Source organism: Paramormyrops kingsleyae, chromosome 3 (genome assembly GCF_048594095.1).
Source record: "Paramormyrops kingsleyae isolate MSU_618 chromosome 3, PKINGS_0.4, whole genome shotgun sequence".
NCBI classification, from domain to species: Eukaryota; Metazoa; Chordata; class Actinopteri; order Osteoglossiformes; family Mormyridae; genus Paramormyrops; species Paramormyrops kingsleyae.
This window is the reverse complement of record NC_132799.1, coordinates 12,412,236-12,468,333: the sequence shown is the minus strand read 5'-3', so window position 1 is coordinate 12,468,333 and position 56,098 is coordinate 12,412,236. Positions and strand designations below refer to the sequence as shown.

The following is a 56,098-nucleotide window of genomic DNA, read 5'->3' as shown; positions in this document are numbered from 1 at the left end:
ATATCACTGAGTGTACAGACAGCGCATTCCAGCCATGACAATCTGAACTCCAGTGGAATCCATAGCACTGTAGCACAAACCAAGCCAAAAAGGCATTTCTAAATATCAGCTGAATTATAATATAACCCTCTTTATCTCTCTCCATTGGCTCCCTATATGAACTCGCATCAACATCAAGTGCTTGGTGCTGGCCTTCAGATCCATCAATGGACAGGCACCCATCTCCATCAAGGGGGTCCCTAAGTCCTAAGTTCCATCTCACCCTCTTCGGTCAGCAAACCATTGCCCCTTGGGGCTTCTACCACCAAGTGAGAAGTATCACTCAACACGGTTCTCATGTCTGGTTCCAGGATGATGGAATGAACAGCTCAATCACGGCCGATCACCAGACTCCCTCTCTACCTTTGAGAAACGGCTCAAGACCAGTGTGTTCCAGAGATTTCTCTTCTAACCTGATGCCTCTTTACGTTCCCTAAATGTTCATAATGCTACACTTCTAGACATTGAATAGTATCATTAGATTCTTGCTTTATTGGAAGATGTTGTGTAACCCCTGCCTACAGGCAGCCCCGGAGTAAGAACGTCTGACTTACAAACAACTCATACACATGAATGGACCCCCATAAAGCCTATTACATAAAAATTTTTGGTTAAATATAATGGTTCATAATAAGGAACACATGCACTGCTTCGTGATGCTCATGAAAACACTGCACAGCTCACGGTACAGTGCAGTACCCTATGTAGTTACTATTATTATTATGCACTGTATTCCGACTTATCTACCAATTAAACTTAAAGACAGACAGTAGATCTCGTTCATAACCTGGAGACTGCCTGTACTTACATGTATTCCTGGGCATTCATTGGAAGATCGGCCGAGTTGTACTTACGCCTAGTCAGCTCAATGTGCTATTGGACAAATGTGCTATTGGACAAAAACGGCTGCTAAATGATGTAAATTCAATTAACCATATTTGTCCAAGGGTACATATTTGATAAGAATATTTTATTCTACAGACAGTTGTATAAGCATTTTTGTATGATGAATGATGTGTGTGTGGTGAGGGAAGACAGTGAAGGTCACCAAACTGACTCACTTCTTGAAGTTGTGAGAATCAGCATGATGAATGCAGTTAAAATGTGACGCCTCCTTTATGTTTCTGTCCTCTGGAGCTTCTGCTGAGCACGTCCATCCTAGCCTGTGGCTATGGTACGTCAGAGGGGGCCCCGGTCGCTTCCCGGAACCTGCCCACTCCACACATGGATGGGGAGCGGAGAGTAGAGATGCAGCACCATGGAAACTGGTGCATACAGTCGGTGGGGGGCTTCGATCACAAAGGCTGGTGTCTGAGCGAGTTCAAATGCACGTGACTCAACCTCACAGCACCAACCAAAAACGATGGGAGGATGAAGAACAAGATACAGCATAAAGTCCCGACACCAGACAGATTGCCTGAGGACCTTGCTCCTTAAATTATAGCCCTTTATTTAATAGTCAGTTCATAGATGCTAATTTTGGAACAAAGCAATTTAATGCAGTTTTAGGCTGAAACATACATAACTTTAGTTTATTTCATAATGGCATATATGGTAATTAAATGCTCAATCACATTAATGCTTAGTGATGGATTTTAAGTCTAGTTGCTTTAATGGCTGTTAATATAATCTGTTAGTATAATCTGTGTTTCTGAATGCAATGCATCTGCACTATAAAAAACCTGGTAATATCAAACAGAGCCAAGCATCATCCAGTAGCATCAGCGTCTGTTTCTGAGCTCCAAGGTTCAAAGGTGTGGTTAATGATCCACTGAGCTTTTATGACCCATTCTATAAGCAACATCAAGGAAAATGTTTAGATAGCGATTTTGATAATGTGATAATGGAGCATTTTGCTTTTGAACTGTGCGAAATTCACATAAAAATATAGAATCATAGACTTTTCTATAGGACTGTCACCATTCCAGTGTTTGTACACAATAGCTAAATAGCATAATCTCCAAATCAACTGTATCACATTTTTGTTACAAGAAATAGTCAAGAGAAGGGAATGTTTGTTTTGTGGCACAAGATCACGTTCAAGGTCCTCTGCTCTTCTTTTAATAGTAACAGTAAATTCTCCGACAGAACGAGGTCACCCTGTGGTGTGTGTCTGTGCCATCAGGTACTAGCTGCTCCTCTGTTTGGTCTTTGTCGACTTGAAGGTCCCGATGAGGTTCCCATGGACCGGAGCCAAAGCCGGGCCTGTCCCTGCACCCGGGCTGCTCACAGCTCCTCACATCAGTCACATGGCTTGTCCAGCTGCACATTGTAGAGTCCCAAATGCATCCAGTTCGCTGCTTCCTCTCCAGAGCCAAAACACGTCTGACTACATCTTTGCATCACAGAACCTGATCATGTTTATCCACATACAAAAAAAATTGTTTCAAAAAGACCACAAAAAAGGCAGAGATAGTTGTTTCTGCTTTAGAATAATTCTTATTGTTTCTCATATACTGTATGCATTTATAACAATAAAGCTGGCTGTCAGTGAGTAGAGTTGGGGGTTAGGGTGAACTCCAGCGGCTCCTCAATATCCAAGATGGCCGGGTAGCTGTTCCAGCAAAACCTTATAGATTTAAAACACGCTATGAATTTCTGGAAGGCGGCAAAGTTTCCCTGTCCTGCTTCAAGCAGTTCCCCGTCTTCCAGGATGGTTTCCCTCAGTGCTGGAGCTGTTTCAAGCTGGAACAAAACACAGAGTTAGTCATTCACGCTGCTCTGGGCAGCATACGTTTGATCCCTTGGGTACGAGACTGGCGGAGAGGTGTGCAGGCCCGAAGCGTGCAGAACACGCAGAACAGACCAGACATGCAGACACTGTGCCAGCCCAGCAATCAAACCTGCAGCGTACGAGGTGCAAAAAATCTTATGTGCTTCAGAGTTTTGGTCACGGCTTATTAATTATGTTAAATTTGGAATAAGAGGAAGTGTGCATAAATTAGGCTTAGGCGGAATTACGGTCTATTGTGGTATTTTGGGTATACTCCGGTATTTTGAAAGCTTTGTAACAAAATTAGCCACCACCACCCCTACAGCAAATTTATCGGCAAGATTTGAAAATACCAAAATACTGTCAAAATGACATATATGGTATAATACAGTGTTTCCCAACCCAGTCCTCGGGGAACCCCAGACGGTCCACGTTTTTGCTTACTTTCAGCTCCCATTGCACCTGTACCAGGTAATTGGTGTTCCTGATTGGCTGGGGGCTGGGAGGGAGCAAAAACGTGGACTGTCCGGGGTTCCCTGAGGACTGCGTTGGGAAACACTGGTAATATATGGACAGCATGACAGTGTGAAAAAGTAGATAACCGCCCAAGCAACCATAAATATAGAAACACAGACACGTCTGCTTGGGCATATTTGTATGTGTGTGTCTGTTTGTGTCCATGTGTGTCTCCACAGCCCCAATGTGCATATACCTCTGTACAGCTCATCACATCACCTGTGACACATTTACTGTAATGTGGTGAAAGGCCTCACAAACGGCCAGGATTAACAGGCCTGTGCTGAAGATAACGTCCTTTCCTGGAACCTGGTGAGATGCTCAGTCTCTCCCATGAATTTACTGTACCACTCAGTGGAGTTTTGCCCTTGGTTTGAGCCTGTGATGCATAATTAACTGTATTATAAATATATCTATCTAAGCCTTAGAAGCTGTATTCCTGGGGGAGAGATGGTAACGTGTTGTGTGTGTTCTGAAACTAAATAGATAAACTGCGGAGGAAGATTGTGGCCTCAAACAGGACAGATTATCCTGGCCAGGTCACCTTGGCAGTAGTCTGGCTCCCACAATGCAGTGTGGCTCTCTGAAGTTGGGGCCAAGGACGATCGAACAACGCAGGACATTTTAAGAAAGAATGAGGAACATAAAATTCAGACATCTGCCGCCGGGCGCCCGACCTGGGGAGACTGTGAAGGCTGCGACTGGTGGCCCTGGGACTCCATCAACTTGACGGGGATGTAAATTTTAATGGGCGGCTTTGTGTGTCTCGTGCTCCTCCTGGCATCTCCTCCAGATGGAGCCGTCTCTGTCTCTAGGGGAGGCACTGTTTACACGGAGCGAGGCAGGATTGGAGCCGGCCTACGGCAGAAGACGCCTCTGCAACAGCTATGGGAGGATGTGGATCTGCGGTTCAGGCAGGCAAGATCTTGGCCGGCCAATCTAGCGTAAAAATCCACAGGGCAGAAGTGTGCTGAAAAATGTTCATTTTAATGTTTCTTCTACTAGCTTTATGAAAGTGATTTTTGGAAAAAAAAAAGTGTTTCTAATCTTTATTGAACGTGGCCCAGTATACCATCTGTCAGTGTCACCAGCAGCGGCAGAGTGTCACCAGCAGGACCTTGGCAGTCTCAGGCGAGCGTAACTGCGGGCCGTGACCCCCGACACGCGTATCCCATGAGCAGCTTCCGTTCTGAAAGCTCCACTTAGTATGGTGCTGGTGGCTTCGCCGCACTCTGATCTGACTGGTGAGGTGACTCATGACGTTAGCGTGCTAACTGGCGACGAGAAGGTCTCTGACCCCATGTGAGCAGAGATCGCCACAGGCAGGGGGAGGCTTTTTCTGGGTGAGACCCTGGCAAGCCACCTTGGCAGCTGCGGCAGGGTCTGCATTCCAGGTGAATCATGACGAGATGGGTGATCGAGGATGACAAGCGTACGGACATGGATGGCTGAGCTGACCAAGCAGGCGTGACTCCCAGCAGTGGCCGGGCGCCGACGGTGGGCAGGGGCAGCTGGACCGGGCTTCTGAGCCATCAGGCTACACACTTGGATTATCAGGTCCGGAAAGCAGCAGGTGGTGCACAGCAGAAGGGTTAAAAGGCACTGGGGAGGAGAACAAGGTGCCGTCTGATTGGCTGTGTGAGGGATGCTACACTGCGGTGGATTGGCTGTGTGAGGGATGCTACACTGCGGTGGATTGGGTATGTGAGGGATACTACCCTCCGGCTGATTGGGTGTGTGAGGGATGCTGTCCCCCAAACCCCTGGCCCACTGGGTGTCTTGTAGCTCACTGTTTGCCTATGAAACCCATCTGTACTCGCCTGCCCAAAAACTGCATGTCAGGCGCTTGTAGGAGAAAGGCCGCCAGTCCAGTGTAAGGAGTACAGTTTTGCACAGCACACAGCATTGCAGTGGCGTTCAGGCGGGGTGTAGTACACGGCCTTAACAGGAAAGTCGATAATAAATGCATAAAAGCAATTTACATGGCGCAGTCAGTGACAAGGACACCTGAGCCTGATCCGTCAATCTTACCCCAGTGTCATCGATCATACAGAAAACTCTGCGCAGCTCCGCAGGTCTTTGGCTTTGCTGACTACTGGTTTTACGGTTTGCAGTCGCCGGAGAGACGCAGGGTCTGCGTGCACGTCAGCGTCGCACATGTGACCGCGTGTGAGATTACTCCAGCCAAGGCGGCATGTTGCCGAGCAACTCGGGAAAGAGAAATTTTCTACCAACAACGCAGCAGCGTGTCCTTGTTAAGGATGTATTTATAGAGGAGCTGTTAATCCCGTGAAACATCACGCGTTTCACACAATTATCCAGCAGCGGTCGGGCCAGATGCTTCTGGGATTTCAGGGATTTGTGGGGAGCTCTGGAAACTTCCGGGCATTTGAACAACACGTTTGGAACGTGTCCCTAGACATGAGCATGTGACCCCCTGCCCCCCCTCCATGAAAAGATGCCAGGGTCAGCTCATAAAAGCTTGAGAAATTAGCAAAAAAATAACCAGTGTAGTTCTGAGCATGGTTAGGGCAGTTTGTGCTGCATTAGCTGTGTACAGTGTAAGGTGTGTGAATGAGGCCCCAGGTCCTGTCAATCATAGCATGTAGTGACGGTATCTGCATTTGGCACTGTGTCACCAACAACTTTTAAAGAATAGAGGGGAAAAGGAACTGCTTCTTGCAGTACAATAAGGTGGCTATCTGGATAATAATTCCTACATATCTGGAGTGCATAGCTCTGGTGTACCACCACCCCATGTAAACTGCAGTACTGTAAGTCAAACGTGGCCATCCACTTCAAACAAGACCCAGACAAACTGAAATCCAACACATCAGCACAAACACTCCGTCACCTACCAGAAACCACCTCATCCCCTATGTCACGCCCCAACCATAGAGTGCACAGAATGTTTTCGATGCAGCAAACCCACATACAGAGCGCAAATGAACATACCGTGGTGAGTGCATGAGTCATTTTAATATTGGAGATGATGGCTCTTTAAAAATGGAAGTTGTTCTCTTTATTAACAGACATTATTTGTCTGATAATAGCTGCGGCACAGATAGCGAGTCCAACGATTTTTACGGCACTCACAGTTACATGCTAATGAAACACATTCCACAGGAAACATTACACGGTTATGACATTTACCATTAACATAAATACACAAATACCTATTTTCATTTACACTATTTAAAGATACATGCGGTGCAGGGAAATCATGCCGGTAACTGCATAATTAGTTCTGCTGACCAACCTCGCGGCATGAAATGATGTCAGCCAATCGTGGACGGCGGGTGGGATCAGAACCAATGAAAATGCCTCAGGGGCCCTATGCAACGCTGCACCAAAAGTCATACCATGTGGTATTGCGAAAACGACGCTGATTCTGTCTATTTCATTTGAAATGTAAGGCCAGCTTAAGCAGTAACCCACATGGCAATGTAGTTAGCATAGTTACTGCCCTGGGCTCCTCTGTCCATGGTCCACTGCGTGGCACGATCCTTTTATTGTCATTGCATATTAATATACAATGAAGTTTAGTTTGAAGCAAACCGTTTAACTTAGCAGTTTAAAATGACATAAATAGAAATTTGCCCATGTGAGGTAAAAAGGTGCGAATTGCATTTCATCTATCAACTGTATACCACAGTGATTATGGAAGATGTAACGATTCTCCAGTCAGATCGCACATAGCATCCAGATGAAAGCCCGCTGTGAACCGCTCCCCCGCCCTCCCTCGTCCCCCGCCGGCCACCTGCCGGGCTGAGCACACATGCATCTGCTCATTCATGGAGAAACATGCCTGACTTGTAATTGCAAATTAAACGGCACAGTTGAGTAGCTAGCAGCATCACTCACTTGTTCTGGTGCTTGGAGCCCTGGAGATGCGCGTGGTACTGCTCGATGGAGTTTAGGGTCACCTTGCATATGCCGCAGGAGAAGGTGCTGCGCAGCCCTGCACAAACACGCAGAAAAACATTACTGAGTAATGTATATGCTCCGTACACGATGGTTTGACTTAGGATATTTCAACTTTTTGCAATGGCAAGTTGTAGTCAGCAAACTTTGACTTTTGATCTTTTTCTAGGCTAGTGATAACCAAATAAACTTGTATTTATTTATTTACTTTTCAATCACTGGCACTTAGTCACAAGTAATTATTAATTTGCTCATTCAGTGACAGTAGTTATTTATTTACTTATTATTTATCTATCATATTCATATTCAGCTTAGGATATTTTCCACTTAGGATGGGTTCATTGGAACATAAACCCATCATAAGTCAAGGAGTACCTGTATATCACTTAATTTCATTGTAACCCACTTGCACAATGACCAACAAAAATCCCTGATCCTTGATTCTAAGTAGGTCAGTAAAATGTCTTGTTTAAATGTGACTTTTGTAGATTTAAAAAACATTCCAATATTTGAAACAAAAGACAGACCAAACTATTATTATTATTATTATTATTATTATTATTATTATAGATACAGATAGATTGCTCCTAACTGGGGGAAAAGGAGACAGTGTTACACATTGTGATAAAGCCTTTATCTCTTTTCGTCTGCCTGGTTGGAGGGGAATACATTAGCATTTTGGTTTTAGTGCCAAATAACCTTTAGGAGTATGAAGTCAGCGCTTCGCACAATGGAGGAAAGTCAAGCATAATGTGTGCCAGTGTTCATAGTGGAGAGAAATGTATCATAATATTCTGTTTTTTCAAGGTATATTGTCATGTACTGTGTACACTTTACATTTGTTTGCACCCTGTTTACTTTGTTTACACTGTGTGTACTCTCTTTGTACCTTGTCTGTTTGGTGCTGTATGTAGGTTCATTTGTATATGTATGTTCGTCTGTGCACTACACTATTTGCCCTGGGATCAATAAAGCACATCTTAATTTTGCTCTTAATCAAATAAAATGCATTGCGGGTCTTGTAAGACTGTTCTCAGCCATCCATGCATGGAGATGCCAACACAACGAGTGTTTCGGCTGAATATGGCAGTAACAAGGCAAAGAGGGAATGGTAAAAACCTGTCTGTCTGTCATTACCCCTCCTCCGCTGATTTCAGCCTATGGAGTAAATTCACACTATTTTCTGAAGCCGGAATCTAAAATTAGGGTGAGATAGCAGCTGCCCCTTGCATTTAAGGCTTGGGTTTCAATCTGCCATGTCACCTGTCTTCCAGATTGACACAAGATTGATCAGGCCTGTGATCAGCATCCCTGCCAAAAGTGTGTGCCGCCGGAAGCTCTGTTGATGATCCCATCCACGGCGTTTCGCCAGTCACTTCTAATTTCCTGTGATTATCGCACACTGACATGCTAAAAGCTTTTGACTGGGGGTTGTTCAAGAGGAGCAGCTGGGCACTGTTCTTTAGTAGCCCCCTCTCCGGCCCGGACCAATGACTGTTCTTTAGTAGCCCACTCCCCAGCCCGGACCAATGACTGTTCTTTAGTAGCTCACTCTCCAGCCCGGACCAATGACTGTTCTTTAGGGGCCCCCTCTCCAGCCCGGACCAATGACTGTTCTTTAGTAGCCCATTCTCCAGCCCGGACCAATGACTGTTCTTTAGGGGCCCCCTCTCCGGCCCTGACCAGTGACTGTTCTTTAGGGGCCCCCTCTCCGGCCCTGACCAATGACTGTTCTTTAGGGACCCCCCTCCGGCCCGGACCAATGACTGTTCTTTAGGGGCCCCCTCTCCGGCCCTGACCAGTGACTGTTCTTTAGGGGCCCCCTCTCCAGCCCGGACCAATGACTGTTCTTTAGTAGCCCATTCTCCAGCCCGGACCAATGACTGTTCTTTAGGGGCCCCCTCTCCGGCCCTGACCAGTGACTGTTCTTTAGGGGCCCCCTCTCCGGCCATGACCAATGACTGTTCTTTAGGGGCCCCCCTCCGGCCCGGACCAATGACTGTTCTTTAGTAGCCCACTCTCCGGCCCGGACGAATGGCGGATCTTTAGTGGCCCCCTTTCTGGGCAATGAGGCTATTTAGAAAAGGAGGGACTGGAGGATGCCAGAATGGCAGCATTACACAGACACAGAGAAACAATTCCTCCAGTGCGGTGGTGTGTTGTACAGGGAGTGATAGGCCTCTGTGCAGAATATCTCACATGTCTGTTGGGCCCCTGAGCAAGGCCCTTAATTAACCCAGTGAAATAATTCGTGGGCGCCGGATAAATGGCCTGGCCCTGTGCTCAGACCCCCAGCTTCGCTCTACTATATGTGTGTCTCAATGGAGAGCATGATGGGATATGTGGAAAGAAGCATTCCAATGTACTTGTGCAAAAGGCAAATAAAGCATCATATCAACTACCTGCCTTTGAATTTGTTTGAGGCTGAGACCTCAAGCATTTTTGGGTCACTTGTGAAGGCAGACATATTCCTCTGTCAATCACGGCTTTGGAATCTGACTGAAAGGCCTGAACTGTTCTCTTACCTGAGGCATATATGTACAGTTCTGTGTATGGATTCACTGCACTCTGGTGCCAAAAGGAACATGATGCTGACTATGCATTACACGGAGGATTATCACAATATAAGAGTCTCTCAAAGAGAGGTTTAAATGGAATGAAAACAGAACTGATTTCTGTGGATCTTACCCATCCTAATGTAGGGCCAAGCCATACTGTACCATAACATGAATGGCTGTTTTCCATTCCAAGTCCCACACTTACAGGAAGTAAACAACCCAAGAAATATTTGCACACTCATACAACTTAAGAAACTTGGCAGTTGTGGTTATGCCATTTGGCCTCCGTTTCCTATTGGTTATTATTGTAATTGATCATATTATTGATTGACTATTGCTGTTTTTCTCTGATTATATTTGGATGCTGTGGCGCAGGATTAAACAAGAAAAATCTTTGTGACTCCCCTGGAAAGTGGCCATAAGTGGCCGAATGATACTCTGAAGGGTCTGTCATTATCTGCTCACATCTCAGAATGAATTCCATACATATGCTGCATTGCTGCAGCTTGTAGACCAGTGTTTCCCAATCCAGTCATTGGGGACCAGCAGACAGCCCATGTGCACTGGGAGGGAGCTTGGGGGGAGCAAAAGCATGGACAGACTGTGGGTCCCAAAGGACTGGATTGTGAGACATTGTTATAGACAATGGATCCAGGTCAGAAAGCAGGAGCTTGGTTTGACTCCATTTAAATACCTGACAGTTCAGTCAGGATCCTGTCATAGAGTTGAGCGGAAGATGCTCTTTGACGTACATGAGGCTTCCAGGGTCGCCTCTCTGAAAGGATTCCCCCGAATTAAAGATGGATATACAGACGCTTCTCTGCTTACGAACTTTCAACTTAGGAACTTTCAGACATACGAACGAAGAGGACTTTAAGTCCAAATTGAGTTCATTGGGCTCCCGTTTCCTGTCGGCAACATCAATTTTTTTTCTGCGTGCCAATTCCGCCTAGTACATAGCGTAGCGTGCGTACTCCCAGCATCCTACTTCTTTGTACTTGCATATACCCTAAAAATGATGTTAAATAACGACTTACGAACATTTCAAGTTACGAAAGTGTCTCGTTCGTAAGTAGAGGAGCGTCTGTATGCTGAATAGACAGGATTTGTGGCATGATGGCATACAAAGGCGGTTGTGATAAACGAGCCAATCAGCATGCAGCGTTGGTGCCGCACCCACCTGTGGTCTCCGTGGCGTCCATGCTGCCCGCCAGCTGCTCCAGCAGCCTGGCCCGCGCCGCGTTCCTCTTGTGTTTCTTGCCTTCGTAGTGCTGCCGCGCCATCAGCGGGTTGTTGAACCATGCGCCACAGAGCCCACAATATTTTCCAGCCTCGCCGTTACACACTGGGGGCCACGGTGGCGTCTTGGAGGACGAGTCTGTAGGGCAGAGCAGGAAGGCAACTCAGGGCGTCAGTGACCTACGAGGTCCTTGTGAGTAGGACCGCTGAGCAGATCTACCAATGGTATTAGTCCTTGTGAGTAGGACCGCTGAGCAGATCTACCAATGGTATTAGTCCTTGTGAGTAGGACCGCTGAGCAGATCTACCAATGGTATTAGTCCTTGTGAGTAGGACCGCTGAGCAGATCTACCAATGGTATTAGTCCTTGTGAGTAGGACCGCTGAGCAGATCTACCAATGGTATTAGTCCTTGTGAGTAGGACCGCTGAGCAGATCTACCAATGGTATTAAATCACCTCAACATTTTACCACAGACACGGACTGGTTGATGGTTCTCAAACATTTCAGCCCGTGACCCTCCAAGTAACAGTACCAGTGACCCTCAACCCCCATTATTGGTCCCCTATGGTAGATTTATCAAAACTGACTGGTTGCAGTTGTGGTTACGATTAAATTTTTATTAATCTTACGAGCCCCAGCAGTGTGCGAATCACTGCCCTAAAGCATGGTACTAACTGCTCATTGTTCCTTAGACTGCTCTGCATGCGTGAGTGTGTTTTTGTGGCAGATGTTAGATACAAGATGCATTGGGAGCACACTGGTTTTATAATACAAAATTACACCTATACAACACATTAATTACATAAAGTACATTCCAGATGCAGTGCCGCCGTGATCAGCCCATGATTGGGATGATTCAGATTCACCCAGAACAGGCAGAAGCATCCAGAGAAAGGCAGCAGGGTTAAAGGTTTAAGGCGTCACTGTATGCGGATCTCACTGTATGTGGCACACACAGCTCAGTGCCGTCTCCGCTATCTGGACTGGTCCCCGTCTTTACTGCCCTATCATTGTGACAGTAGCACCTGTTTTCCCTCAATTACACCATCTATCTCCTTCTTCTTAGGGGTCAGTCACGCACGCAGGGTCCCTGGGGGGGGTTGGGGGCAGACCGAGCTGTTTACTGACCGAGCTTTTACTGCACAGGCATAGATCTGCCACTAGGGGGCCTCATGCTGCGTGAGCTACATGAAAGAACATCACACCCTGTTTAATGTGCGGTGGGGCCCTACCTGCAGGGCTGGGGGCCAGAGGAGGCGCTGCCCCCAGGACAAGCCGCACTCGCTTCGCATGGGTCTTGCCCTGGTAGTGGGACTGGGCCACGATGGCAGAGGTGAAGAACATGTTGCAGAGGGTGCAGCACTTGTTCTGGTCGACTTCGGTCTCATCGTTGCCCTGGGGTGGGAGGCAGACCCACCGTCAGGCCCCTGTGGCCACACTGGCATGGAGGGGGACCAGGAAGACTAGCAGGGATTAAAGATGCACAATTGGGACGACCCTAGGTCTTCTAGCCCGAGTAAATATGCACTAATTAGTTCAAATAATGTACAGCATTTCCATCCAGCCCCCCCAGTAGACGCTTAGCTCCCATCTGTCCGTCCATCCATCCGTCCATCCATCCATCCATCCATCTATTTTCTACACCTGATTGTCAGGACTGTGGGGGTATGGAGCCTATTGCAGAAATTACAAATGCAAGGCAGAAAATAACCTAGAATAGGGCGCCGACCCATCGCAGGGCACACTCACACACACACGCACCGTTCACATGCACATTCACACCTACGGGCAATTTAGCAACTTCAGTTCACCTTAGCACATTTTTGGGCTGTGGGGGGACACCTAACGACAACACAGGGAGAACATGTGAACTTTTGTAGAGACTCGAGGCAGCAGTGCTAACCATTACACCACCGGTTTGACACCCCTTGTTTAAATGTCTGACAACGCTTCTGACGCATGGTGTGACAGGAGCTGGGGGGAGGGGGGTGTGGAGTATCACAGCCACGACTGCAGCCATGACGATGAAGACGAGGACCTGCTGGCGCCCCGCTCAGCCTCACTGAGTCACACTTACACGAGCTTCGCAGCCTCACAGAGAGCAGCCATGCGCCGGGACCCTTGCCTCTTCTCAGCCCGGGGGTGGGGGGCTGGAGCCAAATTAGAATGATAGTAGCCCTCAAAGCCCCTTGTTTCCCCCCCTCTTTGGTGCACACTGACAAACAGCCCCCAAGACACAATCTGGATGCCAAGCAAGAAGCAGAAGGGTCGCCATTTCCAAATAAGAGCAAATTTGAAATTTGGTCTAACAAGACCCCCACCCAGCAAACACCTGTTACCCGCCCTGGAACCCATTGCCGACGTCCCTTCCTGCTTCTTCAATCAACATCCATCTATTCACCTTCCGGCACTTTCCGTTTATGCATTACCAAGGCACTGTCTATACTGCTGTTGCTTGAAAAATCTATGAATTAATTTATTACATTTTATACTTACACTATTTTGAACTTTCACTGTGTGAATTGCACACTGCATACACTGCCTGTTAACTTACTCATTTTTTCAGAATATTGTTTGCAATGTATGTACTACTTTTGCACTATTTGTTTACATCTACATGCTTGCTGCTGTATGCAAAGGAATTTCTTTCACGGATCAGTATGGGATGTAAATCTTTATCGGTCCCACTTTACAAAAGGCTACCTTTTTGTGTCACTTATAAATGGTAGTAACTCATGAGTAAAAAGAAAATTGTTTTAAAGCTTGTTTATACTTGTCTATTAATGATTTACAAAGTGTTACAACCTAATTAATAACCTGATTATAAGCCATTCATAAACCCTTTATGAGTAGTCTTTTCTCTTTATTTTATGTCACCATAACAAATGCAAATTTATTATATAGTCTATACATAGTAAAACCACTCCTTGTTTAGTGATTACTTTTGGTTAGTGACCATTCGCAAATATGACGGTAATAAAAAATTAATTTTCTCATCAATGTGAACATCCATCCATCCATTTTCCAAACCGCTTATCCTACTGGGTCGCGGGTCAATGTGAACATTTACAACCAAATTTCCTACGCCTGAAAACAAGGCAGGTAGAATATACAAATGTTGTCGGAATGCTGAAGATAAGTCAAGGTCCTCTAGCGTTGGAACAGAGCTCGGTCACTAAACGAGGAGTGGTGGTACTGTATCACCCAATATTAAACTTCAGATTAAACTACAGCTTCAAGAAACATAAATGTAACCTGAATCCAAACAGAAGAAGACAATGTAGAATTATATCGTAATGTAAAGTTATGAGCCACACGTGATTTCACTGTAGATGGTTAGGTATAGGTAGGCGACCTGGACCAGCAGCTGACTCACCTCCCTGATCAGTCCATAGTTATATTTACTCACTGTGTTTCTTCAGTTCCCAGCTAGATAATGTAGGCCTACACACTGATCTTAATTTTGCCCACAAACTGACCTAAATCCTTCAAACTGGTCTGCATAAGAACTATGTCCGTGTCTCTGTTCAGGGGAGAGTGATCCCTAAACACACTGTGTCGGCCCAGTGACCCAATTTACAGGGCTGGAGCACTATGTTCCCTCCCATCTACTCCTCCTTCCATGATACACTGGTACGTCGCAGGTGTCCAACAAGCCTGAAGGAGGCGCTGGTGTAGACAATAGTCACATGGAGAGTTTAGTGAGTCCAATACCAGTCTGGCTTTGAAATGTGAAAACGAAGAACAGCAGGCGCTTTATTCATTGGGTTTGAAGTTCTGCTCATAAGTGGGTGGAGAGACGTCTCAGTGTGGGTAGATATGGAGGAGAGGAAAGGAGCCTCCATCAAACCAGAGGTTTTCTTCAGGTAAGTACATGGGGTCACTCTGGGAAGATCTTGTCACTTCTGGATTTGTTTCTGCTACATGGTGTAGTAATGCCATTCTGTGCCTGTAGGGGGCCCTCTCTCTCTGCCCAGTTACTCACTGCCACAGGACCTGCTCCTTCGGGGTAAGACACATGGAAAGGCTGATTTATTTGAACAAAGAAGCCCATGGATGCAAGCTTCCAGTGCCTGGCTCTCAGTCAAAACAAACCCTTGGTTGTGTGGCCTGTCAGCACTTTGATCTGCGGGAACCTTCACTGACCTACTTTCCCGGTGGCCGTCTGACAGGCAACATTTGGGGATGGAGACTGTAAGCAACACGCCTGACTCACTTGGGCTCGCCACGCGTTTCCTGGACAGCTCCATCCAATCGCCACCTATCCCGCTGTTTGATGGCCCAACACATGACCGGACAGCACTAGGCATGTGCGTTAGTCTCGTGACAGACAGATCAGTCTCAAGGGGAGGGCAAATGGGGAGTGGGGGGTGAGGAAACAAAAACAGGCAGGATTGGGGTAGCCGTTCAGTGACCTGAGCAGCTGCCTTGCCGCACACATCACCGAGCAGGTGGCATGAACACGTGCAGGGTCACCTGCCCTGGCGTGTCACAGGAAGCCCCTGTCTGCCCTGCCCTGTCACAGGAGGCCCCAAAATTCGAACCCAGGCTCTGTTATTATTCTGAGTTTGAACATGTAGCCAAGCTCTGGGGGCTGAGTGCCAGGGTGTTGGGCCTACGTACCGCGTTGTCTGGCCTGAGCCTCTTGGAGGGGGGGCCGCCATCCTCAGGGTGCAGCATGTAGAAGAGTCGCACCTTGTTTGCGTGCTTTTTACTCTGTGGTGGAGAGGGGGGGAGAGAGAGAGAGAGAGAGAGAGAGAGAGAGAGAGAGAGAGAGAGAGCGAGCGCTCAGACTGAAGGAGGCACTGTTTGCGTTTAATTACAGTTAAATCCTCTTGGCTGAAGGGGTCATGAAGTTTCATTTTTAAACTGGCAGAAAGTCTAATTGTCTTTAGTGAGGGAAGAAGGTTTCCTGCTAGAATGAATCCCAGGAGCCCTCACCGGCAGCTCGAGGAGCGAGGTTACAAAAGGCCAATGACTATGGATCCGTACCGCTGCACGAAGATGGATATTTTTGATTCCACAGAAGCGCAGACTCTGCATTAACCCTGTCATCTCCACGTTGGTGCTCAGAAACGGGGTGTATACAGTACCGGGGCTACAGGGGGGTTATCCCCAGGTGAAAGCTGATTGGCCAGTGGACTGCCCTGTACCCTGTCACTCACCGATCTGAAACATATCATTGGCTAATATTAAAGTTGGCCCATATATATGAATTATGGCCCCTTTTATGCCGCCCACCTTAAAAACATCCTAGAATGGCCCATGGATTTCAGGCTTTAGCTTCCTGCTAATTATGTTGATGCCTAAGTATGATCATATCTCTGTTCTTTGTGTGCATTTCTGAGTTTGAGACAGTGATAGTGTGGGTCTTTGTAGCACCAGTGCAGTGAGGCTCTGCCGGTGACCCTGCTCAGTGACTGATGGCGGCAAGGAGCCAGAGTATTTATCAACCTGTCAAAAGCACTGGGGGGGGGGGACGAGCTCAAGGCACAAAGCTGCACAGGATGGATAAGGCTCTGCTTCCTCTGTTTGGATGAACCTAGGAGACCTCAATAGGAGCCACGTGCTGTGAGAATGGTGGTCAGTGGAGCACCAGGGATGTGGGCCGTCCAGCTTCTGTCAGAATCATACGCTTCCTACCCATGGGTGCCACCAACCGCATCAGTGGCATAAACGCTTGCAGATGTAAGCCAGGGTTTGTGTGTGTGAATTTACGTCTACATTCATGCGGTGTGTGCGTGGGGGACAGTCACCTCGTAGTGGGCGATGCGCTGCGAATCGGAGATAAGCTGAGCGTTGCAGATGTTGCAGTAGCTCTCTGTGAAGAGTTCCCCGTCACACGGCCCAGCCGACTTCATCTGGACGCAGACACAGACAGACATGTAAACATGCAAGAAGGCATCAGTGGCCTTTCTGTACCGACTGCATGTTGAAAGGCCAGGCTGAGGAGAAGGCCATGCTTCTTATGAAATCCTGCCTATGAAGTTCACATGTTTGAAAAATCAGACCATCCCAAACGTTTGCTTCAGTTTTCCCAGGAAAAAACGTCATCGCTACACCATAAAGATGAAACTTATTCTTTTCAGAAACCAGGAACTTCTGTCATGTTCCCACTGCAGGAACTATACCGACTGTAGCTGATTGGAGGTAGTTTCTGGACCATGTTTTATTCCGTATATGAAGTGGGTGCTTTTCCCTAGACCAGGAACTACTATTTGGGAGTTTTAGTGAAAAACTTTGCTGGTTAGTTGACCACAAGAAAGCAGTGGAGCAAAAAGTGAGCAGATGAAATTATTTTTATATGTGAACTACATTTAATGCATCAGTGAACACCTTTTTGCTCTCATCTCCATATTTCTGCATCAAAAATTCGATCAATGACCGATATATTTTCGTATAATATTGCTGCGGCTGGCAGTGAAACTATTAGCGGAATAGTGTTACATTGATTTTATTCTGCGGAAAACAAAAGACTGATCTGCTGATCATAATTAATAATGAATTATAAAAATGTCATGGGCCGAATACATAAAATATAGATAAAAATCAGTGTCCAATTTTGACCTAATACAGGATGCAATTTGTCCCATGATCGATCCCCCCAGAAACTAACAAAATAATGTTTTGTTATGTTCATCCTCCATTGTTTTGGGGTGGCGGTGTAGTTTGGCATGATACTACGTGTGAAGTTTAACTTACAAGCTTTTTGTGTCTCCAATGCTTATTTAGCATAAACGTCACAGTTCCTGTTTTGTGGCGGGAACACAACACACAAAAGACATCAGGATCCACAAAGGTTCCTGATTGAGGCGGCCAAAGAACCCAGAACCAGGTGGGAAAGCACCTTTTCACTCATGTTCACTCCCAACCCGGTCCTCATGGGACCCACAGTTGGTCCACGGTTTTGCTCCCTCTGAGCTTCCTGCCAGACAGGTTGGAGGGAGCAAAAATCTGGACTGTCCTGTGGGTCCTCGAGGACCAGCTTGGGAAACACTGCTTTTACCAGTCTGTACCACGTGATGCTTGACTTCTGTTGACCTTAAAGACAGCATCTGTAAGATCTGCCACACGGAAAGAGATCTCAGACACGGCCCATTACCTTTCACCCATGGCCCACAGGTTCATGAAGACATGTTTTTGAGCAGCACAATAATTTAAGACAGCAGATATTAGATGACAGTGGCGCACTGATCAGCCTACTCTCTGTCCCACTGGGCTGCAGTACTCTGTACAAACGCCTCACAGCCATCAGTGCCCCTGAATGCTGCCCCAGTGTCTCATGCTGGTCACCATGGAGATACAAGTTACCATGGTACCACAATTGTGAAGGACAGATTCTCCCTGGCCTGTGACACAGCCCCTGCTCTGTCCTTGACAGCCAGGGTGAGAATTATTAAGGTGGTTCTCTTATAGCTGAGCATCTGAGGTTCCACTGGAGCACCTGACCGTGGTCTTTCCTCTTCCTGTGAGCATATGTACGTCAGGCCTTGTGGGTTCTTGTGCTCCGGGACCTGGAATGCATGGATGGTTGTCATGGTCACACATCCCCATTCAGCCAAGTCTCCTCTCTGGCTGTCTGCTCTCACTATGCCTCCAGGCTCTATTACTCAGATTCAAGACTATGGATACCAGAAGCCATCTGAGCTGATAATCCGTGCCTCCCCCTACAGGAGCCCCCTCCTTGTCCTGCTGGAATCACAGCTCTGAAATTCTCTGTCTCTTTGCCTTGAGGAACACTGAGTCTTGTCGTATGTCAGTGGCGACCTAAAGTCTCCTTAATTCTGTGTCTCACCTACTCCTTTGGGATTACAATTATCCCCCATGTCCCCTTGGGCTCCCAAAATCCCCCATGTCCCGCTCTCAGAGTGGTCCTGCCCTGATTATGTGACCGGGCACTTCTGGGAGACTGATGAAAGGTGCAGTATTAGAATATACATGAAAAATATATCTGAGCATGATGTGGGTTTTCAATGCTCGCCACGTAAACCAAAACCTCAAAGCCTATCTCGTGCATACAGGCACTTCAGATGTCTGTGTGTTTGTTTGATGAACACTCCTGTTCACGCAGGGGTGGAGTGTGTAATATGCACAAAAAGTGAGAGTGAGATCCGTCAAAGTGCTATGCACATCTCTCCACCACTGAATTCATTGCATGAAACAACTTCATTTTTAGCTGATCCTAAGCATTTTCAGCTACAGTGATATTTAGAGGCTAATTGCTGTGACCGGTGTCCTGCTCTGATGTTCTCTGATGTTCACGGTGTCCTGCTGCACTCTGCAGCTTCGCTCCCAGATTGAGCAGACTCTCGGTTCTCACACGTGTCACTTCAGTGTCTCTGCCCTTTTGCTAATGGGCCTGGGAAACAGGATTAGAATGGCCATTTTGGTCATCTAGATGCAGCACTGGGACTCTCGGGGGGTGAGATTTCACAGCTCCCAGCCTACAGTGAAGCCTCACCCTGCTGTCAGAAACCAGCACTTTCTGCCCCGTTCATAAGGTGCCTCTAACCGTGCAGAATGCCTACCATCATTACCGACTTCACATACCAGGTTCCGTAAATACCAAGCACCTCTGCCCACGTTTTTGCCCCATTCCATAAAGCTCTTAATGTTCTCTGGACAAGCCTTTAGTAGGCCTCCCTCACAGCACATGTCAGGGTGGGGAGAATGAGGCAGCAAGCATTCAGGGCTTAGCCACCCATAGTCAGCAGCATGACGTTGTGCCACATGTCAATTCAATTCAACTGGCTGTGTTGTCATACATTCCTACATCATTTATGCAGAGGTGAGTAATTCAGGTCCAGAGAGTACAAGTCCAGACCAACCAGCTAAGTATAAAGGCCCACAGTCACAGAGTACTCCAATGGTTGGTTGAAACAAATCTTGGTCTGGACTATTACTCTCTGGACCTGCACTATCCACCTTTGCATTTATTAACTGGCTGCCTGACCACCCTCCTGGGCATGATAATATTATAGAAAAAGACAGAATGGGCCTGCTTGCTAAAAGCAAGGTGTGGACTGTGGTCAAGGTCAAAGTCCATCAATGAGTCAGTTCCCCACGCCGGCCTGCGTGGCGTGACAGATTGAAAGCTGCACCCACAATATTACTGTGGGTTAAGTCACACCCATAATTCTACCCACCCTAGTGCCACCTGCGACTTACTAACAAAGGGCACAATGTGCAGACAGCATTTCTCCAGTGTAACAGTATAAATAAGGTCTTACAGGCCTATAGGCTTCAGGTGACTAAGAGTCTAGCAGTCCAGGTTAAATGATAGACGGCATGGAGGAAACACATCGCCCCCTTCTGGTTCTTGGAGGAACGGCGTACCGTTGGCTGCTACCTGCTCCCCTTGGTGGAAAGCCTGACACGGTGTGATAAGGACAGGCAGAGATGTGTGGTGCCTCTGCAGAGCAGCTGGCAGGCCTGGGGGGTGATGGGCACAGTCGGCATGCTGGGATGGAGGACGGTGGACTGCATTTCTCTGTGCCTTCTTAGAGACAGCGGCACACCAAGCACAGGGCTGACGATGCCTGTCTCAGTGCCTCTGCTACGGGCACGGGCAGGCAAACCCCACTCGCGGCTACTTACTACTCAGCCACTGCTGAAGTTGTATTTAATTTGTGCCTGGTCTGCAATTAAAAGCTGTAATTAGAGTTAGTCAAGTCCCCCTTCAGATGACTAATAAACATAACAACTGCGCAAATGTGTAGCTGTGCAGGAAACGGGTTTTGTTTAACACACAGTACGGCGGTACACCTACGCGGAATGTAAACAGCTTTTGTTCTGCTGTAGACATTAGCCAGGAAGAGAGCATCGGTTGTGCATCCAGGAATAGGAACATCTGAAAGAGCTGATGATGTGTTTGACCGAGCGACGCTATTTAGAACTGCCAAGGGGAGCCGGCAGTGACGACCTGTCAATCAGCACGCGTGTGTTTACCCGTCTGTCAGTCCCGTGAGCGCAGCGCCGGGCGAGCCGCCCGGGCTGCTTTCTGACAGACTGAGCTCGTTAAAAACTCCAATTAAACCCATCAGAATGGGTCCGGCACTAAAGCACAAGTGCAAAATTAAATATGCTACCCTGTGATTGACAAGCCAGTGAGCAGTGTGTTTGTCAACATTATCAGTCAGGCACTGGGTGTGTGTGTGTGTGTGTGTGTGTGTGTGTGTATGGGGGGGGGGGGGGGTGGTCTGCAAAATTAACTCAGCTAGAGGGAGCTGTTCACTCACCATGCCGATGATTCATTGCAGCATTAGACCATGCTGAATGCTGGGAAATACCAAGAGAAGTAAATATATATATAAAAATAAATATATATATCTACAGAACAATAACTATAATTTGAACTGAAACCAGCGCCAAGCTCTCCAGCACCCACCGTCACTTTGTAAAAGTGTATTGGGGTGTTTTTCAGTGTACTGGGCGCTGTGTGTGTGTGTGTGTGTGTGTGTGTGTATGTGTATGTGTATCTGGGTCAGATATACATTACATTGTGGGGACCAAATATGCCCTCATTGTGATAAAAATCTTTTTTATTTTGACGTTGTGGGGACCATTTTTTTGGTCCCCACAAGGAGAAACTCAGTGTCATAAAAATCTGTGACTGGAATCAAAAGACTAAAAATGCCAAAAGTCTAGTATTTTGTTTGGTGTCTTATGGTTAAGGTTAGGGCTGGGTAGTGGTTAAGGTTGTCATTGTTGTGATCATGCCTATAGAAATGAATGGAGAGTCCCCACAAAGATATGAGTACAGGTCTGTGTGTGTGTTTGTGTGTGTGTGTGCGCCTGCTGACCAGAGTGAGTCAGGGCTCACACTGAGGTCCTGCTGCATCAAACTCCGAACGTGCCAAGACGGAGGACTGGGCTGGGGGGCGTGCGTCACTGACTCCCGCAAGAGCCAGCCCATGCCTGGCATTGACACACACACACACACAGACACCCGTGACATAAGGCTGAAACTGCATCTGCTGCTACACGTGACTAAAAGTCACTGACTAACAGTCACTCAAAAACTCCTGCCAGGGGGCAGCACAGAGTCCGCTGGGAATGAACTGTAGGGGGCAGCCTATCGCCCCCTACAGGACCGGAGGACTGTGGTCATTCTGCTTTCTGGAATCAGACCACAAGCAACCTGCTGGTATCATCATGGCTGGCTTCACCTACTTGTTTTCATTTGCCTTTCATAAGGGCAAAAAGCACTGGAGGATGTCAGCATACCACAGGGCAGCACACAGACATGGTGACATCATCACAGCACCGCTGTGCATGACGAAGCAGAATGTGTAACATATACATCACTTTAATATGTATTCTTTCACGATGGTGGCTCTACTAATATGTAGATGGAAGAGTATGGTCACATGATGAATGTATGGTCACATGATGAATGTGTCCCAGCCTCCATCTCTGCTGTGCTGGCCAACTAATGTCAGGAGGACCTCCATCCCAAAACGATGACCTTTTGTCTTCTGTCTTCATATCATTATCAGTTTTATGACAGCATGCTCATATTGTGATATTTACAACTCAGCCCCTGTCTGCTTCAAAATCAGCAGTTATCTATTCATAAAAAGCACACTTAAAATGGATTAATTATACCTTAAATAGATATTAACTTCCAAAGGCGGCCCGGCGCTGCGGGTTACCTTCAGTTTCTTTTCCATTCACATCAAAGGGATACTGGGGCCCTGCTTGACGCCTCGGCATCCTAATGAATCATCTCTGTGCTTCTTCCCCTGCTGCCTTCACTCTTTCACACAAACACACACAGCCACACAAACATACACACACACACTCGCACCCACACATTGTATCTACAGCCACCCAGGGAAGCTGCATTGTGATTGGCTGCTCGCTGTTTCCGTGGATATGTGCGCCACCGTCCGCCACAGGGGCAGCCCCCCATTAGCTACACAACAAAGGTTGTATCAAAGGCTCATGGCGCCCATGTGCTGCAGGTGGGAGCATTATGGACCTCGTACCAGGCTCAAGTTCTTATAGCCTGTAAGTGCAAGATTCACTGAAGTCCTATTAGTGCTTAGCTTTGTCAATAACAGTTAAACTATCTGGACTGTTGTTTGAGCTGCCTGGAAAAGGCACCCATTTTCCCTGGGGTCCAAACCAGGCTGTCAGCTCTGATGGCAAATGGCAGGGAGACAATGACAATGACAAATACAATGGAGTGACATTCACGTGTCTCGCGGAGGAGTGTACACTCTCCTCATGTGGCTCATGGCGGAGTGCTCACGCTTTTCATGTCATTTACAGACTCACAGCTTACGTGTTCACTTGTTACAGACTCATGGTGGAGTGATCACACTCGCCACAGTGCGTACATGTTCATAACAGATTGGTTGTGCTCCTCACACTGCTTACAGACTCATGGTGGAGTGATCACACTCGCCACAGTGCGTACATGTTCATAGCAGAGTGGTTGTGCTCCTCACACTGCTTAAAGACTCATGGTGGAGTGATCACACTCGCCACAGTGCAAACGTGTTCATAACAGAGTGGTTATGCTCCTCAAACTGCTTAAAAACTCATGGTGGAGTGATCACACTCGCCACAGTGCAAACGTGTTCATAACAGAGTGGTTATGCTCCTCACACTGCTTACAGACTCATGGTGGAGTGATCACACTCGCCACAGTGCGTACATGTTCATAACAGAGTGGTTATGCTCCTCAAACTGCTTAAAAACTCATGGTGGAGTGATCACACTCGCCACAGTGCGTACATGTTCATAACAGATTGGTTGTGCTCCTCACACTGCTTACAGACTCATGGTGGAGTGATCACACTCGCCACAGTGCGTACATGTTCATAACAGAGTGGTTATGCTCCTCACACTGCTTAAAGACTCATGGTGGAGTGATCACACTCGCCACAGTGCGTACATGTTCATAACAGAGTGGTTATGCTCCTCAAACTGCTTAAAAACTCATGGTGGAGTGATCACACTCGCCACAGTGCAAACGTGTTCATAACAGAGTGGTTATGCTCCTCACACTGCTTAAAGACTCATGGTGGAGTGATCACACTCGCCACAGTGCGTACATGTTCATAACAGAGTGGTTATGCTCCTCAAACTGCTTACAGACTCATGGTGGAGTGATCACACTCGCCACAGTGCAAACGTGTTCATAACAGAGTGGTTATGCTCCTCAAACTGCTTACAGACTCATGGTGGAGTGATCACACTCGCCACAGTGCGTACATGTTCATAACAGAGTGGTTATGCTCCTCAAACTGCTTAAAAACTCATGGTGGAGTGATCACACTCGCCACAGTGCAAACGTGTTCATAACAGAGTGGTTATGCTCCTCACACTGCTTACAGACTCATGGTGGAGTGATCACACTCGCCACAGTGCGTACATGTTCATAACAGAGTGGTTATGCTCCTCAAACTGCTTAAAAACTCATGGTGGAGTGATCACACTCGCCACAGTGCAAACGTGTTCATAACAGAGTGGTTATGCTCCTCAAACTGCTTACAGACTCATGGTGGAGTGATCACACTCGCCACAGTGCGTACATGTTCATAACAGATTGGTTATGCTCCTCAAACTGCTTAAAGACTCATGGTGGAGTGATCACACTCGCCACAGTGCAAACGTGTTCATAACAGAGTGGTTATGCTCCTCACACTGCTTACAGACTCATGGTGGAGTGATCACACTCGCCACAGTGCGTACATGTTCATAACAGATTGGTTGTGCTCCTCACACTGCTTACAGACTCATGGTGGAGTGATCACACTCGCCACAGTGCGTACATGTTCATAATAGATTGGTTATGCTCCTCACACTGCTTACAGACTCACACTGGAGTGTTCACACTCATCACACTGCTTACAGACTCCCACTGGAGTGTTCACACTCGTCACACTGCTTCACAGGTTCACAACAGAGTATTCTTGCTTCTCATGGTGTTCATGGGCTCACAATGGAGTGTACACCCTAGTCACAAAGCTTACAGGTTCACGGTGAAGTGATCACACTCCTCACGAGCACACAGTGTTCTCCCTTGTCACACAAATCATATGTTCACCCTCGTCACACTGTTCAAAAACACAGTGGAGTGTTCACACTAGCCACACAGCATTACAGAGGAGTGTTCACACTCATCACACTGCTCACTGCCTCATGGTGGAGCGTTCACCCTCTCCTGCCAGCAGTCGCCACCATCCATCCGGTCTCCAGCACCACAAGGACGGCCATTAATTCTTAATTATGACTGATTAATTTTAGTTTAAAGTTCCCTAGCAGGAATCTCATCAGGCGGATATTCTGTCCCACACTGTGATAAATGCATCTTGTACTCCACAGGTCTGGTGATGCAATTCCGTTTAGGTTAACTGTGTTTGATCAGTTTATTATTATTATTTCAATTTTATTATTTATCTTAACTTTTTCCCTTATAGTTTAGGTATGTTTATGCACAGTGTGGAGCTGTTTTGCCACAATAACATTTCACTACCATTCTATCAGTACAATTGTGACAAATAAAAATCTAGATTCTTAAGTCATTTGTGCATGATGAAGCTTGAACACAACAGCTGTATTAAATGTGCAGATGCCTTAAATAGTATGTCGCTCTAAGCTGTATATTACTGCTAAGTAGACAGAGATGTACTGTACAATGGCCATGGGATTAAGCTTTGATCTGAGACGGAGGCAAGCCAAACGACACGTTGTTTTGTATCTCAGCGGCCATTAAATCTCCCATTAAAGCCCTGTGACCTGGTGACTCTTCTGGTACCTTTGGTACGAGTAGCCGCGAGCTGGTGAGTGGGGTCTGGTACAGCAGCTTCACACGAGCGAAAGCAGGACACGCACACCGGTGTGACACCGCCACAGTCTGTGACAAGGGCCCATCTGGAGAGAAGTCATAGAGCTGACACCCACCTGTTAGCTCCAGGGCAGCTACAACACGCTCGTCTGCACATAGCACAGGCACCACGAATCAGTGGATCTCTGCCTTTCCTATACAACCTGATGCACTGATGCTGACATATACAGCCATTTTCCAAAATGTCACCTGTGCCCCCTACCTAGCAACCGTGACCCTATTTCTTCCAACATGAACAAACCAGCTAGAGACAGGTGAGGTCAAATGACAGACATGTGCAGGGGAAGCCTTTGGATTCACCACTTAACACGTTCGAATAGTGTGTCCTTCCAAAGGACAGAACAGCTCCGATTTAAATTTTAAAAATAGTAATTTTAATTCCATCCTTAAAGAAAGTTACGTTTCCCCTTCAGTTTTGTAATTAAATTTTCAACTCTTAAATTCAAGTCACATCTGAAAAACAGTGCAATATATTTGGTTAATTTACAATACAGCATGAAGTGTTTGAAAGAGTGTAGATCTCATTAAGGGAAACGCAAGTATATCGCGCCACACTGAAGACAACACTCATTACGTAATTATCTGTATAATGCTGTCTACTTACAGGACTTCAACACACTTAAACCAATATATAAAATAAAGCGAACCATTTGTAACTTACGCATTCCAAAGATAAATCTACCTGTCGATATAGCATAAAAATTAATGTAGCTTAACTCTTAATATTATTTCTGTGCAGAAAAAGAAACACTTGTGGTGGCTGTCTTTTTACAGTCTCGCGTCATTAACTCACCTCGGTGTTTCTTCGCAGCTTCACTCCGCAAATTCAACTCTAAAGTTTTTAACGCACATGTATCCCAAAAAAGAGCCCGATGAGCGGCTTTGGAAGGAGCCTGCAATGTTATCAGTGGTTTCTTAATCCGTCTTTCGGATAATAATAGTGTGCATCCCCTTTTCGGCAATAAAGGATAACTAGGAAGACAGAAATGAGGAGCGGCAGCTTGTCTCCGTTTCTTCTCGCATCACATTGAAACAGTAATTCGGCACCGACACGGATCCCGCTGGTGCCGAAGTGAGAGAGCTGGGAGCGAGAAGAACAGTGAGAGAGGAAGACTGGAGCCGTGGACACAACAAGTGTGGTGCAATATAGAAACACGCGTGTGAGCTGATTATGAATCCAACGACATGGAAAGAGCGTCTCCAAAAAGCTTGATTTAATTAAACATCATACGATACAGACCGATCCCAAGTTTTAATTTAATAGTTTACAGAGAATTCCTACTGTCCTGTGTCACCTCTTATAAGAAAGATGTTTGATCAGAAGTGTGCATTCACCCTTAGTGACCCCAGGTCCAAGTACATAAATCTAAAGCGAAATTATGTCATTTTTTATTTAGTTTACAGTCGATTCATATTGAGAAGCACTCCTCGAGTATTCGTACACGTGTTGGGTCCCGGGAACTTGTGTTGCAAGTTGCAATTCTATGACTTGCTGTCGAGGGTCATCCTGCAAAGTTTCTTACTGGTGACCAGTAAACAGCCCCAAATTGTACTCGAAGTATTATTTTACGTAGTTGTTAAAAAGATCTGTATGCGGTTTTCGACCTTATGTTGTTCAGCGAAACCGTATAGTTTCTGGCTTTAGGGGCGCAGCGCGATGCTCGTACAAATTAACGGATCGATTTTCACTTTCAGTGATGAATGAGATTTATGACCCCGTTGTGTCCGATGGACATATAGAAGTCCCAAGATCCCGGTGGCTTTCCTGAGAGAGGCTTACGGTCAATGGACACTCCGTGCTGGAGGAGTCGCGGTGACCCTGCTGTCACACAAAGAGCAATTGGAACAACAAGAGGCGTCGGCGCGCCTTCCCCAGGTGGGTCGACATTGAAAATGCTGGAAAGCTCAGCGCCCTTTCCCCGGTGCCCGGTCGAGCGGCCTCATTCACCGCACTTGGTAGTCTGGTCTAGCGCTGCAACGGAGGTCTGTTCTGCCTTTCGGGTTTTGAGTGTCATTGATTTTCGGCAGAGTGCTTAGCACCTGGTAAATGGCCTTTCAAGCCAAATTGCCCTTTCGCGTGAACTGCTGTAGTGCAGGATCTTGCCCTTCTGTGCAGGTTTAAGCACTATAATACACTGTTACCAAACCTGGGTCATTATCCCCACCCCATGCTGCTCACCTTAAACGCGCCTTGTATATAAAACCCCACTGCAGATTCAGATATTTACAGTTGCCATTACGAAGGGCAAACATGAACCATGATGAGGGTTTCAGATAACATTTAACCTTAAGCGTGCGGTATTGTACAGTACGACATAGACGTACGTCAACAAGGTGTATGCATGTATGAAATGTATATAATCTTCCGTATTGAAGCTCTTTATTACCGACCTACCCATACATGCGTACATAGATACATACATTTTATTCCAGTCAGGTTTAATCTATCCAGTAATTAAAAAAAATATTTTGTAAAACCAGAGATTAACAGAAAATATGTAGTTAGTGAGAATATTGAAAATATCTACCTGCTGTATCATCTTTTGTCATGAAAATAATACTATTGTTTTGAACATTTTAACATTTGTTCAATCTTAAGCGCAGTTCTCTTCTAGCCAATCTTTAAAATATTCTGTATGCTCAGTGGAAGAATTCATGACTTGGTCGTCCTGTTTTTAAACCTTAAGGCGTGTGTCGCCTTTTAAATAATTTATTTAAATAATGCTGTTAATAATTTTAATAAATCCTCTTCATTAACGCACCGTTGTTATACATGCTTAAACTGCGAGATGCTAAGAGTTCATAATTATTTAGCAAACAAAAGCGTTACGTTTAATTATTTTAAGATCATTGGACTGAATTACGGTGTGCTGCCCTCTAGTGGCTGATATGTAGAGTAACATTTACTTTGGATTGTACGTATGTATGCTTCCTTGAAAGCTGTTTTTATTGGGGTTAATGTAATAAGCGTATCGCATAAGTAATTTACAAGTGTTAATTATTGACTCATTTAGCAGGCCTCTCTACCCAGGACTCCATGCAACTGATGAGGATCTTCACAGGCATGTCGTGCTTATGATTAATGCAACATCTGCCTGTTGGGGGTGAGTACACCACTGCACAATTATATATTTGTCTGCCATTTTCCACTGCTTTTTTTGCATCTGACTTTGAGTCATCACCTGCTTCTGTGTTTTTGAGGTGTAGCCATTTCCTGTGGTCTCCTCATCTTCCCGTTCACAGTTGTCTGTGTGGCACCTTCTTCCTGTGGTGAGTGGACCCTTTCTGCTTTGAGTGCTGTGCTTTGGGATGTATGGCTCGGCAGGCATTGGCCTTGCACTAGATCTATACCTCAGTGCCTTTGTTTGAGGTTTCCGTAGCAGCAGCTCTATATTTAATGCAGAGTGGAGACTGAAGCAGGAACTGCTTCTGCCTGCTTGTAGAGTCCTCAGTTCTCTGAGACGTCCTTTCGCCTGTCTACGGCCATGTCTAGTATATTTAAAAATTAAGACTAAGATAGAATTTATTGATCTCAGGGGTATTCTGGAGATTCTAACTGTAATGATAGTTCTGCGTGGTTCTGTATAACCCTAAATTCAAATGTACTACATCAGGGGTGACCAACTCCAGTCCTGGGGGGCCAGAGCCCTGCACATTTTTGGGTTTCCCCTCATTTAACACACCCGATTAAATTCCTTGTGCTAATTACCACACAGCTCTTGAGCTGAATAACTTATGGTGGAACAGGGAAAGAACTAAGCTACACAGGGCTCCGGCCCCCCAGGACTGGAGTTGGGCACCCCTGTACTACATGGAAATAAAGGCATACTGATGAATAGTAGCAAACCAATGGTCAAAGTAATTTTCCACAATGAATCAGAAACTCCTGGTTTTAGACCATAATAATTTATTAGTATGGTGTTGGACCTCCTTCTGTGGCCAGTACAGCATCAGTTCATTCTGAGAATGACAGGTAGAAGTCCTGCACAGCCGCCAGAGGGATTTTGAGCCATTCCTCCTGCAGAACAGTGGCCAGGTTGCTATGTGATGCTGGTGGAGGAAAATGTTTCCTGACTTGCTCCTCCTAAACACCCCAAAGTGGCTCAATAATGTTCAGGTCCAGTGACTGTGCAGAATGTGTGAGATGTTCAACTCCACTTTCATCAAACTACTGTCACCAGCCTTGCTGTGTGTATTGGTGCATTATCATCCTGATACATGAAACCACCTTCAGGGTACAATGTTTGAACCACTGGGTGAACATGGTCCTCCAGAATGGTTCAGTAGTCCTTGGCTGTGACGCGTCCATCTAGAACAAGTAGTGGGCCTAGGGAATGCCATGATATCGCAGCCCATATTGTCACTGATCCACCCCTGTTCTGCACTCTGGGTATGCAATAGTCCAGGTACTAAACCTCTTAGGGGATTTTCTCCAAGGTGTGGGAAAGACAGTGGAGGTGGACTCATCAGAGAACAATACCCATTTCACATTGTCCACAGTCCGAGATTTACACTGCTGGCACCATTGAAACTGATGTTTGGCATTGGCACGAGTGACCAAAGGTTTGGTTATAGAAGCTTAAGCATGAATATTGACCCTGTGGAGCTCCTGACGAACAGTTTTGGCGGAAGCTGGAGAGTTGAGGTGTGCATTTTTATTCTGCAGTGAGTTGGCCAACTGTGGTTATATGATTATTTGGGTACAATCCAGGTTAGTACCCGGACCTCCCTTTCAGACAGCTTCCTCTTGCATCCACAGTTACTCCTGTTGGATGTGGTCCGTCCTTCGTGGTGGAATACTGACATTACCCCGGATACCATGGCTCTCGATCCAGCACAAAGACTTGCTGTCCTGGTCACAGATGCACCAGTGAGATGCACACCAACAATATGTCCTCTTTTGAACTCTGATATGTCTCCCAAATGTTGTGTGGATTGCAATATTTTATGTACTGTATGCCTGTGCTGTTCTCTGCTCTGCTAATTCAGCCTTCACACTCTGGTCTTACAGATGGACTGTGCAATCAGTGAAGACTGGACACCAGGCCATTCAAATATAGATGTGGATACTCAAACACTGTGCCTGTGTTTCAGTTTTATTGTCCAGTCACTGTACTTCTCAGATTCTAAGATGCTTGAAATTTGGTCACTAGGGGGTACAATGTCATCGTTTTCAAACCTTGCGGAGTAGCCTTTGCGGTTGAGAAGACTACCTTGCTGAAACAGAGTCAGATTGTGTGTTGGAAAGGGGCGGAGGTGATCCCTAGGTCTGTTTTGGCCATTAAAATGCCTGCAAAACCAAGCTCCTAACAGGGATTTACTGGATGTAGGAGTCAGTTTCAAATCCATCCCAAAAACTAATCCCAGACAATCAGTACTGAAACATTCAGCAAGAAAAGCAGTCCAGGAAGCTGGTACAACAGCCCATATATTTTATAGAATAAAACATTATTCTTTTAAAAAATACTCATGTGGTAGGAAAAGTTGAGACTTTTATGGACTTCTGGTGCTGGCCAGCTTTTCCAATTGCCCAGTACATCTTGGCGCTGTGGATTGACTGTTTCCCACTGGTTCCTAAATTGGAGTGATGGAGAATTGGATTAGTATGCAGGCCCAACCATTTCAGATGGCTGGGGATAGGGGAAGCTGCTAAAGCCATCGGACAGACACCCCTCTGCTCTACCCCTAATGATCTGCGAAGTCCTCCCCCACCAAGTGACACCTGGGTGCACTTCTCCTGGGGAGGCCAGACTGGGACTTAGGGCTGCAGTTATGGGCTCTGGGAAAGGACCCTGTTTCCCTGTTGAGGAGTGTTATGTCAGGAGAAAGGGAGTTTGGGTGGATGCTGAGTGGGATGTGATAGCTTGGCCTGCAAAGTTAGCAGTTTGTGAAATGTGTAACAAAGTAACTCTGAGGTTCCAAACAAAACAAACATATATACTTTATTTGCCATTTGCAGGTACATTGGGATGCTTTTTTGCTGACCCCATCTTGCTCTCCATAGCTTGGGGGGGTGGGGGGGGGGTGGGGGTCACAGTGCAGGGCTTGTTCATGTGTAGTACCCCTGGAGCTGGGGGTTAAGGGCCTTGCTTAAGGGTGCATGGACATGTGACTGTTCTGTTGAGGCTGGGACTTGAACTGGTGATCTTCTGATCGCAGACAGAGGCAGCCTGCTGAGCCACTCACCGCCCCCACCTCAGTGACATCACAGCAGGCCTGTGCTCTGGCGGACATGAGAGGCAGTGGATGTCTTCTACCATATGAAGATGCTAGCATAGTGCTGGTTTCATAGCTCATGGCACGGTGACCATGCTGTCCATATGGGGCAAAGTGATCGCTCTTGGAGGTGGCCTACCTCTCCCCCACCCCAGCATGCCCTTCTCCAGACATAGGGACCACTTCCCTCCTTTGTGGTACCTGCTAGCCAAGCGGCACCTGTTACACTGATAAGGGCCGCGGTGTTGATCCATTCCGACACTTTTCCTCATTAGAGCAGACATCAGCAGCTGGTATATATATAGAGGACATGTAGTGGGGCAACACTACCTTATGAAGTATTATTCATGGTGCTCCATGGAGGCGTTTGCTAGGTACAACAAGACATTTCAAAGTGCTGTGTCTTTTCAGCCTTCATTACCTGATATATCTGCAGAATCATGCTCTCCTACACAGTGTGTGTTGTCTTCTGTGGGTGTGTGTGATAGTACACAATGGCGAATCCAGTGTGTGATGACACACTCTCTGATCTGTCAGGTTGGGCAGGGGCCGTGCCTACGTTTGGGGTCCTTGTGTGTCTGGCATCGCTGATTTCGAATCTCATATCCTTGATCAAAGTTGTGTGACTCATTATAGAATATGATAAATATTCATCGCACACCAGGATATGCACAAGAGTTGGAGCAGTAGCTTCGCTTAGGGCCAGAGCAGTTCCATCCAGTCCCTGATCCCAAAGACCATGGTGAAGGATCTGAAGATGTCTCAGGAATGGCTCCTCTTAGGGATGCAATGTTCAAAGGGGGCTGAGACAAGGAGACCTTGCTTTCTTTTTTGGTAACTATATGTTTCTTTTTTCAGTCCTCTGGGTTCAGTGCCATCAAAGTCATCGAGGATTTGAATCCACATTGACATGGCCAACACTTACATCACAGTCACATTATCCAGTCCCATTCACCACCAATTGCCACAACTTGCCTAGTTGAACATTTTGGGGTTCATAGCCCAAGATTTCCCTCTTGCCCTTGGTCCAAGCTCACGCATGTAATATGCGCAAAAATACTGTGGCCAGCAGAGGCCACTGTTGCACAGCTCAAATTAGGCAGTCACACATACCCTTCGTTCCTCATGGCAGTTTATCTAATCTCTTTGACTAAATTAAGTGGCCAGCTACTTCATGCCTCTTATCTGTCATGGTGATATTTGGGGCTGATGGCATGCTACCTTGGCTTGGTTCACAGGGCGTACATTCTCAAAGAAAGCAGGTGAGAGTGATTTCTCCTCTGTTATTTGTCATCTGTAAGTTGGAGGTGAAGCTCATCCAAGTTCTCTTGACCAACTGCGTGCAGCTTTAGAGCGCTGGAGATCAGGGGAGGAAAGGCACTTGCCGAGACAGATGCGGCGGCCTTCAGACACGAGGTGCTTCTGATGAGGCGTGCTCACTAGAGCCGGACAGACTTGGTCAGGGAAGTGTGGGAGGGATTTGGGTTATATTTAGGTTCGACCAGGAGAGTGTGAGACAAAGCAGCTCCTCTCATAGACAGGACTGCACTCCACACACTTGGATTTCAGTGAGTCCCATCCAAAGTGCCTTTTGGCCCCTTCTTGTACTGCACTTATTTGCAGAACAAATATGACCTGAGGATTTGGGGTCACCGCAGGGCTGTGTCTCTCAGCATTTCCAGCCGTGCTGAATTCATGCCTCTGTCAGTCAAGGAAATGCCTTTTCCTTCTTGGCCGCGATGCGGCTGCTTTTCTGCGGCAGGAACACATCCCGCCTCTGTCCCGTTAAGGTGCTCCGAGGATCTGGCCCGGGATCGCGCTTCACGCTCGCCAGTGGAGCCTAAGATCTGGTGACAGGTTTGGTCCAAATGTGAGGCAGCAGGGCGGCCCGTGAAGTCCATTCGCAGTGACTTTCAGGTGATTGTTAGGTCAGCCTGAGCACCGGGACTCTCAGCCTTCCTGGAGGTTAGCAGACCATGGCTAACGCTTCTGCCTACATGCTAAATGGGCACAGCTTGCTGCAAGCAGCCCCGCTTGGGTTAATGCCTAACTTTTTGCCTCATTGGAGTTACCTGGATAAATGTAAATGAGAGGAGGTCTTGTATAAGCTATTTGGATCTCTATTCATCTTCTCCATGGCTATGACCTCATATTGAACTGCGTTTCCTTATCATGTCTAATGTCAAGATGTTTAGTCATAGCAGCGGCTGACCCGACCCCCCCAGCCCATGTTGGCTTGTGTCATGTTTTTGTAGCCAGTGGCCAGAGTCCTGCACAAAACCAACCCACAATTCCCTGCAAGGCGTTCCCGCAGCCACACACGTCATATGATCGTGTCAGATAGCTGTATCTTACGTTCAAGCACCTGAGGGCCCATAAATCACTGGTCCCTCTTGGACTGGAGAACGATAACGCCTGGCTGGCTTACTCAGCCTCTCACCGCCCTCCAACCCCCTAGTGAATGCTGGTTTTGGAGAGGCACAGCTATTTCTCAGCAGGCCCCTATAAATCAGCTCCCTACCAGCTGTGAAGTCATGTGTTGTCTGATAGGCTGCCACCCTGTGGGACACTCCTTGCACAGTCCATACAGGGACCTTCCATAGAACCTCCAAGCCACCCCCTCAATCATCACACTTTCCCACCATTGCATATAACTTCCTTGTTGGAGAAGACCATGAATCCAGTTCATATTTGCAGTCTTCAAGGGCAAGATGCCTGACATATTTGGCTCTACATCTGCCCTTGAAGTGTATGTATAATATGTTAATACACAGAGGTCATCCAGGCTTTTGTCAGCAGCTTTATAAAATTATAAATGACTGTGTTTTACCTTATTATTTTGTTGAAAAATATTTCTTAAGGTCAAGATTGAGAGTTGGAATCTTGCATTGCATTGACCAGGCGTAAGAATTTCATAGCAGCGCAGAGCCGTCACCGTAGGCCTGCTGTTAATGAAGACTCCTCAGAACAAGAGCCAGACAACAACAACAACAACAAATTTATTTTTGTATAGCGCATTATCACAACATTACATTGTCCCAAAGCGCTTTACAGCATCCCCACCCAAAGCCCCCAGTGAGTAAGCCATAGGCGACAGTGGCAAGGAAAAACTCCCTAGAAGGAAGAAACCTTGGGAGGGACCAGACTCAAAGGGGGAGCCCATCCTCCAGGGGCCGGCAGGGAGAGTCAAATACAGTGTAGTCTGAAACACAAACGCAGAGTAGGGGGGAGATGACAAGCCGGTGCCAACACTTCCTCCAATCGCCAGGCAGCCAGAAGGCAGGGAGCGGGTCATACAAGGAAGATGACACTGGCAGAACGGCGAGCTGGATGCACGGTCGTCATTGGCAGTGGCGACGTCACATGTTGCAGGGTGTGCTGGACATCTTGATAGATTGAAGGCTCCAGGTAGCACCACCCAGGAGAAGGTGGTGGAAATAAATGCAATTAGTCAAAGTAAGGGAGACTATAGGCAGTGCTAAAAGTTAGATGAGTGCAATATGAAGTGCAATGCTCCGGCAGATATGGCTATGGCAGCATAAGTAGGAGGGAGAGGCAGGTGGGAATGCAGGCATGGGGAGTCCCTGAAATGTCAGCACTCCAATCCCACAAGCAATTGTGAAGCTAGAGTGACAGCACTGTCAATTCAGTTTATCCAAAGCCAATGGCACCGATCCCCACCCAGCTCTACACCTCACACTATAGGTTTAACTGGGAGTGAGAAGCTAGCTAGAACTAGTGTCCCTATAAGCTAAACTAAAAAGGTGTGTTTTTAGTCTAGACTTGAACATTGAAAGTGAGCCTGAAACCCGCACATCCGGTGGAAGACCGTTCCACAGCTGAGGAGCTCTATAGGAGAAAGCTCTGCAGCCTGCCGTAGATCTTTCTACCCTAGGTACTAACAGATATCCCGCACCTTGAGATCGAAGCAAGCGTGGGGGATTGTATGTGGTCAGCAGATTATTAAGGTAGTCTGGTGCAAGGCCATTCAGTGCTTTATAGGTTAACAGCAGTATTTTATAGTCAATCCGAGACTTAACTGGTAACCAATGAAGGGAGGATAAGACTGGTGTGATGTGATCAAATTTTTTAGTGTTTGTGAGAACCCTGGCTGCTGCATTTTGTACCAGCTGAAGTTTATTTAAGGAACCAGACGGGCAACCCAAGCCAGCTCCTCCATGTTCCTGGGCCAGATGGTTAGAGGTAGGATGGCAGGAAGGTGAGTCACATGTGCATGAACACAATTGGGCAAGAGCATATGCATCACAGCACAGAAATGCTACTTGACCCCATCTGATCTCTGACCCCACTTTGAGTAATGAGCTTGTCCAGGGGACAGCCTTTGGGTTAATGATGTTAACGTCCATATTTGCCAGAGACTGTTAGAAATCAAAGGTAGGTGTGTATTTGCAAGGCACTAGAAATGCTGCAGGAGGGGATTTGACTCACTGAGGGTTAATGTCTTGATGATGCAGATCGGACTACAGATCAGTAGACTGTGAGTCAGTAGACTGTTTGGGTTACATACAGTGCAGGTTTAAATAGACACAGGAACATGATTTGATATGATGTGAATAGCGATGCATGAAATCTTTGATGCGGGGAAGATGTGGGGGAGATGTGGTTTGCAGCTGGAAGAGACAAAGCATCACAGTATTTCCTTGCCCTTCTAAACCACCCCTTAATATTTGATGCACTGCTTTTTTTCCTTATAATGCGAATGATGAATGATAAAGATGCATCATATGCAAGTATTTTGTTTGAGACTAAATTTTGGTTTATTTTTATTTTATTTAATGATAAATACAGTCCATATAAAGTCAGTTTTGAATTAGTGCAGTGTTTCATATTATCACTTTTACAACAGCTAAATCTGTGTCCTTACAAACCACATACTCAAACCTAATGTCATGCCATAATAACAGCTTTACAGATGTTTCCTTCAGGAATCTAAAGCAGACAGAGGTAGACCAATCTCTGTGTGTGTGTGTGTGTACACAGAATATTAGGTGAAATTTTGTTTGAAATGTGAGGATGGTGCATTAGACCAGGGTTCCCCAATTCCAGTTCTGTTGGGCCACAATCCCACACAGTTTGCAGATTTCCGTGCAGAAACACAACTATTAAACAGGAAAAAATGCAAACTGTGTTTGATTCTGGTACTCTGGGACCAGAATTGGATAACTGCATCAGACAATGACTCTTTGTTTCATTGACTGCATGTATTGTAGTTTTAGTCGACTAAATATCCTGTAATTTTCTTTGACTAACACTATTCTAAAGAAAAATCGGATAACTAAACAGCATTTTTGTCAAAAGACTAAGACTAATCAAAATTTTCTGAAGGTGCCACTTAACATATGATATGGAAGCCTGGCTTTAGATAACTGGTGGTTTCATCTGAAAAACAATAAAAAATGGTTGAGTGAGTTTTCATTTACAGTAAGAAAAGATTTTTAGTGGATCTTTTCTTGACCCTCTACAGGGTTGCCAACTTTGGTCAGCTGGCTGGAGTGAGATATTCAATTCGAGACAAGTCTGCACATACATGCACATACATGCACATGCATTTACATGTATGTAACAGTTTTATTACCTTGTAAATAGTCTGTAGGGTTTGCAAACTACCCTAACGCTTTTCATGTAGCTAAGTTTAGGTTTGTAATGGAATAATATAGATTTGCTGTTAGATTTCTTGCTTGAGAGCTTGAAAGTGTGAGTGTCACGCCAGATGCGTGTGAGCTGGCAACCCTGCTCTGCAATAGCTAAGGTAGCTTTGTTTGTGATCTGGAGTTTGGCTTGGTGTGTGGGGTCTATCGGGTGCATTCTTGGCCGGCAGCATTTATTCAGGGAAATGAGCTGGACGAGGGCCTGGCAGAGCAGGCTGTCTCTGCAGGCCTGAGGGCTGGTACGCATGGCCGGGTACAGCCTGGCATGCCGGCTCCATCTCCCGTGGTGCTCAGTGATTCACTGATGTGCCGTTTTCGTGCCCATTTCTGTTAGAGCACGAGTGGACGCAGGGAACTGGTCTCTACGTCCAATTATTCATGGGGATCGATCCCCCACAGACAAACTATCAACACATGAAAGTGAAGTGGGGGACTGCACCTCTCAGCTGTACCTCTAGGGGGAGCTCTGCACCAGGCATGTTCTGTACATCCTCAGACTTGGCCAATGCAAAGCAGAGTGACTTCGTTCATGTTTTAGTTTCAGCACAAAGGGAAACAACATAATGATGTATTTATCTGAAATAAGTATTTCTCATATTTGTTGTTTTTTGACATTTTGCAATTTGTATCCATTTTTTGGCCCTCTGTCTCCTGTGAGTGTTTGTGGAGGCCTGAGAGGAGCCCTGGTGCATCATGGGAGAGCGTCAGTGATGGAGATTGGCCAGTGTGATGGCCCCTGGGAGGTCTGGGCAGTGCAGCTCACCTACTTACCAAAGTTTCCTTGACTCACCATCTCATTGAGTCAGTGTCGGTCCATTGAGTCACTGCCGAGCAGAGATGCAAATGTACTGTAGGAGCTGTCTTTGTTCCCACAGAGTGCTCTGATTCCTGGATGACAACCCATTATCCACCCCCCCCCCCCCACACACATGTCCATGCTGTGATACAAACCATCACACCACTGATAGTATGGATACACATTTCCTTCCTCCTCCAGGTGTTTATCAGCAAGCAGAACATCAGCCAATGAACTCAAGTGGTGTGAGACTAGGTTATCCTCTTTCATTTCTGCTCATGGTTTAGAGGTGATGGTGCTGCTTTAGGGGGCAGAAAGCACAAATCCAGACCAAGACTTTGTTCCAACCAACCAGTTGAGCATAAAGAGTCACATTCACAGAGTACTCAGCCGATTGGTTGAAATAAAATCTTGGTCTAGATTTGTACTTTCTGGATCTGAACGTTCCACCTCTGCCTACAATTGAAAGCAGGGTCAGTCAGTCCTTGGAACAGTCGGGGGTTAAAGGCCTTACTCTAGGGGTCCAGCAGAGAGACCACTTACCCCACCCTGGAATTTTAACCAGCGATCTTCAGAACACAGGCACAGCGTCTCCATCCGCTGGGCCACAGGTGGTGTTGCAGTATATGCAAAAGAAAACTTGCAGGCAAAGGAACCCACTGATACAAATAAAAGTACAGAAGCTATTGTATATGGGTAAAACTGTAGGCTCAATACTCAAATAGCCTAATAGTCAATGTTTGTTACAGAATGCCTAATGTAATTGCAGAGGAAAGCAGAATGTTATACAACGATATCAGGATTATGAATAATAAAAATTCTGTGGTTGTTATGGGTGATTTTAATTTACCTTGGATACAGTGGGACAGAGTCTCTGGCTCTACTGTAAATTATGGTGGAATTGGTACAGGATTGCTTTTTCACTCAGTTTGTTAAAACCCCTACCAGAGGAGAAGCCATTCTCGATCTTGTATTCTCTAATAACCAGGATAGGATTGGAAAATTTGAGGTTTTAGAACCACTTGACAGTAGTGATCATAACATGGTTATATTTGGGGTTACTTTTAGTGTCTGAGGAGCAAAGTCCAAAACAAAAATATACAATGTTAGGAAGGCTAACTTTAATGGTATGAGACTGAAACTGGAAAGCACATTATTGCAAGCGCAAGAGGACTTCATACCTGTTTCCAGCAAAATTAAATCTAGGAAACTGCCACGAAGCTGGTTTACTACAGAAATTAAGAATAAAGCCAGGAGGAAAAGGGCTCTGTTCCACAAATGAAAAATAACTAATGATGTTGGAATAAAGCAGGAGTATCTAAGTGTACAGGTTGAGTTAAAAATAATATTAGACTCACTAAGAGGAATGCAGCAGGGATTTTAGGAACTGATAGCCAGTTGTTATTAGAGGCACAATGTCACAGTGGGCCTGCGTTCATAGTAGGGTACTTCAGGGTTCAATTTTAGGACCACTGTCATTCCTAATTTACAGTAACTATATTGACACAAATATATTCAGTAAACTGGTTAAATTTGTGCATGGTGTAGCAGATACTGAACTAGCAGCACAGAGACTACAGTGGGATCTTGATTTAATTAGTGACTGGCCTGATACCTGGCAGATGAAATTTAACGTAGACAAATATAAGGTAATTCATACAGGGAGCAGAAATATAAAGTACAGATATTTTATGGATTCCACTGAAGTAAAGATAGCTGATTATGAGAAAGACCTCAGTGTGTATGTTGATGCTTCCATGGTCCCACTCTCGCCAGTGTGGGGAAGCAATTAAATAGACCAATAGGATACTGGGTTACATCTCTAGGTGTGTGGAATTTAAGTCAAGGGAGGTGATGCTAAGATTATACAATTCCTTGATAAGACCCCACCTAGAATATTGTGTGTAATTTTGGTCATCTTATCTTAAAACGGACATTGCTTCCGTAGAAGGGGTTCAACGTGGGGCTACAAGAATGATTCCTGGTCTTAAAATAATGTCGTATGAGGAGAGGTTAGCTGAGCTAAATCTGTTCAGCCATGTGCAAAGGAGACTAAAGGGGGACATGATCCAGGTATATAAGATTCTAACAGGTATAGATGCTGTTCAACTAAATAGCTACTTCAATACTAGTTCAAATATAAGAACTCGTGGTCATAGGTGGAAATTAGTTGGAGAACATTTTAAACTGGACTTGAGAAAGCATTTCTTTACACAGTGTGTGGTTGGTCTTCCTGTTTGTGTAGTGCAAACTAAAACCTTGGGTTCCTTTAAATCAGAGCTAGATAACTAACTCTGAGCTATTTATTGAGTTCTCCCCAAACGAGCTTGATGGGCCAAATGGCCTCCTCTTGTTTGTGAATCTCTTGTATGTGTAGCCAACAGAACACTGTCGGCTATGGTGACGGCTGTTCGCTGATTGGAGCCCCCCCCACCTCGCTGAGCCATAAGGATATAGAAGCTCTTTGAGTTCCTCTGGGTTCCTGAGTGTCACCAGGCACACAGATGCTCGACGGGGCAGGAAAAAAGGACGGGAAGCCATCACAGCCTTGAGATGAAGAGGCGATCTGAGGATACCCTGCCTTTCTGTGAGAAGGCCACCAGGGGGCCCCTATGGGTCACGGTGAGGGGCCACTGTCATTTTTCTCATTCCCCGCTGTGAGATTCATCCTCATTGCATCCAGGGTCGGACTCAGGCACTGGGAAACAAGGCAGTTGCTCGGCACAGGGGAGCCCAGACAAAGTCATGAAAAAAAATGCTCATATGTACAATTTATATTATAAGAATAATTACACAAGATTAAGAGTAATGTAAAAAAAAACATTTATTCAAATTAAAATATTTGTGCAGGCAGAAACATGGCCACATCTAGATATATCGAAAGAATTTGTAGTTGCCTAGGACCCCGAATTATGTGAATCATCATTTTCTTAGAATGGTTTAGCTTTGTCTAGGGCCCCTCGAAAGTTAGGTCCGACCCTTACTGAATCACGCCCTGAGTGCATTTGTGCTACTTGCGGTATCACTTGACAGAATGATTGAGCATGACTGATAAAACTCTGCTAATTGGCAGTGCAAGCCCTTCACTTCAGCTCTATGCTGGCCTTTCAGATGTGCTTATCGAGGGTGATCATGACTGACTAAAATCCTGCTGACATGCTGGGGGTTGCAGAGTGCTTAATTTTCACAGAGCAGTTTGAAGCCATGGCTGCCCTCCACCTTCCTGTCAGCCTGCCCTGACCTAACAAAGCTCCGCCTCCCATGGAGGGCGGAACTTCACTTTGCAGCTGTCAATTGGCCGATCTGCCCATCAGCCAGTTTGGGTTGTCTAATGTGATTGGGTGATTCTCAGCAGGATGTGAAGGGCATATATAAATGATTTTGCCATTGAATACGCCACGTTAAACATTTTAAATAGATGTTAGCGAAATGGGTTAATGTATAGTAGAGACAGATGGTCTTTAGAATTTTCCATTCCAATTATGAGACTGAGTTATGGGAGTAATTGCCAGCGAGGTTGCCAGATGTGGATTTCGATTTCCTGCAGAGTTTGTTTAGCTTTGCCTGTGTGTTGAGTGAGCGGTTCGGTAATGACAAACCCTGAAGACTCAGGTCCAGTAGATCCTAATGGAGTGATACATTAAAGGAGAGTTTCCATGTGCTAATTACCTGCCAGAAACAATAATTAAAGCTGTATCGACCCACACAGCCTAAGATTAAACGAGGAGACCAGCTAATCATCCCCGCAGGGAATCAGTGGCATAATTGAGTGATGATTCGTTATGGAGCACTGATGAACAACCCAGGCAAAGTACCACGGATCAGTGACAGTAATTCCGTCTTTAATTAGACCGCCATTGACCGGACCTCATTCACCCCCATCTCCCTGCTCCGTCCCACACTCTGCCTGCCTCGCTGTGCTGTGATCGATCCAGCTTTTGCCAGTTTCCTGTCAGCTCTTTGACTCCAGAACCTGGGGGGTGGGGAGGTCACGCCACAGAAACCCGTGGCTGGGGTTTGTTGCCATTTGTAAAGCTGCATTTCCAGGTTGGTGTTCTGTAAGGGAGGGTGGAACAGATGGGCAGAACGCATGGATGCTGTGAGGTTGGGTGGCAGAGGGACGCCTCGAGGCCCCTCCCCACAGAAGGCCATTTGGCCCAGATTGGCTCATGTGAGGCCTGCCCCCACCCCCCCGGGGTCACAACCCCTCCATCCTAGTATCTCCACTAAAATTAAACACCCTGTTTTTCCTCCCTGATCCTCCCACGCCCAGGCCCTGATCTCCGACCAATGTCACAGGAAAAGCTCCACCCATTTTCCAGGGTTTTACGATTTGTGTTTGGTCTGTGTGCTGCGCATTACATTGCATTTAGTTTGGCATAGCTTGTAATGAATGACTGTTTGAAGTCTCACCACCACCCCAACCCCCCGGGAGAAAAGCCTAGAGGTGCCTCCCCCAAGGTGTTAGCCATCCAATGGTTGCTGTCCTGGTTTAATAGTGCTGGGCGATGATATTTGCAACAATAGAAATGTTGTTTAGTTGCTTGGGACTTTGTGCATCCAGTACAGGCGTATGGTGGGATGGGATTCACTGTGTCTGTGTAATGATGAATTCTGCTCTTTAGAAAGTGGCTTTAGCTGAGGGAGCCTTGCAGAATCCATCTGGCCCATTGCATGGTAAAATACCTGTATTGTCATTGTCAATCCAGCCACAAGATTTGAACTGACAACCTTCCGATTATGGATACTGAGGCCTAGCTCCCAAAGCCACACACCTCTCTGTACACGCATGGCCTCTTGCTGTTCATCGCATTTCCATGACTTTGCTGCCGTTCCATGAGAAAATTAGAGGAAAATTATCCCAACGTGGCCTTTGAATAAGCTTTCGGATTTGTGTCATATCAGTATTTTATTTAAAAACGTTTTTCAGTACTGTAACTACTTACAAAAAGCTAAATAAAAAATCTTATTTTATTTTTAAGTTTTAAATTCATTTTATATTACAGAAACAGTGAACACAGATGCCTAGTCTGTAGATTGGGCGTACCATAGATGTATATTTTAAGCAAATAATATCTGTTCTAAAAAGAGAGATGATGATTTATAATGATGGTGAGCAGGGGTGGCCCACACCAGGCAGGAGCAGAGCTTGTCACGTCCCAGGCTGGAATCTTAATCATCCCATTGAGAGTAGTGTGGTGCAGACCCTCATTTGACCTGCAGGGGGCACTGTACTGTCAAACACTCCATCACTTCTGGTAGGCCACCTTTCCTTTGGGGAGAAAGGATGCTGCCATGACCATATTTCTATCTCACCTAGCTGTCATTAAAACAATCTGTTTTACATTACATATATATACAACATATATATGTAAATGTTTTATATATTTTTTTCGATATCTACAATTACAGAGATACTAATATCAGTGAATCCTTGTTGGTGCCAGTTCTGAATAGACCATGCATAGGTGTTTCTCAGTTTCTGGGTCCCATACTTGAAAACACGCATTCTCTCGGACAGAAGAGGCGTGTCATTGGTGAGCTCAGTGGCCAATCACATTTGCTTTTACTTGCATGTAAACCACCACTCACCCATCTGTCTTCTACTCCCCTTTCTCTTGAATCCCTCACTCTCCCTCGCATCATGCCCTTCTTGCACTCCCCACGTTTTTTAAATCCTCACACGTCTTTTAAATCCTTTTTGATTGAAATTACACTGCTTGGCCAAAAAAAGTCACTATTTAATCAGTACGTAAGAACCAATGATTGTCTCATTATTACAGCCCAGCAATGTTATGCTACAATACAGTGAAGTCAGCTGAGTGAATCTACTGAATGGCCAGGTTGTCCCATCAATGGATTTTTTCTTTCCTAATGGCATGGACATATTTCAGGACAATAAGTCCAAGATTCATTGGGCTTGAATTGTCAAAGGTTCAGGACCATGATGAATCATTTTCACACATGAATTGGCCACCAGAGAGACTTCACCTTAACCTCACTGAAAGTCTTTGAGATGTGCTGAAGAAGACTTTACGGAGTGGTTCAACTCACCTGTCATCAATACAAGATCCCGATGAGAAATGAATGCAAATCTGGATGTTGCGATGTTGCATAAGCACGTGGAAACAATGCATTGGCGAATGTGCACCATAATCAAAGCTAAAGGTGGTCCAACGAAATATTAAAGTGTGTGACTTTTTTTTGGCCAGGCAATGTAGATTACAGGTGACCGTTGCAGATATACTGGCATCTGATGTCATTGCCGCACAAGGATCCATTCATGTTGTAAAATATCCTATTGCATATATGGGCTAAGATGACTGTATGTCTCACGGTACTGCAAGGACAGCGCTTGACAGGAAACAGAGTCTAAAATGGCAGAAAGTTGTGTGTGATGAAGCAGCAGGGCGGTTCCTCTGGACGTCACTGGAACACGGTGTGGAAGATGGGGCAGCGATGGGACTTCATGCGCTTGATGGCGAACTTGAGCTCCTTGCTCTTCTTGTCCCACTTGTGGATGGTGGTGAGGAGCATCTGCTGGCCCACACGGCGGCCCATGATGAGGAAGCTGCCCTCCAGGCTGTCCAGCTGCGCGCAGGTGCAGTCGGCGCCATTCCTGATGCGCAGCACCAGCTTCTTCTGGTCTTTCCTGCGAAGCTCCCCCGCCTTCAGCACCTTCCACTTCTTCTGCGCCGCGATCACCTTGCGGTCGTTCCTTTCCTTCTTAACCTCCTTGATCTTCATCTTTAGCGCTGGAGTGGAGATAAGGTACATTAGTGACCTTCAGCCCATGCTGTGGGAATATTGTGGTGGCGCCTGCCTGTGCGTATGTATGGATGGATGGCCGCAGTGTCCGTTTTACAAAGGTCCTGTGGTTGTACTGCACTGGACTGACTCCTAACGCTCTATTTAAATCATGCAACTAATCCAGATGTTACAGCCAGTTCTTTTGGAGCTCGAAATGAGTATTACTTACAAAACGTTCCTCGCGTTCCCAGCGAATTAGTGGGCCTTTCACTGAACCTGTCTTTCAGGCAGACCACTAGCTCTCCGTGTGGATGTGTGAAAGCCTTTCATTCTGGCTATGTGCTGCGGCTCTGCCTTTTTTTCAGATTTCCCGTCTTTGCTATTGGATTCCAGGCTCCCTGCTGAAGGTCAGGCGACCGTGTAAATATTATATCAACTGTGAGGGCCTGAGCACCTCTGAATGGGAAACAGGGGCGCACTAGCGGTGAGCAGGACCCACAGAGACGCTCGCTGAAACTCAGTCTGCTGGCTCCAACAGAAACCTCTTTTGCAGCTCTCAGCAGAAGGTCCCTTGAAGACCGTGGAGGGCTGCACAGGGGTCACCTGAGCCCTCCGACAGGCGCCCGTCCTCATATGCAGCTGAGATATCTGCTGAGTCGGCTTTGGCCCTAGATAACCACAGCTGTGAACAAAGATACTGAAAAAGGGGCTCCGTTTATCAGCCCATGCTCTCCCCCCGCACCATGTAGTGGTACAGGTCGAAGCACAACTGTGCAATATAATTTAGACAGGTGTAACAGGGTAGGTGGGGGTGCTGAGATCTGGGTTCATAGAGTATAGCATCTATTCTAAGAGGCAGAGGAATGAAACGACTGGACGGAATGCCCTCGTCTGCCCAGTAGTGGGACGGCAAAGGTCCATCATATTGATGGAACAGTTTGAGTAGTAAATATTCATGATTATTCTGGAAGGTGTGGACCTGTGACCAATGGTAGGGATAGAGCAGGTATGCAGGCTGAGTGTTTCCAGAAGTTGGCTTTTTGATTGTATAAACCATCACTCAGAGCATAGCCCTGGGGGTCTGCACTTCGTCCAACCGGAGTGTGCTTCAGAGAGGTTCTGATTGTCCTGCCTCACTAACGTTTCTCACTAATTAGTGATTTATGGCGTTCAGTCATTTAACACCGCAGGCTTTCAGCGTGCAGACCTGGGACCCATTTAGCTCCAGTGCTAATAGTGATGTGTGTATATACTGATTATTTGGAGATGCTTAGCTCTGACCTAATGATATGTGAGACTTTTTCTGACGACTGCTATCATGGGAATGAGAAAGGAGCAACAGGCTGGATTAACTGGGATGTAACGCAGTTAGACTTTATCTCCGAGATCTCCAGGTCATGCTCAGGGACGGATTCCAGTCTTGGGTGATGGACTGCTAATGACGCCTTGATTTGAGGTGGGCCTGGAGCTTGTGAGGGAGAGCTACCTGCAAACCTGTCCAGAAAAGGACAGAAGTGGTACCATGTGTGGGAGTGTATTCAGAGGCCCAGAGCCAGCAGGGGTGGTGAGCGGTGGTGCCCCCACATAGCAGCCAGGAAAAGCCTTCACTGGGGGAGGGTGGTCCTGCTCTGGCCAGACAATGCTGCAATGTCTGGGTCCAGACTCCTTATACGAATTGACCCCAGGGGGGATCTGGTTCTGATAGCCTATACACCCTGTTCCAGTTCTGCTCCCAATCAACCCCCTCCTTTGCAACATTAACAGCCAATAGCATTCTAGGCCTCAGCCACCAATCTGATGGTAATTTTTTTCTTCTCTTGCCTGTCAGCTCTCACTAGCCAATTAGATGGGCCAGGTATCACCAGTATGATCATCACATCTATTGACAGCTGCAGTTTATCTGCTATTGTCTAGGAGAAAAAAAAAAAAGATTCTTTGGATTTTGTTCCTGCTTAGAATAACATTTTTGCCAATTTACTTCGATGTGGACAAACATCACAGTCAATGCACAGGGGGCTTAGTGATTGATGTCGCATTCAAGAGAGAGCGGGGCAGACCACAAAAACCAAACAGCGATGACGCAAAGCAGGCTCGTTCTGAAAGGAGATCAGGCACTGCATGTGCTCCTTCTCCAACCCTGCACACTTTACCCACAACATAAGTCACACTGCCCCCTGTCAGGCTCCCTGAGAAATTACACCTACGCTCCATTCACTTTATGTCAAGGCTTCATCTATCATGGCTCCTGAGTTATAGGCAAACGTCTTCACGTCCTGGTATGTACTACAAATAACCTTTCACCATATGTTTTAATGTTATTTATCACTTTTATAACCTACCAGAAGTGTTTTCTAATATACCCCGTGGGAGTAAGTAACAGAGTCTTTCATCACACAAATGATCGCACCGGTCATCTGCAGGAGGGCTGTAGTAGGAAATCAGCAGTAACTCCACTGCTTTTGGCTGCATCACTTGCACTGTCATCTTACACGGGAACTACTTTAGGGGCAGTTTCAAGACTGAACCTTTGGGGGTGGGGGGGGGGCAGTTGAGTTGCCACTTTTAGGGTTCCCAACAATAAAATTTGCCGGGGCAGGGGGGGATGTAAAATTTGTATGGAATGTGCATGAAAGTATGCGACAAATCGCTAAATGGATTTAGAAAATAATTCAAGTGTGAGAGTCTGAAGAAGATGTCATCCACTGATGTGAAACAGCGTAACTTACTGGTACCTGAAAAGCCAAAACACACCACCAAAGCGAAGTACCAGTGTCAGTGTTGCTGTCACATGCGCCGTGTCACGTTCAGTAGGCATGCCGGGGCATGTCATGCCAAGGTGCTGAGGAATGGAGTTGCCCTCTAGCTGCCAGGCAGGTAAACCTGACAGGTTCCTCTGTCTGAGAGATATTATCTCTGCTGTGCAGAAACCCTGTTCTGTTCTTGTGATGAGTGGTTGGTGATGTATAAATGCGAGTTATTTCACTGCTGATGTGACGCATGGAAGTGAGACTTATGTCATAAGGACGCTCTTAATTCATTTATTTTCTGCATGCTGTACTTTACTGCCTGTCCAGTAGGCAGTTCATCTTTTCCCACAGTGCTAAACATGATTTATAACAGCAACACTCAACTTCATCTTTTTATCTTTATGGCTGTTAGCGGAGCAGTCTGCAGACATTTCTACAGCCCTCCGCTTTCTTCACTTTGGGAAGTCCACACAAAGGACCGATTGTCTTTATCTCTGGATATTTCAAAGAGCTTCTCTCAGAATGATTAAAGTTTGCATATGAACATCTGATAACAAAACGGTTTGTAGGACTTATAAGGAATTATAAAAGCATGTCCCAAAAATCAGCCTTTGGACACTGAGGAAGAGAAATAAATAAGATAAACCCAGTAGGATGTCTTATTGTTCTTTTCACACTATTCGTTCTTAGTTTTTGGCCGCTGGAATAGGATGATTAGTAGGTCAGTAACTGTTGTAGCTTCCCGTCTATATCAACCTAACTGCAGTGAAAACAAGGAGCTGGGTGATGGAAAGCTGGTACATTTCGGTGAAAACTGTAAGCCATCAAAAAGTCTCCTTATGCTGCTATTATTATTATTACTGCAAAATAACACTAGCAGTTAAACAGACTCACTGAGTCACAAAATGCATAACTGAAGGCTCCATTGATCTGATAACTTAGACAAAAAATGCTGGGGGCATGTCGCATCTGGTTGACTTACCTCAGCCATTTTGGACGCAAATGACAGCAGTGTCTCAGAACTACTTCTCCACTGGGGGTCAAAGCATATCCCCCTGGTGTATTCATTTATAAGCCAGAAATGAAGGCTGAGTAACATCTTTCAGTGTGTAAACAAAGGCTGGGTAACATCTTTCAGTGTGTAAACAAAGGCTGGGTAACATCTTTCATTGTGTAAACAATGGCCACGTAACATCTTTCAGTGTGTAAACAATGGCCAGGTAACATCTTTCAGTGTGTAAACAAAGGCCGGGTAACATCTTTCAGTGTGTAAACAAAGGCCGGGTAACATCTTTCAGTGTGTAAACAATGGCCGGGAAACATCTTTCAGTGTGTAAACAAAGGCTGGGTAACATCTTTCATTGTGTAAACAATGGCCGGGTAACATCTTTCAGTGTGTCAACAAAGGCCGGGTAACATCTTTCAGTGTGTAAACAATGGCCGGGTAACATCTTTCAGTGTGTAAACAAAGGCCGGGTAACATCTTTCAGTGTGTAAACAAAGGCCGGGTAACATCTTTCAGTGTGTAAACAATGGCCGGGTAACATCTTTCAGTGTGCAAACAAAGGCCGGGTAACATCTTTCAGTGTGCAAACAAAGGCTGGGTAACATCTTTCAGTGCGCAAACAAAGGCTGGGTAATGCCTTTCTCTGTGTAAACCAGGGGTGCTCAGTTGGCGGACTGACATACAATTTAATCTGGACCATGCAATGGATTCCCACCACGCTCAACCAACCACTCACTGGTCAGCAGAGAAATGTACTGGTGTGGACCTTCCCCATGTTTGGTGATATCTACCCCCCCTTCCCCACAGGAAACTTTTACTGGGGGCAGTGGACCTTGGATTAGTTTCGCTGATGGAATCTGGACCTCATAGAAAAATAATTGACTACCCCTGGTGTACACTATGACTAGATGACATTTTTCAGTGTAAAATATGGCTTGGAAATATCATGGTATGTAACGAGGTACATAAACTGTGTTGTTTGTGTTACTGTCAGACTCTCACCGAAATCAGAGGCACAAAAGTGATCCAGGATGGTGTCTGTCTTCAGCTCACTGTCACAAGGTGGGCAGACTTCGGAAGCTGAGGGGAGAGGAAGGAGTGAAGTCAAGGTCACCATTTTGAGGTGCATCTGTTACATCCTATTAAGGAAGATGCTCTGGACAACATTAATAAACTGATGTAAATTTTCTTGAGTAAGTGATAAATCAGAAAGTGTCTACTATATGGAGTATGTAATAAACAATGGTAGATGGCAGTTACTTTTTGTCAGTTTCAACTTATTTCACGGAAGATTGTGATTCTTTTTGAAAAAATGGAGGGGAACCAATTATTTTGGCCATAGTTGTAGATGCAGAAGGAAGTAATTTGTGCATGTCCCGTTTTTAAATGTCTGCAGATAACATAAGTTTCTGTTGTGACGGAAAGATTTGTGTGTGTATTTCTGGTAGATCGCAGCGGGATCTGTCTTACGATGGAGCCAGCAGGCCTCCTGTTGAGTTTTAGGGTTGTCGAAATGTTGTGATGTCCTCACCTCCTCATGTAGCTTTGCTAACATGCAGGCCTTGAACATCCTTAGGTTTGGACGGGTATAGTAGTAGAGGGCAAACAGTTATTAATGATAAACGTAACTGCCATGTGGAGAGACTCAGCAAGTCGTGGTATAGAAATGCATGGGACGTACTGTAGCTTGTTCATGCTTTAAAGCAGCAGCAGATACTATCTGTTCCTTCGCTTTCTTCTTCATAATACTGATATGAAGCCTAACTCAAAGAAACAAGGTGAATTCAGCCTTGTCTCTGTTCCTCTCATGCAGGTGACAATATGGGCCAATAGGCAGCTAATGGAGGTCGTTCTCAGGTCTGGAGAGGAGTAGAGGATGCAGAGAGGAGGCAGTCCAGGAAAATGGTGCTGAGATTCCTCCCTGAGAGGTATCTGAACCCCAGGAGCTGGAGCTGGGCTTTGGTGTGAGCTGCAGGCCATCTTCAACTTGGCAAGCAGGTAAAAACCCTTTACATCTCAGTCCTCTTGCCTTTATCTTAGGAACGGCTTGGGAATGGGACTTTAAGTCTGTGATCTACAGGGGTCATCATCTGGATTTATGGCCTGAAACGCGTTAGGTCTTCCAGAGGTACCAACAGACGCGAAGAGAAGCAGAGCTGGATGCCAGGGGACAGAGACACGTCACTGTGTTGCTCTGATGAGCATAACTCACAGCCATCCTCTCCATATCTTGCCTAGCTGGAAGATCTTCCCTATCATGGCAAATTTCACTGGTGATATCCGGTCCTCCTCTAGGTGTTATTTACAGTCGCATGTTGCCCTAAAACCCCAATAATATGTGTTCTGTGTCCTGTCCGGCCCTGAATAAAGTGTAACATGATGCCACGTCTTCTCCTCTGGCCCTAATACAAAAGGCACACAGAGATCATGCATACGGCCCAGTCATACCCGTCAGGCAGGCTTGCTGTAACTAATACGGCATCTGGCACGGCGGTGTGGACGATGGCACTGCCAGGGAGTGCCGAGGAGTCGTGAGACTTCAGTCTTGGACTGTGAAGGCCCCATGGGGGTAGAGGGGCATGAGCCGCTGGCACGGGATGACCACAGCCTCCGGCGCTCTTTGCGTTCCCCCGAGTGAGTCTGGAATGCTGTGAAACCTGGCTCGCACATCTACACTAAGCAAGGTAGCCACATGCCATGTTTAGGTCTTGAGGGCTTGGATCTCTCTCAGTTGTTTTGCCGGTGGTGGTGGCTGTAGACATGCATGTTATGTCTGAGTCGGCCATCATTCGAAAGGGGCCAACTGCCAAGATGGCGGACTGCTTGGAGGCGGGCCAGTGGACCTGTCAGTCACCCGGTGGCCAAATGGTGGTGCCCGCAGACATTAACGCTCTTGCTTAACGTCCTCCAGGTGCTATGTTACAGTATGGCACTTTCAAGGACCAGAGGTACACCCAGCCTTGTGTAGGGTGGGGAAGGGCAGGGAGATGGGGGCAGGGCTTTGGCTGGCTGATGGAGCAGGGTGCAATGTCCCCGTCACTGAACTCTCTGATTCATGCTGCATGCTCACACTGCACGTCCCTTTTCCCTTCCTGTTTAATTGCACATCTAGAACCTACACTACAGAAATTTTTAAGGCACATTGGGGGACACTATTTTCCAACCCAGAATGATGGGCAACGATACTTAACATAAAGCCTTACTGCTCCTGAATAAAACACAGCGTGTAATTTATGTCATGAATCTGAGTAACTGTGCCGTTTGTGCAGAAAGATAAGGTCGAAATGGTCCCCTGGCCTTCCACGGTGACCACTGAAAATATGACGCCTATTACCGTTGTAGGAAGCCTTATAAATAAAGCTAGCAGTTTTATGCGGCAAAGTGAGTGTAAGTTTAAGGTAAACGAAGCAGCTGGCCTCTTGCTGCCTTCTGCGGCCAGCCTGCTTTGTGGTTTTCACTCGGGCTGTCCAGCAGTAGCTCTACAGCAGCTGTTAAGCTTGGGGGATCGCTTTACACAACAGTGTAAGGGAGCCACAAGCAGTAGTGATGGAATGGGCTTTATGGAGATTATTTAAGGAAGGTCATTTAGGACACAATGAGTGAAAAGGGAAATTCTGTGAGGTACATCTATTCAGTAAATGAAGCCCCAAATCAAAGGCTGGTCCTGTCTCCCAGTTGAAATGCAAACGGGGGGAGTCTCTCTAAACTGAACCACATACAGAACTGTGCAAAAGTCTTGGGCAGTCGTGGAGAATGATGTTTAAATGCTCTCCTAAGTCACCCCAATATTTGCACCAACCCATATATATTCTGACCCACCCACTAGCGCTGTCTTGTATGGCTAATCTATACCTCACTGACTTAAAGTCATGAAGTATTTAAATACATTTATTAAGTGAGGTTCTAATAATTTGGGTTCCCCTGAGGACAGGTTTGGTACAGTAACAGGTTTGGTAACTGAAGTAGTGTAACTTTTTGAGAAAAGAAGAAATTAGTTAGTTTTTATTGTGTTACTCTCAATATGCATATATTCTTTTGTTAATTTGTGTTTTTTTGTTTTGGGCAAATATATATTTACTACCCAGATAAATAGCCTTAAACATTTCCTTTGACTGCCTAAGACTCTTAGCGCAGTACTATATGTGACCAGTTTTCTAAGCATGATGTTTGGTTAATCGGATCTCCCTGAGGCTGGGCTGGAGCAGCACATAGAGCAGAGTTCCCTGAACATCCCCTACAGGTTATTTTTCTGTGACCTTCTCACTGCCCCAATCAGAGAGTCTGTTGCCAGTGTTCACTCCTCACTTTGTGCATCTGACATTGAATTTCATCTGTCTGCCTTAGTTTCTGCGATGAATAACTTCATCCAAAATTAAAGCGTTTGTCTCTGTCTACTAAGGCTTGATCTTTTTTGGAATCAGAGGCTGATGACTTTGCTTAGCAGCCTTACGTGGGGCTGTTAGTCAGTTCCCTCTATAATCCATGCTCTCTTACTCCATGAGTCTGTGGATTCATCCTGTCTTCTGACATGTATGATCCCATGTCCTACATGCACGCATAACCCCGTCTTTAATATATACACAGGTAGAAGGCTCCTACATACATTTGACAGATGGCAGCAGAAGAGGCTGTTCCTTTCTGCATAACATCCTAGACCCTGAGATGTGTGTGTCTGCTGGTTTGTTTGTTCTGACGTACGTCCAGCTTTGTCGCAGTGTGATTTATTTATCTTCATGCTTCTTTTAATCAGGGTGACTTACAGACCATATGTGATACCATTTGTGTATCGTGAGTCTAACCTTTTATTTCATTGTGGATGCCTGTGAGGGTCTCTATGTGTGTCCTTGTCCCATAATACCGTGAGTGCCAGGCCAAAAGGGAGACCCCAGTCGCCATCACACTATGGCATTCACCCCCACCCCAAGTGCCCAGCCATTTGTAGGCACTCCCCCGACTGTACTTTGCCGGCTTCCTACACCCACTTCCCCTCCCATCTCCCTGGCACCCTATTGCATCATCCTGCCATGCTGACGCTTATTCACCTTCCTTACTAATTAGCTTCTCGGCTAATCAGCCACCGACTGCCAAGCGAGTGAAAGGACAGAGCAGCCGTGCTCACAGCTGGATGTGTCCCCTCCACATTCCTGAAGAGATTTTTATAATGAAAATAGAGCTTTTGAAAAAGCCATTTCTATAGAGCCAAACCCTAACTTAACACAGAAAAAAACGGAAGCATTTTCTCTGTTACTACAAAACTACACCTATATTGCCTATAATTAACCTGTTTCATATTCATACAATGGTCAGAATAGTTAACAAGTACAAGCTCAGTTTTAAAACTCAGAATATGTGTAAACTTAATAAGTATTTTTGATTACTGGTCACTCCATAAAGATGAGGTAAAATATCCTCCTGAGAGCCGACCTATTCATTTATGTCCATTGTAGTGGACATTGTATTTTTGCATTTATTTTTTCACTGATGTTGGGAAACATATTTATTCTTGTTGTGCACTAAAGAGGACATGCTGTGAAATTAAAATAAGAATAAATTTGAAAAAATCTAAACTGTAAGATGTCTTATTTCCTCCAAAGACAAATAACCTACAATTGAAGGACACTTTTTTCCTTGGGTCTCAGGAGGATATACTGCATATGAAGTAACTTTAAACCCACCAAACCCGACTGATTCACTGTGGATTTGTGAGGACTTCAGCTCTGCAATGAAAGTCTTGTTTAAAATGATCTAATGCCCTGAAACGCGTGGTGGAAGCTCCGCTCTTCCCGCACTCACACTGATGCCTTAGGAACACCTTCCTACAGGTGACTTATCTGAGCACCTTTATGAGCTCCGAGATTCCTCACATATCTTCTTATATTCCTGTGTGACGGAGCAAGTACCTCACATTCAGACAGGGATTCTTTCATGCCCCCCCCCCCCGGCAGGGTATCTGTACCTGGAGTTGGTGCCACTTGCTGGCCGGCGAACTGCTCAGGGATGCAGAGGTCATTGTCATTGGGGAACTTGTGGCACTGCAGCATCTCGGGCCAGGGGAAGCCGTATGTCTCCATGACGGGGGCGCAGCTGTTGCGCACAGCCTCGCAGAGCGAGCGGCATGGGAAGATGGGCTGGTCCAGGCACACAGGCGCGAACAGCGAGCACAGGAAGACCTGTGTGTTGCTGTGGCAGCGCTTGGCCAGCAGGGGCACCCAGCTGCCGGCCTGCTGCCGCACCTCCTGCATGCTCTCGTGCTCCAGCAGGTTGGGCAGCCGCATGCGCTTGTAGCCCACGCTGTGGCACAGCCGCAGGTCGGCCGGGATATCCACACACTGCGGCTGCTTGGCGTGGAAGTGCCCGCTCTGGACGTTGTCTGCCTGCCAGGTGTAATAGTCGTAATCCTCGGCGGCCCAGGTGAGGAGGGTCAGGCTTAGCACCTGTGTCAGCAGAGCACCGCTTCGCATGTGCGCCATCTTCTGGCTGAAGAGCAGAAAAATGATAGAAAAATGGAATTATTAAAAAAAAAAAACTATGTGCGTTTGCAGCAGGCGTTGGTAATCCCGTCAGGGACAGAGCTCTGACTGCAGCCCCGCTGCGCTCAGGTGCTTTACAGACTCTCTGCTCTGTTCTGCCAGGTCCTCTAAGGTTCACCTAGTGTATAAGAGGCAGCGGAGAGCTCCGACTCCCAATGCCAGCCCCCTCTACAGCCTGGTGCTAGTCTCCTCCTCCCACTCCCCATGCCCCGCCTTCCTTATTCCTCCTCCGACCAGTCACACCGCAGGGAGGCGTGGCCTCTGCCTAGTTGGACACTCCCCTCCCCCAGCCTGCACTACTTGAGTCCGTCACAGGCTTTCCTGGAGCACAATGCTTGCGCAGGCCATCGCTCTGCTTATTCTTTTCTCTCTTCTCGTTCTCACAGGCTGACTCACAGGCATTCTCCTCTCACATAATCCCCCTTTTGCCTACAGCCCCCCTCCCGATTAGGAAGTAAACGGTTTTAAAATGAAAGGGTTTCACGGCGATGAGGTCCCCGGCAGCCACAAGCTAGCCTATATGAAATATGCTA

At 46.3% G+C, this 56,098-nt stretch overlaps 2 protein-coding genes and 1 long non-coding RNA gene across 4 annotated transcripts; 1 reads left to right on the top strand and 2 right to left on the bottom strand.

The window, feature by feature from the left end:
• Positions 1 to 1,469: 1,469 nt before the first annotated feature.
• LOC111850330 (zinc finger matrin-type protein 4-like) lies at positions 1,470 to 26,969 on the bottom strand. Its single transcript, XM_023824098.1, has 7 exons — positions 26,645 to 26,969; positions 16,748 to 16,852; positions 15,615 to 15,707; positions 12,224 to 12,386; positions 10,931 to 11,128; positions 7,133 to 7,229; positions 1,470 to 2,724 (listed from the first exon to the last, which is right to left on the bottom strand). The coding sequence occupies exons 2-7, from the start codon at positions 16,850 to 16,852 to the stop codon at positions 2,703 to 2,705; spliced, it is 678 nt and encodes a 225-aa protein (XP_023679866.1). The 5' UTR covers positions 26,645 to 26,969; the 3' UTR covers positions 1,470 to 2,702.
• A 529-nt stretch (positions 26,970 to 27,498) lies between these two features.
• LOC111850321 (uncharacterized) lies at positions 27,499 to 31,000 on the top strand. 2 transcript variants are annotated; one of them, XR_002839771.2, is made up of 5 exons: positions 27,499 to 27,727; positions 28,869 to 28,955; positions 29,053 to 29,121; positions 30,611 to 30,721; positions 30,863 to 31,000. It is a non-coding gene; the product is annotated as an uncharacterized lncRNA (long non-coding RNA). The 2 variants fall into 2 exon arrangements; XR_002839770.2 differs by having other exon boundaries at positions 28,866 to 28,955.
• Positions 31,001 to 41,338: 10,338 nt separating this feature from the next.
• Positions 41,339 to 55,702, bottom strand: LOC111850320 (secreted frizzled-related protein 5-like). Its single transcript, XM_023824085.2, has 3 exons — positions 54,992 to 55,702; positions 50,038 to 50,115; positions 41,339 to 45,287 (listed from the first exon to the last, which is right to left on the bottom strand). Exons 1-3 carry the CDS (start codon positions 55,503 to 55,505, stop codon positions 44,959 to 44,961), a joined length of 921 nt encoding a protein of 306 aa, XP_023679853.1. The 5' UTR covers positions 55,506 to 55,702; the 3' UTR covers positions 41,339 to 44,958.
• Between the last annotated feature and the right edge of the window lie 396 nt (positions 55,703 to 56,098).

Excerpts from the sequence above, each read along its gene's own strand:
- LOC111850320 (XM_023824085.2), bottom strand. The coding sequence starts at position 55,505 with ATGGCGCACATGCGAAGCGGTGCTCTGCTGACACAGGTGCTAAGCCTG. Across the intron at positions 50,116-54,991 it reads GCAAGTGGCACCAACTCCAG|CTTCCGAAGTCTGCCCACCT; the intron begins GTACAGATACCC and ends CTCTCCCCTCAG. Across the intron at positions 45,288-50,037 it reads CTTTTGTGCCTCTGATTTCG|CGCTAAAGATGAAGATCAAG; the intron begins GTGAGAGTCTGA and ends TCTCCACTCCAG.
- LOC111850330 (XM_023824098.1), bottom strand. The coding sequence starts at position 16,852 with ATGAAGTCGGCTGGGCCGTGTGACGGGGAACTCTTCACAGAGAGCTAC. Across the intron at positions 11,129-12,223 it reads TCTGGCCCCCAGCCCTGCAG|ACTCGTCCTCCAAGACGCCA; the intron begins GTAGGGCCCCAC and ends TCTGCCCTACAG. Across the intron at positions 2,725-7,132 it reads GGCTCCAAGCACCAGAACAA|CTTGAAACAGCTCCAGCACT; the intron begins GTGAGTGATGCT and ends GTTTTGTTCCAG.